Source organism: Lissotriton helveticus, chromosome 1_1, assembly GCF_964261635.1.
Source record: "Lissotriton helveticus chromosome 1_1, aLisHel1.1, whole genome shotgun sequence".
Taxonomy (NCBI): Eukaryota; Metazoa; Chordata; class Amphibia; order Caudata; family Salamandridae; genus Lissotriton; species Lissotriton helveticus.
Window position 1 is genome coordinate 2,094,933,162 of NC_136057.1, and position 72,089 is coordinate 2,095,005,250.

The window sequence follows — 72,089 nt, forward strand, 5'->3', positions numbered from 1 at the left end:
ACAAGCCCCTTGCGCTCCTTTTCATGGTGCGGGGTACTTACAACGTGACGCATCTGGGAGCAAAAAACACATCTGGGAGATGGATCACGTTGTAAAGCACTGCGCCAGAAGGAGGCATTCCTGCGCAGGGGGGGGGGGGCTTTCTGAGGCAGGAACGCCTCCTACAAGATTTCACTCAGTCACTTTCGGGCCCATGCAGCATCAAAACCCTGTGCCTGCTTGAAGCAGGCGTAAGGATTGATGCAGCATTGTAACAATAGGGCCGCCCAGAGCATTGCTGGAGCTGCGTTGCGCTTGCGACGCAACTCCAGCAATGCGCCGCTTTTTCGGCACAGATGCATCACGCATCTGTGCCGTTTTTGCCTCATGGTGCGCTGCATTGTAAATGCGGCGCATCCATGGTGGCGCACAATAACTGGCGCATCCCTGCTGATATGCAGGAATGCGCCAGTTATTGTAAATCTGTCCCGGAACCTTTTGATGTGTGTATTCACCCTGCCTTACTGAAAAATGAGCTCTGGAAACAAGAGCAGCTGATCCTGCTGGGCATCCTGTCAGAGCCACAGTCGTTGCGAGTATGGAAGATGGTGGGCCACAGAAACATTACCCACAGTCAACGAGTCTTGGCTTGGATGGCTGCAAATGGATGCCTTCCTGTGAATGTTTTTCAGCATTGGCGAGGTTTGGCCTCCACAGCATGTTGCCCATGCACGAGATGCGGAAATGAAGAAACTGTTTTCCATTTGCTATGGGGTTGCCTTCATGCCAAGACCTTCTGGACTTTATTACAGGCCTTTCTTTTAAACATTGCAGGCATTTCTACCTTGCCTTTCCATGCCCTTCTTTTTGGACAGGACATGTCTGCACAACGTCCCCCCACTGCGTGGCGACTGTTGAACTGTGCTAAGGAGGCATTGTGGGATGCACGGAATCTGCTTCTTTTTCTACATAAAGACATGGATGCTAAGGCATGCAGAAACCTTTTCCTTGATAAAATAATGGCTTATGTTCCTTATGGGACTTGAGGAAGCCAACACTTTGTGGCAAATTAAAAACTGGAAAAGTTGGGTCACTTAAGACATATATATATATATATATATTCACTGAAAAAACCATAGGTTATAGACCATATATAGTTAGGGATTAGCATTTAAAAAACCTTATTTTACTCACACAAAACCATTGAAATTCCATATATAGTTAGTTGTACTAACTATATATCACGCACCCGCAATCCACTGCTGATGATGTCACATATTACATCATTCATGACATGGTCAGTGACATCACTGATGACATCACTGATGACATCTCAAATGACATCACTGATGACATCATCCAGTGACTGTGTGTTTCTGTAAAGTTTAAATATGTTTTACATATTGAAGAATGAGTAGATGTATAAGTGTCTGGATGAAGGATTTAGTAGGTGCGTGACTGACTGTATGAGTGAGTGATTAAATGTGTCTCACTGAGTGCATGGGTTAGTGACTAAACTGTCTTAATTTGTGCATCATTATGTCTGTTGTTCTGTAAACTGCTGCATGTGTTGATCAGTAGCTATATGAGTAACTATATAGGTTATTGATTGGTTGCCCAAGCATTTGTATGGGAGACTGAGTGTGTGTGTGAGTGGCTGGGAAGTGTATGACTCTGTGCATAGATGTATGGGTTCAAAAGTGCATGTTGGAAACAGCTGTATGGGCGGTTGACTGTGTGCATGACTGTATTGGTGAGTGAATAGATATCTCAGTGCTACATGTCAAATTAAGTACATATGTAAAATACAGTACATGTGAGAGTTGACATATATAAATAACTGTGCATAAGAGCCAGTGAATGTGTGAGTGGCTGTATGGATCATTGTGAACTTGTATCCAGGATCGTATAAGTGAGTAAATATGTTTTAGTATTTGTTTGAATAAGTAAGTAAGGTGTGTTTAACTGTATAGTTAAGGAAATGGAGGTGTGATTGATTGTTTGCATGACTGTCTAGGTGTGTGTGTAACTTCATGGATGAGTGACAATCTGTGAGTCTGTGTTTACACTGAGTGTATCTAAGGTTATATTAGAGTCTGAAGAGGTTCATCGTATTATCACAACAGTGATGTCATCAGTAATGTCATTTGAGATGTCATCAGTGATGTCATCAGTGATGTCATTTGAGATGTCATCAGTGATGTCATCAGTGATGTCATTTGAGATGTCATCAGTGATGTCATCAGTGATGTCACTGACCATGTCATGAATGATGTAATATGTGACATCATCAGCAGTGGATTGCGGGTGCGTGATATATAGTTAGTACAACTAACTATATATGGAATTTCAATGGTTTTGTGTGAGTAAAATAAGGTTTTTTAAATGCTAATCCCTAACTATATATGGTCTATAACCTATGGTTTTTTCAGTGAATTTTTAAGGTTTTGTAAATGCTAATTCCTAACTATATATGGTCTATAACCTATGGTTTTTTCAGTGAATTTCATTGGTTTTTTAATAGCTAATATCAAAACCTTTACAATGTATTATTCTTTAAAAAGAAAAATATTTTTTACATGTTTTTTATACAATTTTTTTTGTATTTTTTTTGTTTCGCTCCCAGTACGCGTACCGGTTAGCTTCCCGTTAGCTCAATCCGGAGGCGTGACCCGGTACGCGAACTGGTAAACGTTCCTTTAGCGCACCTCTCGCGTTACAAAACAACATCGCGACGCTTCGCGTCAGCATGACGTTTCGCGTTCTCGCGTAATATGTCATATTACGTGCTACGTTCGCGTACCCGGAAGCGCAGCGGTACGCGAACCGGAAGCGATCCGCGGCGCGGCGCCGACCGCGTAATGTAAACATAGCAGGTCATGTGACTCGGTAATAACACTTTTCATTGGTTCATTTCACTTTTGGTTTCCTAATGATGTAATACAAGGTCATGTGATCTAAAATGGACACTTTTCATTGGTTTAGAACTTTTGTTTTTCCCAAATGATGAAAACCCCTCCTTCTTTCATCACTCTGACTTTCATCTTGGTGAGAGAAAGACCCTTTATTGAGACTTTGTGATGGCTTCATTAGTAGCTTCAGCTGGTGCTGGCCCACCACCTCCACCAAATCCAAGAAAGAGAGGACCACCTGCAGAAGTAATTCTGCAAGAAGAGGAAGAACAGGAAGAGGAGGAAGAGGAGGAAGAGCATGAGTTTTTGCCAGAGGAGCCCAGGAGGTACAATCGACAGGAGAATTATATCTGGCAATTCTACAGAATTCCTGAGGGGCAAAAGAAAGTGAATGCTCGTTACGTGTTTTGCCGCATATGCGGTGACAGATTGTCAAGGGGCACTGATAAAAAATATAGTTATGGCAATCATACTATGCATCGGCATATGAGTAGGTGGCACCCAAATAATTATAGTGCTGCCCAGCTACGTGACCAACAACAAAATCCCCTCCAAATGGCAAGAAGATCGGTGGTTCCAGAGGTGTCGGGACCAGAGGCGAGGGAGGTGATTGCAAACATCCAAATGTTGTTTGGGCACGTAAAACAAGTGTGCGTGGAATGTGGCGCTTTCATCTGCTACAGAGAAAGTAGCATCACTTTGATTTTGCGAGCAATTCAAAATCATATTAATGTTTGCACGAGACGCACCAAAAAATAAATTCTTTTTTTTTTTTTGCTCCTGTTGAGCCCTTTATAATGGATCGTTTTTGTTTCCCCCCCCCCCCCAAAAAAACCAAAAATGTTTTAAAAACGTTCAGAAAATACAAAAAAAGTAAAAAAATGTTCAAAAAATACTAAAAAAAATATAAAACAACAAAAACATAAAAAAAAAAGTTCTTTTCAGAACTAACTCCCCATTATAAAAAAATTGGTAGAATATTTGGAACTCTGCCAACCTCTATTTCTCTTAGTTCGCTCCCGGAGCGCTACCCGGTACGCGTACCGGAAGCTAACCAAAAAAATATTTTTTAAAAAAGAACAGTAACTATAAGGGAAGGAAATACACAGTTATGTTAAAAGAAAGACAGCTCTAGGGAGTAAACTAAGGATATTGTTACCTACAATCCACTGTTGATGATGTCACATATTACATCATTCATGACATGGTCAGTAACATCAACAGCAGTGGATTGTAGGTAACAGTATCCTTAGTTGTATGTACTATAAACCCAAAAGCTCTTCTCAGAGCTACCCTACATCTAATTACTCACAATTATTATTTTACTCTAACTTTTTTCACTAATTTTCAACAAAGTACACTCCCTGGTGCGCTACCCGGTACGCGTACCGGGAGCTAACCTCGCGAAATTTTTTAAAAAAATGTTTTTTTTTCCGCACATATGGGCCTCCTCAGCCACCCTCACAAAACCTAGGGGGTCAAGATAAGTCTACCGTGCCCCCTTCTACCCATTCTGAACATTATTTGCCCTCCATCTTGTATCATAATTCGACCGAAACACAAAATGGTGGACTCCCGTTACGCTTAAGGTTCGCGTACCAGGGCGCTCACCGGTTCGCGTACCGGGTCGCTTCCTGGGAAGCGCACCATCAAAAAAGGTGGGAAAGTAGTTCACAGAAAAGCCACTGGAGACAATTTCACCAAATATAGAATAGCTCATACTACATACCAATCCCTACCATTTTCACAAATTTGATTGGAATTCCATTTAGCCATTTAGCCTGTAGTCCTCTCTAAATACCGTGAGGTAAATTACTTCACAAAACACATCTGAAGTGTTGGAATTGACAACCAATTAAAATGTTACTTTCATTTTCTACTTTTTTCACCTGACATTTGATTGGTTATGTACCCGAATATATATAAAGGAAGAGAAGGAAACACAGCCATTTTGACTACTACTTCCTGGTGTACATTTCATTTGGATTTTCATTAATAACTTCAACTTCTTTTTAAAGGTAAGTTGTTATTTTTAAAACTGAAGTATATTGTGCACTTTAAGTTAATATGGCAAACTTTTTCTGTTAGTTATATACTATCCCTCTGTAGTACTTATAAATTTAGATACACTTTTTTATATTCCTACTTCCACTCTGATACTATACACTGCCCAAAGATAAATTCTCTGATAAAAACTGCCTATCTAAAATTAATCCCAACAGTGCCCTACCTCTACTAATATATATTTTTTTTATGCAAATTTCAGGAAAAATGGAAAGTGAACAAAACATTTCATTTGAAATTGTCCTTCCAGAGTCCAACACAGAAATCATTGATCCAAATGAGATTGAATTTATGGATGAAACATGGGACCAAGAACTACTGCAATGTGTGCAAGCAGTAGATAACCTCCTTGCAAATGAGGACATTTTACAACCTCAGAGACTACAATCTATATTCCATGATTATGAAATTTCTGACAATGAAATGTTAGAAAGTTTAATAAATTATGAAACACAATAAAAAAAGTTTTAAAAAAAAAATATAATCAACAAAACCAACAATCAATTAACATACAGCATTTGAAAAGTCTATCATTCATTTTTTATTGTGATACGCTCCCCAGTACGCTTCCCGGTTCGCGTACCGGGCGCTAACCACGAAAAAAAACAAAAAAAAATTTTTTTTTTTTTGCTTAGCGGGGCCCCTTTAAAGCCTCCACATCAAACCTAGGGGGTCAGGGAGTATCTACTATGCCCCCTTAAGGTCATTTGCCCCTTCGCTTTTGACCTCCTCTTGTCTCTCGATCCTACCGAGAGACAAGATGGCGGCCGCTCCGGACTGTTTAGAATGTTGACAGACACCGGAGAGCCAATCAACTTCGCTACGCGAAGTTCCGTTACGCGTCAAGTACGCGTACCGGGGCGCTGCCTGGTCCGCGCTTACAGATATATATCTTTTTTTGAACGTTATTTTCTCAAAATCCACTGCAGCACATATATTGAGACCTACAAAAGGCACATCGGGCTACCAGTCCCTACAATTTTGCCAAGTTTCGTGCAAATCCATTCAGCCGTTCGGGCTAAAAGTGAGGCTAACCGCCCTATGGAAAACTCAATGTTAAAAACACGTTTTGGGACCCCCCTTTTTTCTCGGCCCCCCCTGGACCAACTCCCCCCAAATTTCCAGTGGCTGCTCAGAAACAAAATGTTCCATTTTCCAGAAAATTTCAGCCAATTCCGTCCACAAACGCCAAAGTTATTAGACATAGAATTTTCAAAAAACCCATAGAGAAAAAATCCTAACTATATATACCTACTGGCGACCGCCAGTAGGTAATACGTATATATATATATATATATATATATGTATAGTGTATTGTTGACAACTTCTGTTTTTGTTTGCCTTGCCACCAGGCTATGAGGATTGGCATTTATATCGGTGATAAATAAAATCTTTATTAATTTTTTGAGGGTGGGCCGCGCTTGGGACACAAACTGCCATTTTTCTGCCACTTGACCTCTTGATGTACATATTGTAGTTATTCGCCTTACAACTCTGTATATGTAATTTTGGCTCTCTTAATGTGACAAAATGTTTTTTGACTGTAACTCTGTATATATGCCTTTATCTACCTAATAAAGTTTTTTTAAACAGCTTATACAGATAGGGATACTTATTTTATCATAACTGGCACTGTGCAAGATGCCATTTGCAAATATTGCACAGTGCAGACAAGTACACAGTGCCACCAGGTACGCACTACCCAGTTTGTGTACTACATGTAGTTCAAAGTATACTACGTACAGCTACGCGTAGTGCTACTACGCAAACAAACGCCCAGGGTTAGTTTCAATGTGATGCTAATTGAACTGTGCTAGGTCATTATCAGAACTGTTCCTAGGTTACGTCATCATTAGAACCGTTTCTAAGTCATGTTTAACAATACAATGCTAACTGATGAAATCTAGTCAGGTAGACCTGGTTGCTTGAGTGGACTGGTGGTCTGTTCCTTATTCACATAATAAATCTACTTAAGCCGTCACTTGAGAAGTTGTGTACTCAGCTTATTGTTAGATCTTAATAGGAAATGAAGGGCAGGTACTTTCCTTAATGGAAGAATATTCAGATAAGCCCGATGTTGCAGCATTTACGTAAAATTGATTGTTGAAGGTTACATATTTTGTTCCAGTCATTAAGCATATCCCACTGCTTATTTTAGATTTTACTTCTGCAAGATGTTTGTTTCAAACTATCCCAGTTATTGCTGGTTAGTAATTGACAAATGCTCAGTAGGTCAGTCACTTGCTTACCACAAAAGCTGATATTTTTCGGATTTGCAGCATAAAAACATGTCAAGACTTCTCCTAAATTTTGACAGACTAAGTAAGGAATTGTTTTGGGAAATACGAGTTTGCAGCTATCCCAGTCCTCACCCGAATGGCAATCAATTGGACCTCAATCCTTATTACTATTATCAAGTGACAAATTTGGAACATTTAATAGTTTCATGAGAAACTCATGGCACTGAATGCTTTTTCAAATGGATCATCGTTTGCTTCAGCCCAGACCTTTGCTCTGCTGGCTATTTTGGCCTTATATGAAACCAGTTAGGCTATCTTAATTTAGCTCCCAGAAATAAAACCAAAATGCTTCTTATATAGACTATTGGACTTTCTTTGATACCCATAGTCTTCATAATCTATTTACCAAGTGTACGTAGAAGAATACTTTATTGTTTGATTAGTAAAAATCATGACAATGATGGGCATGCATCAATAAAAAAGGATATCAGACAATTGCTAAAATATTTACATATAGGGTAATAAAACAAACATTAACTAGGCTGCTATGTCTTTGCTTTACATTATTTCCTCATGCTTTTTTAGAACCTGCCTAAATGCAGCCATTTAATATGTTGATACAGTCGCAAACAAATGGTAAGTAATAAAAGGGTGTGAAATTCAACAATAAATAATTATTGAAAACCTAATCATCTCTATTTGTTCATGCTGGTAAAATGTAAACTTTATCTAGACAAGGGGTCCTTTTTGTTAAAAAACAGTTAAAAGCTGTGGTGATCCGTTCTAGTTTTAGCGTTGACTAAAGCGATGGGGTAAGACATTAGTCATTGTTAAAAAGCTCCTAGATAAACCATAATAGTGCAATTCTATTTGTAAATAAGTAGAACCCCTACATATGATGATTAAAAGTTTCAAGGTCACACAAAGCAGAGGACAATGAGTGAGCAATGTGCAAAATGCCATATTTGGCCGCTGTTGAGCAGTACCATGAAGTAAATAGATTAGCAAAACAATATTAGGCCCAGGTATCCCACTTATGAATTAACAGTTGTTGGCTTGCTGGCTCTCGCAGTTTGTAAGTCTTTTAACTGCTTTTGTGATAAACTTGGTAAACCGGATGTTGAGCACTGGATTGTCCGGTTTCATAGATACAAGGATGGCTTGTCGACAACAGCGAACGCCGAACAATTCGAGCGCTGGACGAAAGTGTTATACTCCTCAGTGACGGCCAGGGTGAGGCTGGGTTCGGTAATATCCTCCGATTATCCAGTACAGAGAGAGACGAGGCAGGGGTGCTCACTCTCTCCCCTGTTGTTCGCTTTGGCGATCGAACCTCTAGCTGCCCAGGCTAGGATGGGAATACCGTATGGAGGGCTTGAGTACTGTGGGACTCCGCAATACATATCGCTGTATGCGGACGACCTGTTGCTGTTCTTGGAGGATACGGACAGGGCGCTGCAGGGGGCGATAGGAATGCTGGCAAGATTTGGAGAACTATCAGGCCTTAGGGTTAATTGAAATAAAACGTGCCTTTTCCCGGTACGAGCCGATGCGTCCCAGCCACGGCTAGCTGGGAACATCATATGGGAACGGTCTTGTTTCACTTACCTGGGAGTGCGTATCTACCATGAAGCTGCCGACATGCTCGAAGGGAACATAGGACGCTGTATAAGAGCCCTGAAGGGTTGTATGGCGTTTTGGGCGACTCTTCCCTTTCGGTAGTGGGGAGAGTGGCATTGCTCAAAATGGTGGCTTTGCCTCGGCTGCTCTATTATTTCCGCACGCTGCCGGTATGGATCCCTCAACGGATATTTAAGGAACTAAAAACACTAACTACGGAATTTTTATGGGGCCACGGACGGCGACGAGTAGCGCTATCCACGCTGATGAGGCCAAAAGCAGTGTGAGGAATGGCAGTTCCTAACTTTGAACTTTACTATTTAGCAGCACAACTGCAGATCCTCACACAAAATGTTGCGATGGAGTTTAGGGGCCCTGACTTGATCCGGGGAACGGGGATACAGAGACATATCCTCTCGTATATAATCATGCAGCAACAGCTTGACATACGGGACTTAACGCTAGAGGAGAACACCTTGCGTCTCTGTTGGAACAGAAGTCAACGGAGGGCAGGGGTGGCACACCCATATGCACCAGAAATTCCCTTGGGTATGTTGACAGTGTTACCACACGGAGGGGACTGGCCTCCACTCCTAGACTGAGAAGAGTTTGGAATTCAGATGATAGGAGACCTATATATAGATGGCGCATTATTGCCATTCCGGAAGTTGCAGGAACAGTATGGCCTTCCCGACAGTAACTTCCTATTGCATGCGGCTATACGGAAACACTGGAAGTCTGGGCAGACAGAACCACCTACCACCATGGCTAGCCAATATGTAGTGATGGCGGCAGGAACATTCAAAGCGGTCACCTGCCTACACTCTCGAATGCTGAATGAAGGCTTAGAACCACTGATAGTACTGAAATTAAAGTGGGAGGCAAGTGTGGGGCGGCCTATACCAGACGCAACATGGGGCTGTATACTTCAGAGGACATGGAAAGGGAGCAGAAATGCTAGGTTCCAGGGGTACACTTTTTCATATTGCATAGGGCATACTTGACCCCAGGGAAAATCCGGAAGTATTTCCAGGCCCAGGATGCGGCGTGCCCGAGATGTATGACGCCCGATGTGGAACTGGAACATATGTTATGGGACTGCCCGAAGAAAGGTCAGTACTGGTCTGAGGTAGGGGCGCTCCTTAATGAAGTTACAGACAGAGAGGTGGAGTATGAAATGGCGACATGTCTGCTGCTTTGGTTCCCTCACACGGCTAAAACTAAGATTACCAGCAAGTTCATTGACTTGGGCTTAATCATAGCTCAGAGAGAAATAACCTGGCATTGGAAATCAAGGGAGGGCCCATCCAGTAGGAGATGGAAAGCAGAATTATGTAAATGGGCCAGCAGTGAGAGTACTGTTACACTGCGGCAGGCCGCCCGTACGGCGAATGAGAAAAGTTTAGAGGCGGCGCGAGCATGGGAGGCGCTAGTGCAGACCCTACGGAATTCCCAAGAGGAAGATGAAGACTAATGTGGAAGAAGGTTGACCTGTGTTCCATGTGATGAAGCTGATGATGTGTATTGATCCGTTCGGTTTGTCTACTGACTATTGTAATTTAAGCCTGCACCATGCCCACACCAACAGCAGCGGGGGGGAGGGATCTGAGGAGTTTGTTGGGGGTTATGATGAAGACATGTAAGATGACTGAATGTATAAGGTGTCATATGTTGATCCAGATGCTGTTTACCCAATAAAATGTGTTTTCGAAACAAAAATAAACAAAAAAAACAGCGAACGCCGAGTTTGTACCATTCGCTCTTTAGCAAGGTCTTTCATCGCAAAGAAGTGCAGGGCAAAGACATACCGCATACTCAATTGTTTCCTTGCTGCTCCCACACCCCCTGCATGTTATATTGATGGTTTTGCAGCGCCAACTTGCCAAGTGATACAAGAATGGTCATTCACCCATTCTGAGGGCCAAAAATAATTTTTTCCACATCACTGAGTAGCTGCATGACATGTGAGGTGCCACAACCCCTGGCATAAACCTTAATATGATTGACCAGGCAGGGTTACGTTGTACCAGTTGGGCTCTGTCCGAATGGAAGGACCAGATGCCGACATTTCTTTTAACGTAGATTTTGAGTACCTGCTGCGATGGATTGGAGCTCCAAATTTCTTCTGTATCCAGGAGATTCACAACCTGATGAACAACATGATGAATGCTCCAGCCCCTGCCGCTCGGTGATCTCGGAGACCAAACTCAAGTTGTATTTGGGAGGGGGATGAGGTTTTTGGAAGGCTCAGCACTCGTTTAAAAACTCCTGGTATTATTTTGTTCACGAGGCTGTTGTCTTTCTCCTGCATTATCTCCTGACTGCAAGTTAGTTAATTGAGAGTTTTTGCTTTCATGCAGCTTATAAGAGGGATCAGGCTTGGACAGGACAACTGCCTTGCGAGGTTCTTAAATGCCACTTGGATTGCCAAAGCTTTGGCCTCTACCTCATCTCTGTGTTTTGAGAATGAACCCCTTCTATACATATGGACCCCAAGATATTTTTATGAAGTGGCCCTATCAAAGCTTTTACCCTTGAACTGCCAACCGCCAACTTGGTATTTCCTTAACCCAAAGGTGATTGCCATTGTCTTTTATAAGTTCAGTTCCAATTCATTTTCGATGGTTTAGGGAGACAGCTGATCAAGTAGTCTCTGCAAGCTGACCCTGGTGTGATTGAGCAAGACAAGGTCATCAGCATACAGTAAATTTCTAACTCTTACCACTGCAAGTTTTGGAGAATCAGAGATGACTTTATCGAGTGACTGCGACAGATCCAAAATGAAAATATTAAAAAGGAGGGGCGCCAGCACACAACCTCGTTTTACTCCACGTGATGTTTGTATTTTTCTGGAGATATGGGATCCGTCTCCAAGTTTTATACGGATCCATGTATTGGTGTGTAGCTCGATTATGGCTTGTAAAAGCAGAGGTGGAATCCCCCATTTCCGCAGTTTGACACATAGTTGGCATCTGGGCACGCAATAGAAAGCGGCCTTGAAGTCAACAAAACAGCCATGCATTAGCATTCCTGACGCTACCGCTTTATTCAAGAGGACAGATATTGCAAGAAGTTTGGCCATGGTACCTGATTTTGGCCAAAATCCTGTCTGGTTAAAGGGTATAAGTTGTTTTTTGTGGCCCAAGACGCCAGATCTTGAAGGATCAACTTGGCATAGTATTTGGATTCCACATCAAATGGAGTAATCATCCTGTAATTTTTCGGATCTGATCTCTTGCCACCTTTGTAAATTGGGTGTATAATAGCACCACGCCACGCCAAGTTTATGTATTTCTCTAATCATTTCTGGTAGTCTAGCTCAGATCCAAACTCTGATATGAAAGTACCACATACACATTGAATGTCTAAATCATCAGAAGCTGTTCCATTCCATAGCTTGACACATATGTCAAAGGGATATCTGTGCCAGTACTAAAACAGTGGACTGGCAAATGTTCTATACAACACTCAGACCGTTTAATGGGATTTTTTTCTCTTTGTAGAAACTTACTAGCTCTTTGCTAGCTCAGCCTCTGTAAAAGAACACATAACATCAAAACAGGAAAAAATTCTCCCTTCATCTACTTTATTTTGCAAATTACTGGCAAAAAACAAATGATTCAATAGCTATTATAACATACCAACCACAACAGCATAGAGACCAATCATAAAGGAAAATAAAGACTTTCCTCTGCATGGTTAAAAAAAATTGATTAATCTTGTTTTCACCACTAACTCTTCACTGCACTGAGTGGTTAGTAGTTCACGCCCTTCTGCTGGCCTTAGTGAGTGATGTTTTACATCCTTTCACGTGGCAATTACAACCAGGAATACAAACAGTAAAATCCAACCAACTATTTTAAAAATGGCCTCATATCCATTAAGATTCATAAATATGTAGACAATGAGAGCACAAGGTACGTAGTGCAAATACCACTTTTAGAAGGTTGGTATTTGCTTGCCTAACCTTTTCAGCCCGCCTCTGCTGGGATGTGTATCTGCTGTCTGGTTTCTGTGTGTGACAGGGCTGGGGAATTCCAGGAGACAGGCTGGGCAGCCAGGTGGTGAATAGAAAGATTACACCAGGATGGGTGGGAGGAGTGCCCCTTGGCTTTGAATAGGACTGTTTCCAATTCTTACGTTCCCATTATATCTCTATGGTAACTCGCGTGTGTGTGTAGACACTGCACACGCTTCCCGTGGGCCTCCTGCTTCCTAACTCTTGGTAGTACAGCGTAGCCCCAGCGATTCCCTAGGCCCTAGACCTACTTCCTGTTTGTGACGTGGTTCTTATACCACTATTTTAGTATATGGTTTTACGTGCCCCCAGGGCTCTACTGTATATTGTGCAACTTATTGTATGATAATTAAGTATCTTGTTATGTGCTTGTGCCTCTGACCTCATAAAGAGTTCAGAGGGGTGGTGTTAGTAATAAATACATATATATTTTATATATAACCTGTGTGGTGTCCTTTCATTTGATATTCAAGGGGTTACATATGGTAAAACAGCTTGCTTCACATGCTCTCTGAAGTTTTAGTCTAAGACTGCTTTGTCCATGCTACCACTAGGATAGCAGGCCTATAAGGTTGACTTTACAACCATCACCATAAGGGTTGTTTGGACTGGTGCAAAGTGCTCACTAGAATAGTGAACATCATATACCAGGCAAACGTCTCACAACTATTGTAAGGCTACCTGTTCTCATAGGCCAGAATGGGCTGTTGGAATTGTTACATTCTACATTCCTAACAGACTCGGGGTACATGGTAGAAATTCGAGTTTAGTATGCCTGAACTCAGAATAATAAAATACATCTTTTATTAAATTTATTTTAATGTTCTGTGTTTGCAAATACCCCTTTTAGAAAGTTGGTATTTGCTTGCCTAACCTTTTTAGCCCGCCTCTGCTAGGATGTGTATCTGCTCTCTGGTTTCTGTGTGTGACAGGGCTGGTGAATTCCAGGAGACAGGCTGGGCAGCCAGGTGGTGAACAGAAAGATTACACCAGGATGGGTGGGAGGAGTGCCCCTTGACTCTGAATAGGGCTGTGCTCTGCCACCACAATGCTGGCTCCACCTCCTGTGGAGCGTCTGATGTCTCTTCCCTGCACACTGAAAGCAGAAGCCTGCATCATGTCAACAAGGTACTCAGGAACTGGACTGAACAAGGCAAAAGCCCCCTAGCCTGAAAAGACTAAAGAAATGCAGTATAAATATAGGAGCCCTGCTCCTAAGAAATCAGATCCTGCTTGAACCACGAAGAACCTCTGCCCGACGAGAAGGACCTGGAAGAAGCTGTAAGGAGGAGTACTGTCCCTGACCTGTGGGATTGGCCTGCAGTGGGTGCCTTGCTGTGAAAGGAGAGACAAAGGACTGAAAGAGACTTTTGCAACTTGTGCTTCAAACAATCTCCAAAGGCTTGTGGATGAGCTTGCCTCCTGAACAGAGTCCCAGGATTATTGGACTCCTCCTGCCTTCGCTGACAGACCTGCTGAACTTTGAACCTGCTGAACTTTGCCCTTCCACACGTGTCTGTGTGTACACCACGGACCAAGGAGTCCACAACGCTTGCATAGTACCTTTGGACAGTTTTTGTTACAATGTGAGAGTCAGACAAGAGTGCGCAACGGGCACAGGAACCAAGAACTACGAATTTTTAACAGAACTCTTATTTTTGCTAAATAGTATTGTGGCCTCATTTTACAAACATTAGTTGGGTCATTTGCTAAGCCTTATATAAGGACAACCTATTTTTGATATAAAACAAGAATGGTGTCCTTGTGTGGTGTTGCCACTGAGTTACTGTGTGTATTTACAAGTGCTTAACCCATAACGCTCTGAGATTAGCCTTGTCTGCTCGCACCACCCAACCTAGAGGGTGAGCAGGGGTTATTTTAAAGAGTAAGTCCCTTGTCCTGACTAGAGGAGAGGGTCCCTGCTTGTCACCAGTTCTTACCTGTGCCAACCAGAGACTAACAAATGTCAATTACAAATTGATAGCTAAGGTACTTGCACGCCACCTTCGAACAGTCATGCATGCTTGTGTTCAGCCAGATCAAGCTTGCGCTATCAGAAGGTGCCCTATTGTGTATAGCCTTGTCACTTTACGAGATGCGCTCTGGTACAATAAAGAAAGGGCGCTACCTCGGGGTATTCTCAGCCTGGATTTTCACAAGGCTTTTGATAAAGTTTTGTCATGAATTTCTTTTTCTGGTTTTAAAAACAATGAATGTTCCTCCTACTTTTATTAAAAAGATACAGACCCTTTACCAAGGAGCACGCAGCCAAGTGAGTATCAACAGCTTTTACACCGCTGGATTTCCCATTTGCACTGGTGTACTTCAGGGGTGTCCAATGTCTCCCATCCTTTTTGTTTGTGCGTTGGAACCTTTCTTATGCAAACTTAGAAAGGACAAATTGGTAAAAGGGTTTTTTGTACCTGGGGGTTCTGGGGTTCAGAATAAAGTCATGGCATACATGGATGATGTGATGGTATTATGTACTGCTTCGGCCTCTGTGCGCAGAACTCTTTTACAAGCCTCTCTTTTTCAGGAAGTTTCAGGATTAGGTTTAAACATGGACAAGAGTGTATGCTTTACCACAGGTCCCTGGGATCGGCTGGCGCATTTACAAGTAACAGTGACCACAGAACCCACGAAAATTCTAGGAGTATACTTTGGGGGCCAAGGGTATGAGGAACAAAATAGGAAGGAACTTCAGACTAAACTATTGAAAAAGGTTTCTCTGTAGTCTTTGTGAAAGCTCACACTAGAAGGGAAGGTGTTGGTATTTAAAGCTGTTTTTTTCACCTTATTGCTATACCTTGCTATAATGTTTCCTCCTCAGCACCGCACTTTGCAAAAAATTCAGAAAATTATTTTTACTTTCTTGTGGAATTCTCGAATGGAACAGCTCAGTAGGGACAAAGTATGTAGAACTTGGAAAAATTGAGGAAACAGTTTGCCAGACCTTAAGACTTTTTTGTTGTCTAAAGTGTTATGCTATGTTGTATCACGTACGGATGAAGCTATGATTTCAGTACCTGCCTTGTTTACAAGATATGTTGTGGGGGCAATGCAATGACGTTTTGGACCCTATACCTATTCTAACCTTTCTCCTTTGACCCAAGAGGTACCGCCACACTATAAGGGGCTTTACTCCTTTTTACAGACTTTGGACACTGAGGGGCAGATTTACAAGCCCCTTGCCCTACTTTTACGCAAAAGATGCGCCATGGTGCGGGGTACTTACAACGTGACACATCTGGGAGATGGGTCACGTTGTAAAGCGCTGCGCCAGAAGGAGGTAACCTGCGCAGGGGGGGGGGCGTTGTGACGCAGGAACGCCTCCTACAAGATTTCACTCAGTCACTTTTGGGCCCATGCTGCATCAAAACCCTGCGCCTGCTTGAGCAGGCGTAAGGATTGGCGCAGCATTGTAACAATAGGGCCCCCCAGAGCATTGCTGGAGCTGCGTCGCGCTTGCGATGCAACTCCAGCAATGCGCCGCTTTTACGGCACAGATGCATCACACATCTGTGCCGTTTTTGCCTCATGGTGCGCTGCATTGTAAATGAGGATTGGCATTTATATCGGTGATAAATAAAATCTTTATTCACTTTTTGAGGGTGGGCCGCGCTTGGGACACAAACTGCCATTGTTTTGCCACTTGACCTCTTGATGTACATATTGTAGTTATTCGCCTTACAACTCTGTATATGTAATTTTGTCTCTCTTAATGCGACAAAATGTTTTTTGACTGTAACTCTGATTATATGCCTTTATCTACCTAATACATTTTTTTGAAACAGCATATAAAGATAGGCAAACTTATTTTATCATAACTGGCACTGTGCAAGATGCCATTTGCAATTATTGCACAGTGCAGACAAGTACACAGTGCCACCAGGAACGCACAACCCAGTTTGTGTACTACGTGTAGTTCAAACTATACTACGTACAGCTACGCATAGTGCTACTACGCAAACTACGCCCAGGGTTAGTTTGAATGTGATGCTAATTGAACTGTGCTAGGTCATTATCAGAACTGTTCCTAGGTTAGGTCATCATTAGAACCGTTTCTAAGTCATGTTTAACAACACAATGCTAACTGATGAAATCTAGTCAGGTAGACCTGGTTGCTTGAGTGGACTGGTGGTCTGTTCCTTGTTCACATAATAAATCTACTTAAGCTGTCACTTGAGAAGTTGTGTACTCAGCTTATTGTTAGATCTTAATAAGAAATGAAGGGCAGGTACTTTCCTTTATGGTATAATATTCAGATAAGCCCGATGTTGCAGCATTTACGTAAAATTGATTGTTGAAGGTTACATATATTGTTCCAGTCATTAAGCATATTCCACTGCTTATTTTAGATTTTACTTCTGCAAGTTGTTTGTTTCAAACTATCCCAGTTATTGCTGGTTAGTAATTGACAAATGCTCAGTAGGTCAGTCAATTGCTTACCCCATAAGCTGATATTTTTCGGATTTGCAGCATAAAAACATGTCAAGACTTCTCCTAAATTTTGATAGACTAAGTAAGGAATTGTTTTCGGAAATACAAGTTTGGAGCTATCCTAGTCCTCACCTGAATGGCAATCGATTGGACCTCAATCCTTATTGCTATTATCAAGTGACAAATTTGGAACACTTAATAGTTTCATGAGAAACTCATGGCACTGAATGCTTTTTCAAATGGATCATCGTTTGCTTCAGCTCAGACCTTTGCTCTGCTGGCTATTTTGGCCTTATATGAAACCAGTTAGGCTGTCTAAATGTAGCTCCCAGAAATAAGATCAAAATGCTTCTTATATAGACTATTGGACTTTCTTTGATACCCATAGTCTTCATAATCTATTTACCAAGTGTACTTAGAAGAATACTTTATTGTTTGATTAGTAAAAATCATTACAATGATGGGCATGCATCAATAAAAAAGGATATCAGACAATTGCTAAAATATTTACATATAGGGTAATCAAACAAATATTAACTAGGCTCCTATGTCTTTGCTTTACATTATTTCCTCATGCTTTTTTAGAACGTGCCTAAATGCAGCCATTTAATATGTTGATACAGTCGCAAACAAATGGTAAGTAATAAAAGGGTGTGAAATTCAACAATAAATAATTATTTAAAACCTAATAGTCTCTATTTGTTCATGCTGGTAAAATGTAAACTTCATCTAGACAAGGGGTCCTTTTTGTTAAAAACAGTTAAAAGCTGGGGTGCTCCGTTCTAGTTTTAGTGTCGACTAAAGCGATGGGGTAAGACATTAGTCATTGTTAAAAAGCTCCTAGATAAACAACTAATAGTGCAATTCTATTTGTAAATAAGTAGAACCCCTACATATGATGATTAAAAGTTTCAAGGTCACACAAAGCAGAGGACAATGAGTGAGCAATGTGCAAAATGCCATATTCGGCCGCTGTCGAGCAGTACAATGAAGTAAATAGATTAGCAAAACAATATCAGGCCCAGGTCTCCTACTTATGAATTAACAGTTGTTGGCTTGCTGGCTCTCGCAGTTTGTAAGTCTTTTAACTGCTCTTGTGACAAACTTGGTAAACCAGATGTTGAGCACTGGATTGTCCGGATTCATAGATACAAGGATGGCTTGTCGACAACAGCAAACGCCGAGTTTGTTCCATTCGCTCTTTAGCAAGGTCTTTCATCGCGAAGAGTGCAGGGCAAAGACATACCACATGCTCAATTGTTTCCTTGCTGCTCCCCCACCCCTGCATGTTATATTGGTGTTTGTGCAGCGCCAACTTGGCAAGTGATACAAGAAGGGTCATTCACCCATTCTGAGGGCCAAAAATATTTTTTTCCACATCACTGAGTAGCTGCATGATATGTGAGGTGCCACAACCACTGGCATAAACCCTGATATGATTGACCAGGCATGGTTACGTTGTACCAGTTGGGCTCTGTCCAAATGGAAGGACCAGAAGCCGATATTTCTTTTAATGTAGATTTTGAGTACCTGCTGCGATGGATTGGAGCTCCAAATTTCTTCTGCATCCAGGAGTTGCACAACCTGATTAGCAACATGATGAATGCTCCAGCCCCTACCGCTCGGTGATCTTGGAGACCAAACTCAAGTCGTATTTGGGCGGAGGATGAGGTTTTTGGAAGGCTCAGCACTCCTTTAAAAATTCTTGTTATTATTTTGTTCGCGAGGCTGTTGTCTTTCTCCTGCATTATCTCCTGACTGTAAGTTAGTTAATTGAGAGTTTTTGCTTTCACGCAGCTTATAAGAGGGGTCAGGCTTGGACAGGACAACTGCCTTGCGAGGTTCCTAAATGCCACTCGGATTGCCAAAGCTTTGGCCTCTACCTCGTCTCTGTGTTTTGAGAATGAACCCCTTCTATACATATGGACTCCAAGATATTTATATGAAGTGGCCCTATCAAAGCTTTTACCCTTGAACTGCCAACCGCCAACTTGGTATTTCCTTAACCTAAAGCTGATTGCCCTTGTCTTTGATAAGTTCAGTTCCAATTCATTTTCGATGGTTTAGGGAGACAGCTGATCAAGTAGTCTCTGCAAGCTGACCCTGGTGTGATTGAGCAAGACAAGGTCATCAGCATACAGTAAATTTCTAACTCTTACCACGGCAAGTTTTGGAGGATAAGAGATTACTTTATCGAGTGACTGCGACAAATCCGAAATGAAAATATTAAAGAGGAGGTGCGCCAGCACACAACCTCGTTTTACTCCACGTGATGTTTGTATTTTTCTGGAGATATGGGATCCGTCTCCAAGTTTTCTACGGATCCATGTATTGGTGTGTAGCTCGATTATGGCTTGTAAAAGCAGAGGTGGAATCCCCCATTTCCGCAGTTTGACCCATAGTTGGCGTCTGGGCACGCGATAGAAAGCGGCCTTGAAGTCAACAAAACAGCCATGCATTAGCATTCCTGACGCTACAGCTTTATCCAACTGGACAGATATTGCAAGAAGTTTGGCTATGGTACCTGATTTCTGCAAAAATCCTGTCTGGTTAAAGGGTATAAGGTGTTTTTTGTGGCCCAAGATGCCAGATCTTGAAGGATCAACTTGGCATAGTATTTGGATTCCACATCAAATAGAGTAATCATCCTGTAATTTTTTGGATCTGATCTCTTGCCACCTTTGTAAATTGGGTGTATAATAGCACCACGCCACACCAGGTTTATGTATTTCTCTAATCATTTCTGGTAGTCTAGCTCAGATCCAATCTCTGATATGAAAGTACCACATACACATTGAATGTCTAAATCATCAGAAGCTGTTCCATTCCATAGCTTGACACATATGTCAAAGGGATATCTGTGCCAGTACTAAAACAGTGGTCTGACAAATGTTCTATACAACACTCAGACCGTTTAATGGGATTTTTTCCTCTTTGTAGAAACTTACTAGCTCTTTGCTACCTCAGCCTCTGTAAAAGAACACATAACATCAAAACCGGAAAGAATTCTCCCTTCATCTATTTTATTTCGCAAATTGCTGGCAAAAAACAAATGATTCAATAGCTATTATAACATACCAACCACAACAGCATAGAGACCAATCATATAGGAAAATAAAGACTTTCCTCTGCATGGTTAAAAAAAATTGATTAATCTTGTTTTCACCACTAACTCTTCACTTCACTGAGTGGTTAGTAGTTCACGCCCTTCTGCTGGCCTTAGTGAGTGATGTTTTACATCCTTTCACGTGGCAATTACAACCAGGAATACAAACAGTAAAATCCAACCAACTATTTTCAAATTGGCCTCATTTCAATTAAAATTCATAAATATGTAGACAATGAGAGTACGTAGTTAAATTAAACATGATGTCTCAATCAAGAGTTCTTCCTAAATATTTATGAACACTTGAATGCTTAGATGGCTGAAGCACTATGTTGAGGGCCTTGCAGTCAAAGAACAAGCCAACAGATTCCATTAGGGCTCAGACTGAGTTCAATCCTGCTTCTTCTTCATTACAGGAATTAAACAACTTTCTTTGGAGAAATTATGGAAAGCTCAGCTTGCAATGTTTGTGAAATATAAAAGTGCTTTACCATAATGGAGAGTTGCATTGACCCTACATTTATTAATAGAAATTCACCTGAAGCAAATGTTGTCATGATGAAGCTATCAGTCTCCTAGAAAGAAGGTTCATAAACATTTTCTGTTTTAACAAGGGAGGGTATTTTTCATTGTTACAGCAGGAAGAGCTTGAACTTAGAAAATAATGTACTGTGTCCCCATAATGATCCATTGTTGTAATAGTAGGAAAATGCATGCAAAGATGGAAACATATGCTCATACAATACAGAATCAATCACTAAGAGATGCATAAGTACATATTACCCATCATCCTTCCTCCTCCCAGTCCTGACTATATTGAGGAGCTTCGACTCCCAGATAGGTCTTTACTAAATCGTGACATGTTTTAGTCTTTTTCTGTTACTAATATCAGAGTGTGATATTACTTCCTCATCCCTTTCTCCTATCTATTTCCTCTATGTGTTAGGTTGTAAAAACAGATCTCATGTATTGTTAATTTTCTAAGTATTTACCTGTTTGTTTGTCTTGCAATTGAAGCTGTCATGCTCTAGTGAGCAGTTTTCACATTAGCACCACTTCCCAAGGGTGATCCCCACTTATGTGTGGAACTGGGGTGGAGAGAACGCCCCACGCTGGTAGCTGGCCGGTGGAGCCTGCAGGCCTTTCTTCTGCCTAATTACACAGAGACACATGGTAGAATTAAAAACAACTACTCACTTAAGGCATAACTTGAGCTTTATTCAACAGTCTTCCTGAAGCTGGTTTCCCTCTTTCCAGCAAAGGTTCAACTGACAACACTGGAAACCACACTTCATGACAATCTAAATGATATAATGCATAGAAATAAAGGCATAAAATGCATCTCCTTCCCTTACAAATGTCTACGATACCAAAGTAAATCAAACATAAAGAAAACAAGAAGAACACAATAAACTAAAAAGGAAAGAAACTAAATGAAAAATATATTTTTATAACAGAACAGAAGTGCACAGTACAATTAAAATGGTGATGCTAGGAAATGGAAACATAAAAGGCACAACATGTACATCTTCAAAGTATATTGCAGAGCAAATGGTGATGCCAAGACTTGAAATATTAATGATAATATATATCCATCATAAAATACAGATTCCTTAATTCATTTTTTAACAAAGTCCTTTAAATACACGGGTGGTCTGCAACTCCTCTGATTTCTACTCAATGCCTCAACACCGCTTCCTCTGCCATCACCACCATCACCATTCCCTCTCCTACTCAACACTCTCCTGCTCCCTATCATGTCTCCATCCTCCATTATCATAAAATCACTATTGCCACTTGCTTTACGGCTTCACTTCCCTTCTGGTATAACAAAACTCTCCACGTATTCCACTTGTCCCCATCCTCAAGTACAACATGCCATTCATTGAACACTCTAACTCTAAAGGGTCCTCAGAATTTGGACAATCCTGCTTCCACCCTTCCCTTCTTGATCATTACCCAATCTCCTTCCTTAAACATTGCACAATCATCTACCATATATCAGCAACCAAGCTGGTAGTAACTTTGTCCCTGGTTTCTGTCCCCTCATGCACTCAAATAGAGACAATTTTGTAACCCTGTTTTTCAGGAGATTGATATGCCTGTAGTAGCTCATTAACTATTTTATCCACATCTTTTCCACTCTAGATTCTCATTAAAATGGTACCTTTTACCATGATTTTCCCTTTCCACAAGACCATTTGCTGGTGGATTTTACAGAGCGATGCATCAATGCCTAACTCCACACCTTTCCAAAAATACCCTCATCTCTTGTGAAGTAAGGTAAGTGCCATTGTCTGTTATAAGTATTAGAGGAAATAACTCTTCTCTCAACACACCTTCTAATGCCAAAATTACAGTTTTGATCATCACCACATGAATTTGACCACCAATCACTTTGCATGTACATCAACAGTGGCAAGTGCATATTTCAAAACTGTTTTCACTCCATGCAGTGGCCCTATAAAGTACATATACACATTACAGCACAGTTTTCTAGGATCATCAATGTGACCTACCTCAGACTGTTCCCCAGTCCTCAACCGTTTCATGCTCTTTTTGGAGTCTTGACACCCTACCAGTCAACATGTTTCCTCATCATCCATTCCCAGCCACCTACATTTCTCTCTTAATCTCCTTATAGTTAGGATTTGTCCCGGTGACCCCAAATGAGCCAATCTTATAATGCTTTTCCTGAAGCCTTGGGGAGGAATTAACGTGTCTACTCTCATCACCACCTCTTGACCACACAATGTCAATTCTTCTAGAATCTTTACAAAAGGCCTCACACTGGGAACCACTCTGCTTTCTCTTCAACCCCCATTGCCAAATATTTTAATCACTTTCTTCAAAACGTAATCACCTTCCGTTTCTTTCTTCCACTCTGCCACAGTAAACTTCTCATCACTGCTTCCTTCAATATCTGCCAACCACACTACAGCGCCTTCCTGTTCCTTAGCCAACACTGCCTCCTTATCCAAATTCCTCTAATCCAAGGAAAGATGCAACCTTAATTAAGTGTTTGTGATCTGTGTGGAATATACATTTCAAACTCTACAAATATGTCCAACTGTATTTGACAATCCAGGCTGCAGCTAATGCCTCCCGCTCGATCACTGAGAAATTCAGTTCCTTATAAGTCAAGGGAACAGGACGCAAAAGTTACAGTTCTTTCTACATTATTGTGAACCTATGCCAAAATAGCAGTGATGCCAGAGGCATTGGCATCCACCTTTAACACAGTCTTCAAGCAATAGTCAAATGGCACCAGAATACCCGCACAGCATATGTCTTTTGTAATTTGCTCCGGCCCATCTCATTGTTCCCTTTTCCATTCAATTGAGGACCCCTTTCGCAACATGCCTCTCAATCTTTCAGTCTTTTCAGCAAACCTATCCACAAATTTCGAATAGTACTGCACAAGACACATGAAGGAATGTAACTTGCCCTTGTTCTGTGGAGTGGGAGCCATTGTAATAAATTTGAGAAGGTCTTCCTTTGGCCGCACACCTTCACTGGTTGTAGTGTGCTCCAGGAGGTTAATTTCCCATACTAGAAATGTACACTTGTCTTTTCTTACAGTAAGACCAGCATCTGATATCCTTCTCAACGCTTGTTTGAGAACACAATTATGTTCCACCTCTATCCTATCAAACACCAGGATAGCATCCTAAAAAAGATGAAATTCCTTATCCCGTGCACACTTTCAACATAATTCGCTGGAAAACACAAGCAACTGATGAAAGGCTGAAAGGCATACTGGTGAATTGGAATGTTCCCTCTATGGTTATGAATGCTGCAAGTTGTTTTACCTTTCATGTAAGCAAATCTGATGGTATATAATTTTAAGTTCTAATTTTGAAAAGATTTTCCCCCATTTAACAACAATATCATATCATTTATATTTGGTAATGGGAAGCCGTCTGTGACAATTTCATGGTTCACACTCCTCAAATCTACATAAAAGCGCAAACAACGATCTACCTTCTCCATTATAACCACAGGTGAAACTCAACTAGTGGCTTCCACTGGCTCAATGATCCCTTCCTTTAGGGTGCCTTCTAGCATCTGTATTACTTCCCACCTTATTACTACCAGTACTCTCCTCACCTTGTGTTTTATCAGTATAGCTCCCTTCGTAAGTATAATCTCACTTACATAAACCAGCAACTGGCCCAACTCATCCTTGAATACATCTTTGGCTCCGTCAATTGTTTAATTTACACTGACCTCTCCCATCACCATCACTTGGTTGGGTGCCCTGGGATTTATGACAATATGTAGGTCATATTGGTGAAGCCACCCTAAAATTGGTGGTCCCTCTTCAGCTGCATACATTATTCCCAATATCGCTAGCCATAAAACCTTAATGGAGCAGCAAAATAACCTACAATACTGATGGGGTCTCTTAGATAACCCATTTTTATTTATATACTTAAGAAACACATCATTATCAGGCCAGCTTATTTGAAAGAGTGTTATTGGAATTATTGTAAGCATGGAACCTGAATCTATTATGAGTTCCACCACTCTACACATGATCTGAACCAAAGCCTTAGGTCGAGTTCTCCTACCCTTACAATTATTCCCATCATGCTCCACACTTGGAATATGATCTTCATGGGTGCGTGGCCATGCGCTGAGCAGACGGCCCCAGATTGTTGGGCTCCATCACACCGCAGAGCACTTCAGTGTTTATACTGCGATTTTTTGCTGTCTTATCACTTCAGGAACTCTACAAACACTGCCTACTATCTTCGCAGCATTTTGAGCTAACCACTGACTTGCAAGAGCTTTTTCTTGATCCCGGTGCTGCAGCTGTGAGTTTTAAGTGAGACTTGTGTGGCCACCATCTCATTAGTGTGCCACTCGTAATAGAGGGTCTCTGACACCTCTTATCGCTCTCTCCTCAGCACAGTCCTAAACATGCTTTTTTCTGTTATATGACCTTTTGCAGCAATAACCGTCACCCATATCTTTTATGAGGGTTGCTCCATTATATATTTTTCAGTTGCATCTGTGAATAATTATTTTCTGTTTTATGGCTATCATTTTGTCTGCATGTTGCTAAATCTTCATACATTTTTATTTTCATCTTACTCCCTTTTTGGACACGCTGCCTGTATTTAAACATCTCTATGGCAACCTTCCTATTATATATGAATAATGGAGGGACTTTCTTTTGCTACATTTCTCTTCTTTTTTATCTTTTTTACAATTGTTTCATTTATTCGCATCTGCCGTATATATTTCTGCACTAGAATTAACAATATTAGGTACCTCCTTTGGTCATTGGGCTATGCTGGTGAATTGAACTATTTCCTACTATCAAATATTTGCATCTTGGAAGTTTCCGTTCTTCATTTTATATTACCAACATATCTGTACACTCTGTCATCATAGTGTATGGGCAAGATTAAATTGCATCCGAAAATTCCTCATTGCTTCATACACTACGTTAAAATGGGCAGCGATCTTCTTGCTGCTTCTAAACCCTCTTTCTCTGTTGCAAATCGTAAAAGGGCTGAAAATTGTCCTCCATCTCCCATTAGGTCTTCTTGTAATCCTGTTTTGAACGCCATACTTGATGAGGTGAGGGGTCTGAAACCTTTTACAAGTGCTACGAACGATAAACTTCAAAAAATTGAAGGCTGGTGGATTACTATAGAAGGTAAAATGTTAGAAAATGGAACAATGTATAAGTGATCTCCAGGATGCAACTGCTAAGATTTATTTGCTAGAATAAGTAATTCCCAAACGTAACCTTCACACTGAAGATCTTGAACACAGGAACAGGCATAATAATCGCTTAATATATAGACTACTGGAAAACTTTGAGGGTCTGGATCTTCTCCCCTTCTTGAAAGAAATTCTTGACTGAACGTCTGGATCTTCCCAACACTCCACCTTTGAATCCTCAATGAGTGAATAGTTTAGGTTGATCTCAACCCCGTCCCAACAGGCCTAGGGGTATCATAATGCTATTTTTGGAATTCATTGACCTGATGCGTGTTTTGAAGGCGGCAAAAGAAAAATGCTGTCTCTTGTGGTCCGGCCACAATATTTTTATCTATCAAGACCGTTCAAATAGCATGTACGCCAGAAGAAAAGAAATGCTCGCTCTTTGACCTCAAATGAAAAGTTGAACATTCGTTTCGGCATTTTGCGTCCCTGCCTATGTAAAATCACCTATGAGGGCGCCACAGGATCATTTGATGACCTGTTAAACTCAAATCGTTTCTTCACTCTACCTCATCTCACTCTATGGATACACCTGTCCAGCGCTTTTAACAACTTTTTTTATGAGCTTGTCTTTCTCATCTCCTCTCTTTCTTTATGTGTGAGTCTTTATGGCTGTCTTTTATTATTCTTATTTTGATCCCTCTGCTGTTTCTCTTGCTGCAAGTACACGCAAGTGTCATGCTCATTTTTCATACTCTCTGCTTCAGATTTGGATATCTCTCCTTGATCTGTCACTTTACTGTACATTCCCTTTCTTTCTTGTCTAACCCCTTATTCTCCCTCTCTTGCTCTTTTTCTATCAGTGATTTTTTGTTTTCTATTATTCTCATGCTTATATTGCTTTTATGTATATGGATGCTAATATTAGTGTATTTTTGTTTCCCTTCATGTTTATTGCAGCTTGTCATCCATGTTCCTGTTCCCCTATTCCTAAGTCCCAATATGTTTAACATTGTCTCCTGGAATGTCCGTGGGTTCGGCCATCCCGTTAAAAGAAAAAAGGTATACTTTCTCTTCTGTCAAAGTTAAATTCTCATTTTATGATGTTGAATCACTTAAGTTAAAAAGACAATGGGTTGGTCAGATTTTTTATTCTCCTGCTATTAACCCTAAAGGTGGTGTAACCATTCTGGTTCATAAAATGTTACATACACAGATTATATCAACTCAATGTGACACTGATGGGCAATGGGTACTGGCTGCTATTTTTTTTTTAGTTTTATATAGCACGAACTAGACCCGAATCTGGTGTCAGAGCGCTTTACATGAGCACCAGTTTCATCACAGAAGGACAAATTCATTTTTGTTAGGCACGGGGAGATTAAGTGATTTGCCCAGAAGTACAGGGTGTTCAGCGTCGTTGCCGAGACTCAAACCCGGTTCCCCAGCTTTGAGGTCAACCGCTCTAGCCATAAAGCTACATCCTCTCTCCTACTCTTATTATTCAGTATAAACAAATCTCTTTATATAATTTCTATGTTCCAGTGAAACCTGATCGTGATTTTTGGAATACTAAAAATAAATTGGCCTCAATTGGCAATCCTAATATTATTGTTACAGGAGATTTTACTCAGTGGTTAGATCTCAATACTGATAGGAAATTCAACTGTAAATTATTATTATTATTTTTTTTTTTTTTTTTCCAAAAACCTTTATTTGAGCAAGCATAGAAAAATACAAGAATGGGCCTACAACCTCACGGGCTGGCCGCTAATAATAAGGCACAAGGAAATAAATAGAAATGTACTCCCGTGGTCAGGCACAAATCAAGTACCAAGCATTACTCCAAACATATCACAGAGCATATAGATTTTCTGTTTTATACATAAACACAATAAACACTAAAAAAGGCGAATGCATAGTAATCAAGGTCAGCCCAAAGAACGGAGGGGATGGTCAGCAATCAGGAGAACATAACAAGAGCCCAGAGACTCTAAGAAGGTTGGGGGGGGGGGGAGCAGCGGGGAGAACCGGAAATGCACAAGACAGTATGCAAAGGTTTCGGGAACGCTCGCCTAGGGAGATAGAGTAACATCAGTATTGCCAACAAGGGGAGGGGTACAGATATCCCCACGATATTCATTCCATTGGCCCCAAATCTTCGTCCACGCCCTGGGTCTGCCCCTGGCCACATATACAGTCTTCTCACGAAACATGGACCAGTCCATGTTGTCCTCCCAGTTCGAGACCTCAGGGGGTCTGGATGCGCCCCAAAGTTGCGCAATATCCCGTTTTGCAATCATGTAACCCAAGGTAGCCCATCTGATCTGGGATACAGAGTAGTCAGTGGGTTCCCACACATTCAACAGACACCGTCGTGTCTCCGGCCGCAGGGCAACACCAGTCACAGCAGTCATCACCTCAAGCACAGCAGTCCAGTAGGCCGCCACCACAGGGCATTCCCAAAGAATATGTAAAAAAGTAGCACTCGACCCACAACCACGCTTACATAACCCATCCGGGGAAAAGCCCATTGACACCAGACGCGGACCAGTGACATACACTCGATGAAGGATTTTAAGTTGAACCAAACGGAGACGGGCCGGGATAGCTACCTCTTTCGGAGAAGAGAGTGCCGATTGCCAATCCTCGTCGTCCAGTTCCAACCCATCGCCGACCCAAACCTCCCGAAGTCGGATCAATAAGTCTGCCCGATTATTGATCAGCTTCTTATAGATCAGGGAGATAGTGCTATCAGGCAGGTGGCCATCAAGGATACGATCTTCGAGGGGGGAAGACTTGGGCAGGGTCTCATCAGGAGTCAGGACTGAGGCGAGGGCGTGTCGGACCTGCAGATAACGAAAAAATTCTCTACCATTCAAACAGTATTCCGCCTGGAGGGCCTGGAACGACTTCATACTACCTTTCGAACAGACATCACCCACCTTACATATCCCAATCATATCCCATCGGTCGAAGCCCTTAGTGGACCAGAGGCACCCCAAACGTTCAGAGGCATAAAGCGGCGTCGCCAATGTCATTCGATCCTCCCATCCCAAACTCACATTCGCGGCTCGCCACACAGTGACTGCAATCCTAGACGGACCCACAAGATGGCGCCCGGCTGATCGAGAATAAAGCACTCTATTAAAGTCCCCACCCGGCAGCTGGAGTCTATCCATCTCAAACGCTGGATTTCGACCCGGTGAAAACATCACGTGATTAATAGCAGACAACTGGGAAGCCCAATAATATCTCTTGATGTCGGGGAGCGCCATGCCCCCGTCGTACCAAGGGATGGTGAGTTTCGCGAGGGCGATACGCGGACGCCCGTCCCAAATCAGTTGCCTTTGAAGACTCTCGATCTCTCGGAAGTAGGTCCTGGGGATGTCGTCATAGGAATTCTGGAGCGCATAGAGGAACCGCGGCAAGGACATCATTTTAAACAGGGCCGCCCTGCCCAGAGGAGACAAAGGGAGCTTACGCCAACGGGCCACATCCAGTCGCAATCTAAGCAACGGGGGGAGGAGATTACGCTCAAATCGGAGCGAGGAGTCCAACGTAATGAAGATCCCTAAATACCTGAAGCCAGACTGGACCACCTGTATAGGAAGCCTGCTCGGCAATGGGGGTAAAACACCCGAAAGAACATACACGCAGGACTTGGCCCAGTTAATAACGAGGCCTGAGTTGGCTCCAAATGAAGTAAGAACATCAAATAAAACAGTCATAGATTTACGCGGGGAGGTGAGATATAAAAGAATGTCGTCCGCGTAAAGCGAGACGCGGTCCTCAAAGTCCGGTGACCAGCGAATCCCTTTAAGCGAAGGCTCCCACCGAAGCCATGCAGCTAACGGTTCCAAGGAAAGTGCAAAAAGCAACGGAGACAAGGGGCAACCCTGACGGGTTCCCCGCCCAAGGGTGAAAGGGGTCGAAACTCTACCGTTTACCACTACTTGTGCTAGGGGTTCAGCATACAATAACTTGACCCAACCAATAAACTCAGGCCCGAAACCAAATTTCTCAAGAGCCGCCCAAAGATAAGGCCATTCCACAGTGTCAAAAGCCATTGAGGCATCCAACGACGCCAAAATGGCCGGCTCCGTCAGAAGCCCCGCCCTCGCAATCGCACCGTGGAGACGACGTAGGTTAAGAGCCGTGTTGCGATGCGGGATAAATCCGGATTGATCTGGATGGACCAAGTCACTAATGAACGTCAGAAGGCGGGTCGCCAGGAGTTTCGCCAACACCTTGGGCTCAACATTCAACAGGGATATGGGTCTATAGGATGAACAAAGGTCCCGCGGTTTACCATCCTTGGGGATGACAACTATCGTGGCCAGACGCTGATCATATGGGAGAACACCCCGCTCCCGGGACTCCAGAAACATGTCACGAAGATATGGCGCCACTCTGTCGGGACGTAGCTTGTACAGTTCAATTGGCAACCCGTTCGGGCCCAATGCTTTGCCCGAACGGAGTGACCGGATGGCAGTAGCTATTTCATCAACAGTAAAGGGGGAATCCAACGCTACACGATCCAAATCGGAAACACTGGGCAGAGCTATATCACGCAACAGAAGGCGAGAGTCAGCCACATCCCTCACAGACACAGGGGTATAAACCACGCGAAAATACTCAGCAAAACAGTCAACTATTCCAACCGGGTCCGTCACACTCTCACCACTCGACGATTGAATCACGGGCACCACACGATTAGCTCTCTCCTTCTTATCCAACCACGCCAGCAATTTACCCGCTTTGTCCCCCACATCATACAAACGACCCTGTTGCTCCCGAAACATCAATTTAGCAGCATCCGTGACCACAGATTTGTAGGCAAATTGTTTCAGACCCAGGGCGTGGAGTTTCGCAGACGTGACCCCCGATTCCAAGGCAGCCTCCAGTGCAGAAACCTCCCCCTCAAGGTCCACCACCTCCCGATTCCTCGCCTTCTTAGCTTCCGCAATAAGGGAGAGGGCCTGCCCTCGAATCACCGTCTTAAAAGCCTCCCACAGGGACACCGCAGAGGAAACCGACCCCTCGTTATCCAGAAAATATGCGTCCAAAGACTTAAGCAAAAGGCTGCGGGTCTCGGGGGAGGTAAGGTACCACGGGTTGATAGGAGCCACTCGGCCCACCGCCTCCACTCCAACCTCAAAACGGAGCCAGAGTGGAGAGTGGTCAGAAATGCCCCTGGGTAGGTGTACAATCTCACGCACCGCTGGCGACTGGGCCGCAGGCATCAGGAAATAATCCAGCCTAGACAGACTCCCATGGGCCCCAGAGTGAAAGGTGTATTGAAGCTGAGTAGGATGCAAAAGCCTCCAGCAATCCACCAGGCCAAATGTATCCAAAAACCCACCCAACCACTGTTGGGCCGCAGGAGTATCTCTAGGGGGGTGGCGATCGTGTAGACCGGAGAACACCGAATTAAAATCACCCGCCATAAACAGAGTACTATTAGGGAGGTCCAACAACACACGGCCCAAATCGGAAAAGGTAGAAGTCTGCAGGCCGGGGGGTACATAAACCGTAAATAAGGAGAGGGCACGACCCTCATAGCGACCCACAAGGACAGCATATCGCCCCCGGTCATCCAGAATCACATCATCAATAACTAGGGGGAGGGAGGCCCGAACAAGGATACCCACACCCCTAGAACCCGAGGTAAACCCCGAATGTGCTACGAGGCGATAGCCCCACCTATTCATTGCATGACAGACATTGCCCACCAAATGAGTCTCCTGCAGGAAAACAATATCTGGAGATAAACGTCGTATGCATTTCAACACCACACCCCGTTTGATACGGTCCGCCAGACCGTTAACGTTCCACGAAACAAATCTCAACCCGCTACCCCCCATCCCACCCAACAACGCCAAAACCCCCCACCAATGAGCATGACACAAGAAACATTACCAAATACAGGAAAAAGTCGCCTTGAAAACAGAACACACAAACAACAAACTTCCCAACCACCCACCCCCCAACAAACAAAAGAACACCCCCCACCCTGCACCCCTGCAAAAAGCTAAAAAGCCACCCCAACATGCAGTGTGCCTGTCGCCCAAGAACCCCCATTCTACAGAAAGACCCCGGAGGAGGAAAGGCTCCGTCCCACCCGCCACCCCGATCAAGACCAATAACGAGAAAAAGCATACATCAAATCACATAAGCAGTAGAGGAACTTAGGCATACACTCCTGGAAAAAGTTATTCCCGACAAGGCACCAGGCAAAGACGAAATGTTCAGCTCTCTACACCACCTTCAGCACCGCCCGGGTGGGCATCGGACTCAGTATCAGGAGGCCGGTTAGGCAAGGAGTCCAGCCAGTCATTCACAGCATCCGGCCGATCAAAGAAAAAAGTTCGGTCATTGTACTCAACCCGCAGCCTGGTCGGAAAAAGCATAGCGTAGCGCATCCCCATGTCCCTAAGACGCTTCTTGGCACCACGAAATCCCATTCGCTGCTTCTGGACCTGTTGGGAAAATTCCGGATAAAAGTTCACCGTGGCATTCTCAAAGGCCACCGGGCCCTTCACACGTGATGCTTGCAGGATAGCGTCCCGATCCCTATAGTGGAAAAGTTTTGCAACAATAGGTCTCGGCGGGGCACCTGGCTTACCCTGGCCCCCCGGAACACGATGTGCACGCTCCACTGTGAAAAATTTACTCAGTCCAGATGGAGAGAGGTGGTTTTGGATCAGGTCTTCAACCAAGAGATCAACCGAGTGAGGTTCTGGATTCTCCGGAACACCAACCACGCGAACATTACAGCGACGTGCCCTGTTCTCAAAGTCTTCCAAGCGCCGGGTCATGAAATCGTTCACCCTACGGAGATTGCCCATCTCCGTCTGTATCTCAGAGACGTCTGCCGTGAGGCTGGAGGATTTGATGTCCAATGATTTCACCTTTTCATTGGTTTTTGATAGATCGGCTCGAATTAAGTTCACATCAATGGCCACGGTGTCAATTTTGTGGGCCAAGGTTTCATATTGTTGGCCTATCGACTCCCTCATGCCAGAAATGACGCCCATGATGTCCTGCAAGGAAGGCTCCGTCGACGCATCCACGATGTGGTCAGACGCGCTGGAACCGGGCAGGGCAGCTCCGGGGGACCCCTTAGAGTGGGTATAACGGTCCATGACGTTAGATTGGACCGGACCCCCGCGCAGAGGCGTCTTCGTCTTCCGTGTCTCCCGGTCCCCTCTGCCCGCCATTTTGGAGATGCGTCACAAGGAGATTCACCAGGATCAACGGACCGGGCACCAGAAAGGGAGGCCTCGGGACCCAAGGACCGCCACAAGGGTGCCGCTAGGATAGGGACAGCCAAACAGGAGAGTAGTCCAGCCAAGGCCCGACAGCCGACTCGCACCCTGGACCCAGCTCTGGCCCGAATCTCTAGCCGATGTCTCAGCCTGAGGCAGAATCGAAACCGAAACTTAAGAGGGGGACCCACAAGTCCAATCCCCCTGCCGTTGTTGTTCAACTCCAAGACGGCCACTGAACCTCACCCATTCCCGGGCGCACCTCAAGGGCGGAGCCCAAAAGTTCGAATCACCGTAACTCCGGCACCCGGTGTCAAAATGAATATCTGAAAGGTCCAGGTAGTTCAGCCCAACGTCCTCTATACAAATCCTCGTGGAAAATCAGGATTTGTTCAGGATATTATGCCGGGAGAGGCGGGGGTCCGGGGAGCGCTGTGCTCACGCGGCCATCTCGGATGCCCGCCAAGCTCCTCCTCTCAACTGTAAATTTAACCCTGATAGATCTCATAAGGCATTTCAATCAGCCACTGCAACTCATCTATTATTCGATGTTTGGAAAACATGTAATCCTGATACTTGGGAATTTCTGTGTTTCTCTAATGTACATCATACTATGTTTAGAGATGATCACATATTAGTTACTCTACTTCCCTCCCTTTAATCCTCAAAAGTTGGCTATATTTTTAACTGAGCTCATGCTCCAGTTTCATCTACTTTTGAATTATCCTTCACTAATCCTAAAACTGTCCATTGGAAATGTAATAATTTCCTTTTGTTGGACAATAACTTTATACAGAAGCCACTGCTTATACTAATGAGTTTTTTTTAAATTTAACCGTCCTCATGACACTTCCATTCCTAACAACTGGGATGCTTTTAAGGCTTCCTTCTTGGCTTCTACTATAGCTTATTCAGCTAAACAGAAAAAGATAGCACATTTCTAATATACCTCGTTTGTGCAGCAAATGAAAACACTGGAACATACATATTTCACCTCTAAAGCTTCATTTGTTTTACACGATTTGATTAAAGCCAAGTCTACCATCAATACACGCACTACCACTGATGCTTGTAATATTCTGCTTAAAATCAAATCAAGGTATCACTGAGACCATAATAAAGTGGGAAAATGCTGGCTAATTATTTAACCATTAAATCTTAAAGTAAAAATATTGGACCAACTGGTAATGAACTCTCTAAAACATTGCTTCCTCTAATGCTGACATCTGTAAAACTTTCCAAGATTATTATGAATCACTATCTTCACAAGATACCAATCCTTCAGAGGATGATATTCATACTTTTTAATGGTCTTACTAATCCTCCTGTCACTCCTGATAAATTTAAATGATTAGAATCCGACATAACTCTTAAGGAGATTATAGATGCTATTAAATTCATAAAACAGCTAAAGCCCCGGGTCTAAATGTTTTTCTGTTGAATTATTTTCTACCTTTACTTCAAATTTTGCCCCTACCAAACTACTTGAACTTTACAATTCCTTTCTTTTAGATTCCAATATTACTGGATCCTTTTTAGAAATCCTAATTGTTATTATCCCTAACCCCGATAAAGATCATACCCTCTGTAAAATTATCCCATTTCATTAATTAACTATGATTGTTGAATATTTGCCAAAATGTTAGCATTCTGCTTTGAAAATGATGGCATCTTACTTGATAAATCTTATTTATTTATTTATTTGAGCAATTTTTAGAGCGCGCAAATACCTCAAGGGTGTCTCGGCGCTATAGTTGCAGAACTTCCAATGGATCGGGGAGTATTCAGGCTGGGAACAACCACGTTTTTAGTTTTTTCCTGAAATTGAGGAGTGTCGGCGCGGTTTTAATGTGGAAGGGGAGCGTGTTCCACAACTTGGCTGTAGCGACAGAGAAACGTTTGTCTCCCCAATTAGCTCTTCGTGTTCGAGGAACTCTTAGTAGATGGGCTGTGGATGAGCGTAAGGTTCTGAGGTGTTCGAGCGGCCGGAAGGCTTGTCTTAAGAATAGAGGGCCTTGGTTGTGGATAGCTTTGTATGCTATGCATAGAGCCTTGAATTTAATCCTGCTTCTCACAGGTAGCCAGTGTAATTGTTTGATGTAAGGGGAGATAGATGCAAACTTAGGGATGGATAGCAGTGTCCTGGCCGCTGCGTTTTGCACTGTTTGCAGTCTGTTGAGAACCCTTTGTTGTGCGTTCAGTAGGAGGGCATTGCAATAGTCTATTTTAGAAAAGACTAGTGTACTGACTAAGGTTTTGCCTACTGATGGAGGGAGATAAGGGATTAGTTTTTTAATTTTTTTTAGGGTGTAAAAGGAAGAGGAGACCACTGCATTAGCATGTTGCTGGAAGGACATCTTGTTGTCGAAGATGACGCCTAAGTTTCGTACCTTGATCACTGGTTCAGGAGGTTGTCCTATTTGAGACGGCCACCATTGCGGAGACCATGTAGGTTGCAGCCTCCCGAATGTCATCACTTCTGTTTTATCAGAATTCAGTTTTAGACAGTTGGATGACATCCAGGAGCTTATTGCGTTCATTCCGTTTTGGAAATTGGCTGCTACAGAAGTGCCGTCATTATATACAGACAACACTAATTGTGTGTCGTCAGCATATGTAGTAAGTGAGATTCCGTGGGATTTTATGACCCTCGCCAAGTCCGACACATATATATTGAAAAGTGTCGGGCTTAGCGAGGATCCCTGCGGTAATCCACAAGGTAAGGAAAAAGTCTGAGAGGTGTAGTTGCCCATCTTCACTGTTTGTGGGCGGTTGGACAGAAATGAGGCAAGAAGATCTTTAGCCTTGTCCTTTATTCCTATGGCCGCGACACGGTCGATCAAGGTGACGTGATCGACCGTGTCGAACGCTGCGGAGAGATCTAGGAGTATCAGAATTGCTGAGCCTCCGTTGTCCATGGTGGACCTTATCTCATTCGCTGCTTTTAGGAGCGCAGTCTCTGTTCCGTGGCCCTGTCGAAACCCAAACTGGGTGTCGTCCAGCAAGTTGTTTTTATGTATGTAAGTTGACAACTGGATGTTCATGATTTTTTCAAAAATCTTGGCAGGGAACGGGAGACATGCGATGGGCCTGTAGCTGGCAGGAAGAAGGGGGTCTAGGGTAGGTTTTTTTAAAAGAGGTTTGATGGTAGCTTCCTTCCATACAGAAGGGTAAATGCCCGTTGTGAACATTGCGTTACAGATGGTGGATAGTGACGGGGCAATGGCTTCAGAAATGAGATTACAAATGCCCGGAGGGCAAGGATCAAAGGGTGAACCCGATTTGGTTTGGGCTATTAAGGGTTGAACAAGTTCTTGCGTGGTGGCTTGAAAAATTGAAAAAACTGGGTCAGTTTCGGTGGTATCTTGCGGAGTGAAGGTGAGTGATGAGTCCGGGAAGAAAGTAGTGAAGATAGTTCTAACTTTATCTTCAAAGAAATTGGCCAAGGCATCTGAGAGAGCCTGTGATCCTTCTGGGCGAGGTGCAAGGGGGTTGGATAGGAAGTTAACTACCTGAAATAGTTTGCCTGTACTGTTTTTAGCCTGATTGATTTGGTTGGTGTAGTAAGTGGTTTTCTCTGCTATTATAAGTTTTTTGTAATTTGATAAAGCATTTTTGTATGTGGTCTTATCGCAGGGATTGAAATGGCGACGCCACTGCTTTTCTAGATTCCTGCAGTATTGTCTCTGCAGTCGGAGAGGCTCGGTGAACCAAGGAGCCGAAGGGAGTTTTCTATTTCTGTGAGAAATTTTGCTAGGTGCTAGCTTATTACAGGCTGCCTTTAGATTGTTAAGGTAGTTAGCGGAGGCTACTACGGGATCTTGTTCATTTGGCATAGGGCTCTCTCGCATTATCTGTGCGAGAAGGTCCAGATTAATGTTTTTCCAATCTCTAAAATTCATGGGTGTAGAAGGTATAGACTGGGGATTGTTAGAGTTGGTTGGAATGGAAAAACATAAGGCCGCGTGATCTGTCCAAACTAGAGTGTTAAAAGTTAGACTAAAAATGTCAACATTATCGGCACCATCTTGCTCTCCTTGGGCCCATTCGTGCGCGTAAGCGGCAGCCATTTTGTACACCATGGCCTCCCTGCCCCTCGCCGATAGCCAGCGTCTCTCTCTCCCTCCCCGACCTCGCAGGCAACCCCCCCGTGCGCTGACAACCCCCCCTCCACTCTCACATGTCTTGGGTCATAAACCCTTCTTCTGCGCGGCTCTGCCTCGGAACCCCATCCCGTTCCCAGCGCGACACTTCCCTTCATTCCTTTCATGGTCCCAGGCCCTTTGATGCAAACCCCCTTTTCCTGTGTGCCCGTTTGTCTTCCCCGTTCCCAGGCCACCACCTAAGCTCTGCGGATACTGTTTATTGCCCCCCCCCGTACAGTAGGAAGCTTCCCTCATTAAAGGACCCTCGAGTTGATCAAAGCCCCCACCCTATGAGATCCGATCAAACCCCCCACATTCCGTGAATCGGCGGAATGTCCCGCTGCGCGATAATCATCACCTGTTGTGACCGAGGTGGGGACTTCAACTGTAACTGTGTGTGGGAACGGGCCTGAAGGGGAGATTCGGAGGATATCCTTTCCGTACATCAAAGCATTACCAAGAATGTGTTGTATGTAATAAAGCAATAAACCTGTGTATAAGAGGCCAGGCCTCAGAGATGCGGGTAGAGCACCTCGTGACGATACTTGCTGTCCGAACTGATGTGTTCTCCTCCGGAGAGAATAAAAACCCTTGTTTCCTGCCTTCCAGTCTCCAGCGCCTGCCTCTTCATTGATTAATATCTTGTGGGTTTAGGAGGCGACACCGCCGGGCAATACTTAAGGATCTTTTAATCTGGTTGGTAGCCTGACCCTTTAACAATTGGCGTCCCAAACGTGGGGCCCATCGGTGACTCGTGGATCCAGTGGGAGAGGTCCTGACGACAGAGTGAACGACTGCAACGATCGGGAGCGCGCCTGTCCGATAGACCCTCGTCTGACAGCCGATCATCCGAACTTCACTGGTTCTGAACAGACCTCTCTCGAGTGATCTACGGTCCTGACTGGGAACCATCAGGAGTGCCGCGAGGAATACGAGGAAAAGAGGACGATCGGGCGCTGGATTCGGAAGACAAGAAACTGTCCATGCGGTCCGGGTAAGGTCGTGTAAACACGATGAATTGCGAAATGGTTATTTGAATTGTCCAGAAAATACTAGTATTACTCTTTGTTAATTTATTTGGAGATCCTCTGTCTGCAAACGGAGAAACAACAGGCTCTCCCTTTGCTAACAGTGGAGGATAGGTAATGCAACTATCGTGTCTATCTTTCTCCCCCACTGATTAATTACTTGAAACTGAACTATTGTTCACAGACTGTTTTCTGGAGATTCTCTGTCTGCAAACAGGAAAGAGCCCCCCCCCTTTTTACAGATAGTGAAAGGGTAGGTAACGCAGACCTTTGCGAGCCTACTTATTCTCCCCACTGAATTGTTTTTTTTTATTTTATATTGGTTCATGAGGTATTCACTGCCTGCAAACAACGTAGAATAGAAATATTCTGTCTAGTCTTTGCACACAGTGATAAGATAGGCAGTGCTGACTTTTTGTCCCTCGTTGCGAGCCGTCATGTCTGTCTTCTCCCCACTGATCGGTAGCCTGTTTAGCCCGGACCGCTTATTAGAGATGAACCATCCGGCCCCACCGGAAGGCACCCCTAATAAGGACATGTTCATGAAGCATGGATTGATCGCTATAGCCTATAACAAACTGTGGCATAAATATACGAAAAAGAATGGAGAAAGTCAGTGGCCACTGATAGGATCCTTCGATGATGACAAAATAAACGCGCTAGAAACAGCCCTAGGTAAAAATAAGACAACGCCCACTATGCTTGATAGTTTCGGCATGTGGCGCAAAGAAACTGAACAACATAAAAGGAAAATTGAGAGTAGGTTGGAAAAAGAGCTGCGGAAAGCAGCCCACCTAGCTGCTCAGAAGCTAGAAGGAGAGATAAAGGAAAGAGAGAAAGCCAAACAGAAACTAGAAATGGAAACATCAAGCCAGTGCCCGGTTGGAACGCCCTCCATGCTCTACCCTGATTTATCCTCGAGACAAAAACGAGCGAGCGATGATCTGCTGTTAGGCCCTCCGACCATCTACATGCCCCCTCCATATGCCCCTTCCCAACCCTTAGCACAACACCCACCACCCCCAGGTGCAAATGAGGGTAGTGCCACAGCTTCGGCCCCCATGGTCCCTGTGCCGGCCGAACCCCTTGCACCAAATACTCCGCAAACAACAACGTTAGGCGACCCTGAGACCCGAGGGGCCGGTTCCGCAAGAATAAACAGACTAAGCAAAGATGAGCGAACAGGAATCGACAAGATAGTAAGAACACTGGTAGAAAGGAAGGAAGGTGAAGAGTACATCACGGATATGTTTAAATCATATACAGGGAGTCACAGACGACACTTTACTGTACGACTGTGTTACCATGTCTTGAATGCATACGAGGACCGATATCGAGACCAAGGTCCCGAGAGCCTAGCGACTCTGTACCGGAAGGTCGATATCGGGGATGAGGGCGAGTGTGATGTGACGGACCTCCTTACGCGCACGCTTGAGGTTTTCCGCCACCTCACTGAACGAGAATCGGGAACTAAACCCACGACATCCGTGGCGACCGAACCACAAACTGAGCAACCTAGCACCATGATGCCAATACGAGAGGCTGCCCCTTACTGGGTTCCTCCACGAGGTGCAGGGACTCACGATGATGCAAACCACCAAGATGCAAAAGGAAGAGTAGTGTACAACTGGGTCTACCTGCCATGGGACCGGCAAGAGATTCTGACATTCCGAAAATCTCTGCCTGACCTACGTAAAAACCCCACTGCCTTCTATACTGAATTGGGTACAGCCCTAGGTTCAACGATAATGACCCTGGCTGACATCGACTTGTTTTCCGGGTTATGTCTACCGGCTGATGTGTGGAAGCACATCCGGAAAGTCGACCACCTTGAGCTGCTCGGACATACCTGGGTACAACTCGAGGAAATTGACAAACAACGAGGACCGGGACAAAAGCCTTTGAAATCCATTTTAGACCTCCCAGATAAAATCGTACAGAAATTAAAAACCCTGATTCCAGAAAAGAAAGTGGACTGGTCGATAGTAACGGCCTGTCGCCAGAAACCCCAGGAGGATGTATCGGAATACTTCTCCCGGTGATAACGGTGTTCTCCGATTACAGCGGCCAGGACATGACCACCGCAACCGGACACCATCTGTTTGTCCAGAATTATGTTAAGGGTCTGTCATCCGAGGTCTCCCAGAAACTGCAGGCTAGCGAGAGTAGTTGGGCAGCCTCCAAACCTACGGCTATCCTCCAGATGGCTCAATGTTATGAACATCAGAAAAATGAAAACGATAGGGCAACAGAGAGAAAGAAGAAGGACTTGAAAGAGAGGGTGATGATGGCCCAACTGCAAGGGGTGACTATAGGACGAGACCAATACCGGGGAAACTATCAGACGAACGCCCCTAAGTCCCAGGACCGTACCTCGACTCCCCACAGTGGACGTACAGACATTAGAGAGGACCAGTGTGCTTTCTGTAAAGGAACTGGCCATTGGAAATCCCAGTGCCCAGTTCTTCTGGACATGATCAGAAACAAAGACCCCAAGGACATAGCAAATGGGCCGGGAAATAAGGGACCACAGCGAGGGCCCCCAAATGACACGACTAACGACAGATCAGGCAGACCAAATACATTTGATCGACCCAGACAGAACCAATACCAGCAATCTGACTATGATGACACCCACAACTTTGCATAGGACTGCCAAGGGCAAGGGAGGGATCCAGTCGAGCTCTATGTTGACCAGCAAGGCCCTTACATCACTGCTAAGGTCCTGGGTACCAAGTCTCCATTTCTGGTAGACACTGGCGCAACACGTAGTGCGTTATCTAAACGACTGATTCCGGGGGCACCCTTGTCTGGCTCACTTATAACATCGACAGGTTTCGATGGAACGCCCTCCACTAACCCTTTGTCCGCCCGATCCTCTTTGACGTAGAAAACAACACCACTGACACCACGTTTTTGCTTTCCTCCAATAGCCCGGACGCCATTATGGGACTTGACCTATTGAAACATTTCCGAGCGACGATCAGATGTTCCCAAGACGGAGTTCGAGTTTTCCTTTACGACAACCCTGTCCTGCTTAGACATTGCCCTCCCCGACGCATGTTTTCCATCACCGACGCTGACGCATCCCTGCTTGACACTCTGCCTCCGTATCTGTGGGCCAAGGCGGATTCGGACGTAGGGCGCATGTTGATCGACCCAGTGCACATTACTGTCCGACCAGACGCAACTCTCCCAAAACTTCCACAATATCGGATATCGCCCGAGGGCGAGAAGGCATTGGTAAAGATTATTCAGTCGCTAGTCGACGCAGCAGTGGTAGAGGAAGTAGTTAGCAACGTTTGCAACAGCCCTATCTTGCCCATCATCAAGAAACAGGGAGAGGGAGATGAGAAAGCATACCGTTTTATCATTGACCTTCGAGAGATCAACAAAGTGGTGGTACCCCAGTACCCTGTGGTCTCGGACATCACCACCATCCTGACTTTGATTCCTTCTACTGCCACCACCTTCACTGTCATTGACCTCAAAAACGCATTCTTTTCCATCCCCATCCACCCAGACAGCCGATACCTCTTCGGCTTCACCCTGAAAAACCGCTCATATAGGTTCTGCCGAGCACCCCAGGGCTACACAGAAAGCCCTAGCATCTACAGCCAGGCCCTCAAGAGACAACTGGATCAAGTCCAGTTACCCGACGGAGTGGTGTTAGTGCAATATGTCGATGACATCCTCTTAGCAGCCGACACCACTCCATTAGCAGTCACAGGCACCATTCAACTCCTGCACTTCCTTGCGGAAAATGGCCACAAGGTCTCCAAGAAGAAGTTGCAATTCTGCCAACCCCAGGTCACTTACCTAGGCCACCTTTTGTCCAAAGAAGGAAGAAAACTCACCCTTGATCGAATCCAAACCATTCTCGATACTCCTGTCCCTAAGACCCAGAAGCAGGTTCGCTCCCTATTAGGCCTCACCTCCTTCTGCCGACAGTGGTTACCAAACTTTAGCCTCGTTGTGAAACCACTGCTTTCTCTGCTAGGTAAAGACGTCCCTTTCCCACTCCCTTGGACCCCTGAGTGTCAAACCTCCTTCACGGAACTACGAGATGCCCTTTGTTCAGCCCCCGTCCTAGGTACCCCTGATTACAAAAAGCCCTTCTCCCTTTACACTCACGAAAGGGAGGGGTGCGCTTTATCTGTCCTGACCCAGGCCATTGGCCCTAAGCAACGACCGTGCGCTTACTTCTCTGCCACTCTTGACCCTGTAGCCAGAGCCTTGCCTGCCTGCCTTCGAGCCGTAGCTGCTGCTGCGATCTCTATCCGACAGAGTGAGGGGATCGTGCTCTCGAATTCCCTCACGGTACTGGTACCCCATGCAGTCGATACCCTCCTGAACCAAACCAAGACGCAACATCTGACGAGTGTACGACTGACTGGATACGAACTGACTTTGCTTGCACCCCATATCGCCCTGAAAAGATGCACCACACTGAACCCGGCAACTCTGTTACCCTTGCCAGAGAACGATCCCAACGTGCACCCTGTACATGACTGCGTGACTCTTACGGACGAACAGACAAGAAGTAGGGTTGACCTCAGAGACACGGCTTTCCCTGACCCTGACGGAGAGCTGTGGGTGGACGGTTCTTGCATCAAACTCCCTGATGGCGCCACTTCCGCTGCCTATGCAGTCACCACGGCCCGAACTGTAGTTGAGACAGCCCGTATCACGCAACGATCTGCCCAGGCAGCGGAACTGATTGCCCTGACCCGAGCCTGCATCCTGGCAACAGGAACTACAGCGAACATTTACACCGACAGCCAGTATGCCTTTGGGGTGGTTCACCATTTTGGGCTCCTTTGGAGGGAAAGGGGATTCTTGACCTCACACGGCACCCCCATTTTGCACGGGGATCTAGTCTCCGCCTTGATCGAGGCCGTCCTTCTCCCCAACAAGCTTGCAGTCGTCAAATGCCAGGCACACAAAAAGGTGACAGACATCATTGGGCAGGGAAATGCGCTAGCCGACATCACTGCCCGAACGACAGCTGAAAATAGGACGACAACACATATGTACGTGACCAGGTCACAACATACTGGCTATGGCACACTCCCCTGCCCACATAGGATCAGCCCCCATGATTGAACTTGTCTCCAGAGTTTGGCACAATGATAAAATCACGGATTCCGCCAAACGTCTGGTCCAACAATGCTTGATATGCCTGCAACACAACCCCGGGAAAGGAACTGTAGTGCCCCGGGGAGGATTTGGGGTCCCAAACCACCCATTTGAGGTCCTGCAAATGGACTACATCCAGCTAGATAGGTGCCAAGGCCTGAAATATGTACTTGTCGTGGTGTGCGCCTTTAGCAAATGGGTGGAAGCATACCCAACCCGTGACAACACTGCTATGGCCACCGCAAAAGTACTGTTGAAGGAGTTTTTCCCCCGTTACGGCCTTTGTCGTATTTTATGGAGCGATAATGGCCCCCACTTCATAGCCGAAGTCATCCAGTTCATCTTAAAGGGGTTGGGCATCAAGCAGAAATTTCATGCAGTCTTTCACCCCCAGTCCGCTGGACTTGTTGAGCGACACAATGCCACACTGAAGCTCAAACTGGCCAAAATAGTAGCTACCATGGGTCTGAAATGGCCAGACGCCCTCCCACTAGCATTGCTATCGATGCGTTCCACCCCCACTAGACATCACTTAACCCCTTATGAAGTTGTTTTCGGCCGACCCATGAGTATCTGGTCTGCACCGAAGCCAACTTCCATTCATGACGTCCCGGACGTCCTAATGTCTGATTATCTGTATAAATTGACTGAAACTCTGTCTGTCATTCATCAGCAGGTGCAGCATGCCATCCCCGATGCTTCCAGGGGTCCGGGTCACGCCATACAACCCGGGGATTTCGTGCTGATCCGAAACTTTCAGCGGACGAAGAGTTTGGAACCCCGGTGGACGGGCCCCTGGCAAGTGTTAATAACCACCCGGACGGCTCTTCGTGTGGAGGGGAAAAGGCATTGGCTGCACGCGCACCACTGTAAGAAGGTCTCCCCGACCCTGGCCACGGCAGAAAACATCGGCGACCAAGAAGAGCTCCTGAACAAGGACCGACCGTCACTAACCTGCTATCCTGATACCGAAGCACTTGAACTTTCAAAATTCTTTGATCCCACTGTGCCATCCAGAGAAGGGTATTTCCTGCGTCGAAAGGAGGGAGCTTCGGCTAAGTAGACCACAGACTAAGTTGAATCTCAAAACGGTGACCCAAAACAATCTAGGGTGTCCTGGAGAGAAGCTAAACTAAGTCTGTGGTTCTGCCCACTACCGAGCACCTTGAAAATGAAGATGATGGAAGCGCCAGATAAGAAGATGATGGAAGCGCCAAATAAGAAGATGATGGAGACAACAGGAAATACCCACTACAGGAACCCAAGAACAGACAGACTCCACAGCTCAAAGACAATTGCACTCTTCATCACAATCCTTTTTTGCTTTCTCCTCATGACCACACTCTGGATTGTGGAAGAAAATGCACCTGCTCACGAAACATTCCTGACCACTGCTCAGCCTACCCCCACGAAGGAACATTATCTGATTTCGCTCTCTCCCCAACTCAGAGAGAGGCAAAAGGAGTTTTGGAATAACTCTTTCGTACAGCTCCTTCACCAGCACAATCTTGCCACCAATGCCACCAACTGTTGGATCTGTGGGTTGCTACCCCACGCCACTGGACACTCGATACCATTCATCCCTTCACCCTTCTCAGTTCATGGCTCCTCCCTTGCTTGGCTGATCCTCCTGCAAGAAAGCTATAAGGACAATGCCACCTCCAGCAAAACCGTAATGCATTTCTCCCACGGGGTCCGGCGAAACAAAACAAAGACACACTTCTGCCCGCAGACCTCCAACGACTCCATCCACATGGACATCCCTGCTAAAGAACGAATTGAAATGCAGGTGTTCAACAATCCAACCAGACCCACCTTCTCCTACCTGCGGAAACGAACGGCTGCCACTCTGACTGTGGCCCTATCAGTCGTCAACGTCACAGGCCACATGTGCATAGAAGGACATGGGACACAGCTGGTGGGCCGCAGTGCTTGCCGGTTTACCAGAACTTTGGACACTACGGATCCACCTTCCTTTGTATCGTCCCCAAACATGTATTTCGTCTGCGGCACAAAGGCCTACACCTGGCTCCCCAAAGGCTGGGGGGGCACTTGTTTCATCTCCTTCGTCCTTCCTCCGACATATGTGGCCCTAGCGAATCATCATAGGCAAAAACGAGCCAAGGACATTGAGCAAGCCGACTCAACAGGAGCACAGTTCCTCGATGCTATGAAGGGACTTGTTCCTCTTTGGGGCCCGATGGCAAACAGCCGGGCCATTCGACATTTGACTCAGGCAGTTGAGACAACAATGAACATCACAGCTGGTATCTTTGCCAACAACACCGCCGAACTCCAAGCGGTCCGCTTGGTGGCCCTACAGAACCGCCTTGTCCTAGATGTGGTTCTTGCGGACCATGGTGGAGCATGCCGCATTATTGGGTCCAGCTGCTGTACATACGTACCGGACAACTCGCCCTCAGTATACAAAGCCATCGAACATCTTCACAGACTCTCTTCGGAAGCCCACCAGGAACAGGAAGAATGGTCGCTTGGTGGTTGGTTCTGGAACACCGTTAAGAACTGGGGCTGGAGACGGTTCACCATTATCCTAATTCCTGTAGTAGTAATATGTGGCCTATGCTTAGGAATTCAATGTCTGCCACCCCTGTGTTCATTATGTGCAAACTGTATTTGCCCTAAGGCCGTGGACTTTGGAAACGAACGCATGGGAGCATTATATGATGCCGAGGGTGGGAATTTGATGAAGATTGACATTGAGTAGGCAAGTTGGCTAGATATGTTGAAAAGGGAGGACTGTTAAAAGTTAGACTAAAAATGTCAACATTATCGGCACCATCTTGCTCTCCTTGGGCCCATTCGTGCGCGTAAGCGGCAGCCATTTTGTACACCATGGCCTCCCTGCCCCTCGCCGATAGCCAGCGTCTCTCTCTCCCTCCCCGACCTCGCAGGCAACCCCCCCGCGCGCTGACAACCCCCCCTCCACTCTCACATGTCTTGGGTCATAAACCCTTCTTCTGCGCGGCTCTGCCTCGGAACCCCATCCCGTTCCCAGCGCGACACTTCCCTTCATTCCTTTCATGGTCCCAGGCCCTTTGATGCAAACCCCCTTTTCCTGTGTGCCCGTTTGTCTTCCCCGTTCCCAGGCCACCACCTAAGCTCTGCGGATACTGTTTATTGCCCCCCCCCGTACAGTAGGAAGCTTCCCTCATTAAAGGACCCTCGAGTTGATCAAAGCCCCCACCCTATGAGATCCGATCAAACCCCCCACATTCCGTGAATCGGCGGAATGTCCCGCTGCGCGATAATCATCACCTGTTGTGACCGAGGTGGGGACTTCAACTGTAACTGTGTGTGGGAACGGGCCTGAAGGGGAGATTCGGAGGATATCCTTTCCGTACATCAAAGCATTACCAAGAATGTGTTGTATGTAATAAAGCAATAAACCTGTGTATAAGAGGCCAGGCCTCAGAGATGCGGGTAGAGCACCTCGTGACGATACTTGCTGTCCGAACTGATGTGTTCTCCTCCGGAGAGAATAAAAACCCTTGTTTCCTGCCTTCCAGTCTCCAGCGCCTGCCTCTTCATTGATTATTATCTTGTGGGTTTAGGAGGCGACACCGCCGGGCAATACTTAAGGATCTTTTAATCTGGTTGGTAGCCTGACCCTTTAACAAGAGGAATGACCTTGGTGATGGCAATCTTTAAGTTACTAGTAAAAAGTCCGTCCAGTGTGTGTCCCGCTTCATGTGTGGGCTGTTTAACTATTTGTAGAAGACCAGCTGCCTCTAGGTCATTGATTAGAGTTACAGTATCCGGATCATCTGAGGCTTCGAGGTGGAAATTGAAATCACCCAAGATGGTGAAGTGGGGTTATCCTACTGAGGCCTCGATGATGTTATCTAGAGACGAAAGGAATTTGGATGTGGGTCCTGGAGGGCGGTAGATTAAAATGCCTTTGAATGATGATCTACTTGAGAGGCTTATAGTAAAGAGGAGTGCCTCGCACTCGATGTCATTTAACTCTGTAGTAGTAATTTTAAATTGGTCTTTATATATAATAGCTATTCCACCTCCTTTCCTTTTTGGTCTGTCTAACTTGCAGACACAGTAGTTGCTGGGCGTAGCCTCTCTGAAATCAGGACCGGATGATTCGTCCCCCCAAGTCTCAGTGACAAACATTATGTCTAGTCTCTGTGAGTCAATGAAATCAGCAATTTCAAATTTGTGTTTCGGCAGAGACCGTACATTTATGAGTGCCGGTTATACCTGAGGACAAGAGGTTGTGGGGGGAGCAGGTATATTTTGAATGCACATGGGACAGTTGAGTGGTCGTATATCAAGATTGGTATAGCTAAAGTGAGGTGGAGTGTGAGCTACATCTGATCTGGGTCTGATACTTAGGAGTTGAGCAGAGGTGTAAGTTAGTGGCATCATGCTATGAGTGGGCCCGGGAGGAGGTGATGTAGGGGGGGTGGCCCTAGGCCCGTCCTCGGCGCGGACGAGCGCAGACGAGCTTGCCTTTAGCGCGCCTTCGGCGCGCAGACGTCGCGCCCGCTGCGCTCGTCCGCTGCGCTTCCGATAGATACACATATTTATAGGTGGGGACGGGTCGGGTGCGGGGGGGGGCGTGGCCTCGTAAGTGGGCGTGTCCCGTGTCTTAGCGAGGGGAATGGCGGCTGAAATTATCAGCAAGACTCGGTTTGCAGCGCTTAATCCGCTGTAAATGAAGTGACCTGCCCAAGAAGATCTGGTGCCAGGAGGCGAGTAAGTGATTTTAAAAAACAATTCTAGTGAAATTTTAAAAGCATATGATGCGATGCAGTTCTACTCCCGGCTGAGCCTCAGGAGGTTCCACAAATTAACAAGCGACGCTAGTGGTCAGCGCGCTTTATACCTGTTGCGGGGGGCATGGCCTCGTAAGTGGGCGTGTCCCGTGTCTTAGCGAGGGGAATGGCGGCTGAAATTATCAGCAAGACTCGGTTTGCAGCGCTTAATCCGCTGTAAATGAAGTGACCTGCCCAAGAAGATCTGGTGCCAGGAGGCGAGTAAGTGATTTTAAAAAACAATTCTAGTGAAATTTTAAAAGCATATGATGCGATGCAGTTCTACTCCCGGCTGAGCCTCAGGAGGTTCCACAAATTAACAAGCGACGCTAGTGGTCAGCGCGCTTTATACCTGTTGCGGGGGGCGTGGCCTCGTAAGTGGGCGTGTCCCGTGTCTTAGCGAGGGGAATGGCGGCTGAAATTATCAGCAAGACTCGGTTTGCAGCGCTTAATCCGCTGTAAATGAAGTGACCTGCCCAAGAAGATCTGGTGCCAGGAGGCGAGTAAGTGATTTTAAAAAACAATTCTAGTGAAATTTTAAAAGCATATGATGCGATGCAGTTCTACTCCCGGCTGAGCCTCAGGAGGTTCCACAAATTAACAAGCGACGCTAGTGGTCAGCGCGCTTTATACCTGTTGCGGGGGGCGTGGCCTCGTAAGTGGGCGTGTCCCGTGTCTTAGCGAGGGGAATGGCGGCTGAAATTATCAGCAAGACTCGGTTTGCAGCGCTTAATCCGCTGTAAATGAAGTGACCTGCCCAAGAAGATCTGGTGCCAGGAGGCGAGTAAGTGATTTTAAAAAACAATTCTAGTGAAATTTTTTAAAAGCATATGATGCGATGCAGTTCTACTCCCGGCTGAGCCTCAGGAGGTTCCACAAATTAACAAGCGACGCTAGTGGTCAGCGTGCTTTATACCTGTTGCGGGGGCGTGGCCTCGTAAGTGGGCGTGTCCCGTGTCTTAGCGAGGGGAATGGCGGCTGAAATTATCAGCAAGACTCGGTTTGCAGCGCTTAATCCGCTGTAAATGAAGTGACCTGCCCAAGAAGATCTGGTGCCAGGAGGCGAGTAAGTGATTTTAAAAAACAATTCTAGTGAAATTTTAAAAGCATATGATGCGATGCAGTTCTACTCCCGGCTGAGCCTCAGGAGGTTCCACAAATTAACAAGCGACGCTAGTGGTCAGCGCGCTTTATACCTGTTGTGGGGGGCGTGGCCTCGTAAGTGGGCGTGTCCCGTGTCTTAGCGAGGGGAAGGGCGGCTGAAATTATCAGCAAGACTCGGTTTGCAGCGCTTAATCCGCTGTAAATGAAGTGACCTGCCCAAGAAGATCTGGTGCCAGGAGGCGAGTAAGTGATTTTAAAAAACAATTCTAGTGAAATTTTAAAAGCATATGATGCGATGCAGTTCTACTCCCGGCTGAGCCTCAGGAGGTTCCACAAATTAACAAGCGACGCTAGTGGTCAGCGCGCTTTATACCTGTTGCGGGGGGCGTGGCCTCGTAAGTGGGCGTGTCCCGTGTCTTAGCGAGGGGAATGGCGGCTGAAATTATCAGCAAGACTCGGTTTGCAGCGCTTAATCCGCTGTAAATGAAGTGACCTGCCCAAGAAGATCTGGTGCCAGGAGGCGAGTAAGTGATTTTAAAAAACAATTCTAGTGAAATTTTAAAAGCATATGATGCGATGCAGTTCTACTCCCGGCTGAGCCTCAGGAGGTTCCACAAATTAACTTATCAATCTAGTTTTATCAAAGGTAGACTAGCTGCGGACAATGCCATAATGTTCTCCAATATTCTTCAATTTGGCAATAAATATCTCTCTCCTCTAGCGACACTATTGCTTGACGCTGGAAAGGCATTCAACCGCAATAATTAACAATATATTTGTCAATCTACATTGGTTTGGCTTTTGTCCTAATTTTATTTCTTTTATTAAATTATTATACTCTGCCCCTGTGGCAGTGTGTTTGTTAACAGAAGATTTTCCCCATACTTTCATCTACACAGAGGTACCAGAAAAGGTTGCCCCCTTTCCCCTTTGCTCTTTACTCTTTGTTTAGAACCCTTCCTTGAACGTATTCATTGTAATACACTTATATCTGGTTTTAAACACAACTTCCTTGAAACAAAGTTATCGGCTTACACTAATGATATTTTAATATGCATGTCTAAACCCCTTTCCTCTTTAGGTCCTTTTTTACAAGAGATCAACTTATATTCTAATATCGCTGGTTAAAAACTAAACTTCTCCAAGACTGAAGTTCTACCATTAAATCCCTCGTTATCAATATATTTTTGCTGATACTAATTTTACATGGTGCCCTTCCAAAATTAAATGCCTAGGTGTTTGGTTTTCCCCTACTATTTCCAGCATTATTAGCCATAATTTTAATACTTTAAAACTTAAACTTGAGAAATTACTCTCATCATGGTCTCCCTTTCATCTATCATGGTGGGGTAGATTAGATCAACAAAACAGGAGGGGACACTGTTCCTAGGTGAGTAGTGCAAGAAGTCACTCCCTCACTGTAGGAAAAGGTAAAGGAAAAGGAAAGATGAATCATAGGTCTAGGACTCACTCAAAAGAGAGGGAAGAGCAAGTCTTGTAGCCCTCACACACCCTGAAGGATGTCATGCTTCATCATCGGGCAGTAGCTCCTCATCGGGCCGGGGCTGCAATGCCCTACGGGTCCCCCGAATGGTCACTTTATCGGAGATCTTTTCAGAACTGCCTTTAGGTGCACGTGGGTGTGTGGGGTGAGTCCTATATGGAGGGTGACAAAGTGCATGCAGGAAAATAAAACTGACTAAGGACTGCCAAAATAAATGCTTTTAATGTGGTGGTACTCTTGTCAGAATAAAAAAACATGTAGGTTAGGAGTTACCCCTGTTGGCACAATGTGCCCAGGTAACTATGAGGTCAACATGTTTCCCGCCTTTGTGGTCATTAAGATCCGTGGCGTTTCATCAGGACTGAATAAGCTGTGTGTGATGTGTTGTGCACGTAAGTAGTGATATAAGGGCCAAACACCCTCTAGATGATTAGTGCAGGCCAGGAACTAAGAACCCTTTAGTTAAGGCTATAACTAAATAGTCGAGTCAGCTCCTGATCGTGACCGAGAAAATGAAACAAATAACAAGGAAGACATACTTCAGGTAAGTAAATGAGTTATAGCAAAGAAAACACCTACCCCTACCAGAGTGACGATTTTTACAGAACTAATCTCTACAATACTACTAGGGGTTATAACTAGGGTAAATTCAAAAATCACAAGTCCATCGCTTTTTTCAGATCCCTCTAAAACAGCCGGTCAAGATTCCAATCCAGGTGAGGGTACCAGCTCCAGCTCGGAGAATACCAGATCACCCAACCACCACAGCATACCCATTTTTAGCGAGGGACTGGGCTGTAGGAGGCAGTGTGGTGGGAAAACTATCATCAAGAGTACACAAGGGAATGTCAGGCCTGGAGCAAATTCTACCAATGTGGACCACCACAGTAATTGATCCTGATATGGTCTCTCAGTCAAGGGTGATCCCCCTAGCAGGGAACACACGTCATGACTCCCTTAACATGACATACACAGAGCAAATTGATCCCTATTTTCAATTTATCAAAACATTCTTTATCCTCAAAATCATTGATCTTGAGTAGGGAATTATCATTTGCACCAACAGAACATACTGACCTTTTCAATAAAAAATAAAAAAATTGTTAGAATTCTTTAGAAGGTTCAGGCTGAGATTCTTTTTCTCTACCAGACCTCAGGAACTTGAAAATATGGTATCCCCCTTCCACCTTCCTTCTACCTTTATACCTTCTTCATCCTTAATGCCTCTGGAAATATTGGCCTTTGATAGATTAGTTCTTCCGGAGGTGCAGGATGTTAAGAGATCTCTTGAATACGTACCATATAATTTGAAACTGCAAGAGAAAAATGCCCTGATGGCATTAAAAGAGAATTCAAATTTGGTCATTAAACCATCAGACAAGGGCGGGGAATTATTATTATGGATTGTGAGAAACATAGTGCTGAAATCCTATGACAAATGTCTAATACAGACCACTGTACCTCTTTGCCCTCAGATCCTCTCTTGGTTATTAATTCCTGCATTAAAGAAGTCAAGGCTAGGGCGCTGCATTTAGAAATCATCTCCGTCAAGGAACATTGTTTCCTTAATAGTGACCATCCCTGTACTCCAGTACAATATGTGCCTCCCAGGGTACATAAAGACCTGAACAATCACCCTGGCAGACCAATAGGGTGTGGATCTGCCCTGGAACCATTAGAGAAGTATATTGATTCAGTAATCAAAGAAGTTGTTCTTGCCACTTACACCAACATTAGGGATACTATGGACTTAATTTCCCAGATAGAGGACATGCCCTTCGATCAAGAGACTGATCTTCTGGTGGTGCTTGACATTGAGTCATTGTAAACTAATATCCCCAAGCTAAAGGGCTTTAAGGTGATTCGGTCCTTTCTTGATTCATGTATCTTCCAAGCCAGGATTCCCACAGAATTCCTGATGGATTTACTTGAAATTACACTTACCAACAATTACTTTTTTGTATCAGGACACTTTTTACCTCCAAAAGAAAGGAGTGTTGATAGGGGCTTGTTGTGCCCCAAATTGGGTATTTTGTATATGTACAATCTGAAGAAAACTATCATCCTTTCACCTACAAATCCCTTTCAGAATCATGTTGTGTTTTGGAAAAAAGATGTAGATTACATCCTCATGATTTGGCACGGGGATTCAGATACCTTAGATCTTTTTGTCGACAGGCTTAATACCATGCAAGACCGTCTGAAGTTTACTTTTGATGCCCAAAATGATGTGTTGCCCTTTCTAGACCTCTCCCTTAGGATAGTTGACAAGATTGGCATTAGCTTGTTGAGGAAGCTGAGGGAGAGAAACGCTCTGTTACTTTTCTCCAGCAAACCACCCTAGGAGTTTTTTGCGAAGGCCTGCCATATAGATAATCTCTCCATATACAGAAGAATTGCAAGTGGAGAAGTTAATTATTTTGTGAGGCAGCCATCCTAGTGGATAAGTTGTTAGCTCTAGGATACGTGCGTTGCCCCATTACACGTTCCTTGAAGCATGCATGGTTTTGCCCAAGAGAGCTTCTGCTCGAACCAAAGTAATGTGCTGCACATACATGCATTCCTTTTGTCTCTGCTCTACGCCCTTCGAGTAATCAAGTGAGTAAAATAATCAATAGAATGTTGGTAATTCTACATGCTCAATCTATTTTACAGAACCACCCCCTTTTTTCTTATAAGAGAGGCAGCAATTTAGGAAACCACCTGGTACATGCTATGACCTGGAAAATGAACATCAATCAGTCTATTATTGCTTCTTGGGTCTTACTATCAGTGTTTGTAATTTTAAGTGCCAGAATTCCACTGCTTGTCTCTAGGCTGTGAACATCAAGGAGTTTAGGGGGGCACACAAGTATACCTCTTGAAACAGTTCAGAACTGTCACACTAGGAATGTTATATATGCCATATGCTGTCCATGTAATTTACTCTATATAAGACAGAATACGCAGATGGTCAAGACCTACATCATAAAAGCAGGATCTGCTGCAAGGTAAAGAACGCACCTTTGGTCTCTCATTTTCTGACATACAACCACACTGAAACGGACATTATCTGGCAAGGGATTAACCAACCAGTCCGCCCTATGTGTGGAGGCGATGTGGGACAATTATTGCAGCGCTGTGAATCCCAGTGGATCACAAGGTGTGACACAGTGAATAATGGACTGAATACTCTTGATGAATGGAACAATGTTACTATTTTATAAATATGTTGTTTCGCTGTATGTAGCAACATTATGAATTTCTAGGTGAGCCATCGGTTGCCCTTGTTCTTTTTTTGAGAGGGGTTACTTTGAGATGTACATAGTTAATATTTTGAAAACAGTAATTTTTGGACATGACCATTTATATCACTTAAATTGACTGTCATTATTAATAATTTTTTTGTTTCGTTTTTTACTCATCACTCATGATATTTTACACAGATAGGGTGTTTGGAGGGCTACTTTTTCTTTCTTTATCTCCTTTATACTTTTCTTGACCAGGGGTATTTAATCTAGGTTTTTATTTTGTTTGGATTTGACCTTTACTTCAATTTGCATTCTGTGCTTTGACCCCTGCTATTAGCTACTTTGATAATGCCTTACTTTTTTCAACCTCCGAAATGTCGTATTTTTTCCATCTCATTTTAATCGGTCTGACGTGTGTCTTTTACTAAAGTAACATTTGGCGGGTGTCCCGGGGCACATATCAGTTAAACTGTATGGATGCAGTCTAGTTGTTTAGTCGAGTCGCCGGCTCACTTTTTCTTAGCGTTCGGCATGGCTTCTCAGTATATTTCGTTTATCTACTAAGATCGTTCATAAGTTTGGCCAACATGTTGTTCACTTTTTTGTTTTATTGTGTTTCACGTGCGCTGTTCACAGGCACTGGTCCACGAGCTATATGTGTTCACTTTGTTTAATTCCCCTCACCCATTGTTGATATATGTTGATTCTGCTTTTTACTTTTGATTCAATAATACAAACGCTTTAATTGATTTGTTACTCTCCCTTTGTTTCCTTATTCATTAGGTATTAAGTCGTTCTTTTATTAATACCTGTTGAGATATTGTTGTAGATACTATTGAAAACATAACAGGACATTACAACCTTTATTGCGATATGCTTGGCTGAACAATAGAGCAGAGGAACCCCACCTTGAATCATAACTATGTGGAGTCCCCAGGGGGAAAAGAACAAATCCTCCAAATGCCCAGGACTGATTTGGAAAGCATGATAAAGCAGGCAGTAGATTCTTCTTTAAAGGAGCCACATCTTACACAAGTAAGGCTAGATTCTGATGATGACTCTGAACCAGGACCAAATGGAAGGTACATCCAGAGTACCCAATTGCAAGTTGTCCTGAATTATATTTGGGACATTTTGGGGTTGGAATAGACCCCGCAGAAGGAGGATGAGTTTTATGCACAAAATATCACTTCCTCTTCAGATACTTTCCCCTTTGCTTGAGGTGTTGCGGACTCTCATTGCTGGTGTGTGAAAAGATGTTGACAAAGCCACTCTTTCCTGCGTCATAAACAAGAGGTACTTGTTAGACAATTTTGAAACACACATTTCTGCAAGAGACCACTGTAAACACTTTGCTATTTTCAATGTAATCCTCATCATCATTGACTTCAGAAGAGGCAGCCTTATCTGAAGTAGTGGACAAAAAAGTGGAAGGCTCTCTGAAGAGGGCTTATGCAGCTGCAAAATATTCCATTGTGTGCAAGTGCTTTTGCTGCCTGAGCCACATAAGTCTGACTAAATGATTTTCAGACATTAAGTGATTGCCTCCAGGACAACACAGACTCTGTCCCTATTTTACCTAACATAGAGTTGTTCCCACAATTTCTATTAAGTGTCTCATTTGACTCCCTGTGGTCATCAGCCAAATCTGCTGGTGAGGAAACATCCTTTACAACGAAACGTTTACAACGCAGTGCTTTTACAACGCAGGTTTTACAACGAAAACCATTACAACGCATTGCGCTGGGGGGCACTCTAGGATAGGGAATAGTTTTAATTTACTATCCAACACCTTCCCTAGTGTCCACGGGGACTGGAGTTGGAATAGTAAATTAAACTATTCACTATCCAGCACCCCAAAGCGCTATGCGTTGTAAAGGTTTGCATTGTAAAAACTGCGTTGTAACAGCATGCGTGGTAAAAGCATGCGTTGTAATGTCATACATCCCTGCTGGTGCAGTCATTTAAGGGGGATGGCTGCTTTGAATGTGACCCTGGAATCTGGATGCTGGACAGCGTTTCCGTTTTCAAAAAATAATTTTTTCTGGCTCTAAGCCTTGCCGGGAAGAGCTAAATGACATGGTTCAGAAATCAGCAGAAGAACAAAAAATATTGAGACGATTTAAAGTTTTTCCAGCGAAAAAGAAATTTGTCCTGAAAACATATTCCAAATGTAGAGGGAGAAAAAGCAACCCTTTGTGGCTGGGGCCCGTGGTCGGGTGGCCATGGTTGGTGGAGAAACCTGGCTCTAGCTCTCCAAATCCTAGGAACAACATAAATGTCCATATGATAGTCAGAGGGAGGCTAACAGATTTTTTCCTCAATAGTCACAGCTGATAGAGGCCAATGGGTTCTCTCAGTCATGAGGGAGGGATATTGAATCCAGTTCATACAGGAACATCCAGTTCCACGCATCTAATGTACTCTAATAGACGAAAAGGGATGCTATACTCATGGGAGTACAAGACCTACTGATGGAGGAAGCAATAGTACCTCAATCTGAACAAAAACAGGGACTTTACTTGATTCTTTTTTGGTACTAAAAGAGGATTGTTCATTTTACCCAGTTCTGGACTCAAAGGCTTTGAACAAGTTTCTCAGGGCTGAGACATTCAGAATGGGTACTCTTTAGACCACAAACCCTTTAATTGCAATTTCCTAGCATCATTGATCTGAAGGACGCTTATTTTCATGTCCCAATTCATCAGGACAGGCAGAGCTTTCTGTGATTAGCACTTGATGACGAACATTACTAGTTCCAGGTTCCCCCTTTTGGACTGGCAACTTCTCCAAGGGTGTTCACCAAGGTACTGGCGCCAGTAGTAGCATTACTGCATTCAAAAGGAGTTTCTGTTTTTCCTTATCTTGATGACTGGCTTTTATGTGCTTCTTCCTTTTCTAAGGCGGAGCAAGCTGTGGAGACAGTCTGCAGCCTACTACACCACATGGGGCTCATAGTCAACCAACAGAAGTCCAGATTATTTCCAGCCCAAGTGACTTTCCTAAGGGCCAATTTCTTGCCCCCAAAAAGATTTGAAACACTGCAAATGAATCTGACGAACCTTCTCTCTCTCTCCAGAGTACCACAGGAAAGAACAGCTTGAAGGTCCAGGGTTCTCGGAGGCCTTGACCTTGGTGGTACCTTGTTTTCCTTTCACATAAAACTCCTCATAAATCACCTCATAGCTCATTGGCATCAGACTTCTCCTGTCTTTGATTGTCAAGTTCAAGTTACTGCTCGTAGTCTTCTTCCATATGTTCACCCTGTTGTTACTGACAACGGATGACAGTCTTTGGGGGTGGGGTGCACTTCTCAATCATCAGGAGAGGAAAGCACAGTGGTCAAACTGGGAGTGGACACAATCGCCCAATTGGCGAGAACTGACAGCAGTTTGGGACACACTTCTAGTATTCCCCAGTCAGTTAGAGGAGGAGTGAATCTTGTTGTTTGAACAGACAATATAGTAGCCAGATGTTACCTCAACCGTCAATGGGGTATGAGGAATTAAAGACTCAATGAGTTTACAAAAATTATCTTTTTTGGGGGAGAGCACTATCCCCTTGCATTCAGGGCAATCTATCTACAAGGGGATCTCAACTTCTTCTGTAAGTCACAATGTGCCACGGTCAGTACTTTAACACATATCCCAGTCCTACTTTGATCAGTTATGTACCCTATTCAGGATGCCTGAGATAGATCTGTTTTCATCCACCTGCAATATAATACTTCCTCTCTTTTGCACTGAAATCCCAAGTTATAAATCTTAGATGGTGGATGTGTTCTCAACAGGTAGCCCAATTAAATCCTCTGATTCTCCACCCCCGAGGATGCTTCAGAAGATTTAGGAGGAGAGGTGGACAGTGACAGTACTGGCACCACACTGGGCGAGGAGGCAATATTTTCCAGGCTCCTACAGATGCCAATCAATCAATCAGTAATCTTTAATCAGTTTCTTTCACAAAAGCCATAAAAGCACACGCATAAAATACAAATAAAGGCATCCTCAGATAAAACACATACCAATTATAATAGTATTCGAGACTGTGTGTAGGAGACAAAATACAAAAGGCACAAATCTCGCACAGACAACACCAACAGAAAAATTGAGTAAATTAAAAACAACTAATCTCCCCAGGTATAAACAATTGCGGAACAAGTGGCAGGCAAAGTTTGAACAAGATACCCCACTTTGAGCTACAATACAATAAGTGACCTTTCTTGGTTTTTATAGAGTGTGCCAGACATGATAAAGTGCAATGTGCCTTAGAATAACTGTTTTTTACAGCTCCGGTAACAAGAAATAAAACCAAAAGAACTGCCATAAAAGACTGCCAATAGATGATACGTTTAATTTGTGCTAATTAGTCACAACTGGATCTGAGCCTGACTGTGGATTAAAAAAAAATAAGCACATAAAAAAACTGTACTGCCCATAAGCATTATTAAAATGAATGTAGGTGGGACACACTTGCCTAAAATGAGTCTTTCTCAGAAACGGAATGATAAAAGGTAATTCTTAAAAACTACATCACATTAAGAAGTGAAGCATGTCCTGTGGAGACTTGCCACACAAGCCACAGGGCAACAGTGTCTGACCCTTTCTCTGCCCCTTTGGGTGGGTGAGAAGGAGATGGAAAAGGTCAAACTGGACACTGGTCAGTAGAAAGCGATCATAAACATTCACAAACTCTACTAAATAGGGTTCAGTCAGCTGCATAGTCCTTAGCATAAAAAGATGACGTACACTGGGCTTCATTAGCTCCTTATATTCCCTGGCTCTGACTGCTGTCTAATAAAGGCCTCCTTAATCCAAACCAGGTCCTTCTTATTACTTGATTACGGGTTAAAAAAAGAACTGCTCTCCCCAAGCTCAAAAGGCACTCCTTAATGTATTTGAGCCATGGGATATGGGATGCATGATCAAGGGCCATACAATCATTTAAGATCAATTTGTTAGATGAGGTTCCATTGCTGAGCCAGATTTTTAACCACAATGAAAGGGGTCGAAAAGAGAACAAATCAGTGAGATAGGCCATACCAACCTCTTCATGAATTATAAAGGTGGAAGTACCCTGGGGTACAGCTAAGCGCCATCTCAAAAAGGTGTTTTCCCGCTATTTGTTGATCAAGTCAAGTTTTAAAACTTTATTCGACAGCATTGTTATAAATGCATTACACCCTAATCTAAACATGAATAAATACTATGCTAGGTTACAACAATTAAAATACACATTAAATACAAAATGCTGGCGAATTCATGTTTTTTTAAAAAGAATTTGCGGCTAAAAGTACAAAATCATTGTACCAAGATCACAGATAATAAGACCAGCTAAAAACATAATACTATTCGTTAATCACTTTTCATTAAAGTTAAAGTGCGAGTGCGTATGATCCATGCCCAACCCAAATATTTGGCTAGGGCAATTGCAAGATAAGGAGAACAATTTGATCTTAAGATTCTAAGTGCTTCTTGGTATCTTCTTATCCCCAAATTCTTGCACACTGGTTTTAGCCATCTTTTTCTTGGTGCGGCATAAAGGGGGCAAGCAAACAAAAAGTGTGGGATGTCCTCAACATGGACCTTGCAATGGCAACACATAATAATATTATTAGGTGACCATTTTAAAGTGAAAACATTTAGAGGTAGGCAACCAACTCTGAACTGAAAATACAGCTTTCTATCCAAGGGTTTTATAATCAAGTCCCAGTATAGTTCGCAAGTTGGGGCTAATTTAGTCTCCAAATACTGGGATGACAACATAGAGATCTGATTGGAAGTCAAAGCGGATTGGTGTACCATGTCCCAATACATTTTCTTTAACAACATCTTAGATGGAAAGGCTGTAGGGTCAGTGATAGACCATAAGTGGTCTAAATGCAGTTTTTGCAACAAGTTCCTGATTTCATTGAGCCAGGTTATTTTGTGGAACCGGTCTGAACTGATGATGTCCATGAGTGCGGATGCATATTGACCCAGTTCCGGTGTTGTCTTTATGCGCCTCCAGAACAGCAGTGGTCGCAACCGAGCCAGATCCTCTATCTTTTTTCTCCCTAGGTCATATAGGAGTGGGATCAATGGCGTACTCTGTGGGACTCCTATAAGCCGACGTAAGAAATTATTCTCCGCAGTTGACAACACACTAACATTAGCGAAACCCCACAGCTCTGCTCCATAAAGGCATGCGCCCAGCACTTTCATACCATAAATCTCCATCACAGGAAGGATAGGTTTAGTTAGGGAAGATTTATGTTTCAGTGCTATGGCCCCAGAGAGCTGATGGAACTTTAAGACCACAGAATCAATATGAGATTTCCACTTCATGTTGCCCTGTAAGGAAATACCAAGGTACGTAAAAGCATCCACCTCTTCCAACGCTGTCCCATTAAAATTTATTGTGCCCTTGAATTGTTTGGCAGGATTCATATTCATGAACTTGGTCTTTGTCGTGTTTAGTTCTAAGCCCCGAATCCGACAGAAATCCCCAAATGCATCTATTGTTTTTTGTAAGCCACTAGGGGTTCGCGAGACCAAAAGCGTGTCGTCAGCAAACATTAATACTGGGACCCGTACCCTACCAAGTATTGGGGCGTCAGTTGGTGATTTCTTGAGATAGTCCACTACTCCATTAATATAGAGAGAGAATAAGGTGGGAGCCAGGACACATCCCTGTCTCACCCCACGCTCTACGGGGAAAGAATCAGTGACCTCGCCCTGGGCCCCCCACCAAATCCTGGCGTAGTTACTTTTGTGCATTCGGACTAGCAATGTCAGTAATTCTGGGCTGATACCAAGCTCGCTAAGGACAGTCCATAGTTTTTGTCGAGGCACTAGGTCAAATGCTGACCTTAGGTCGACAAAAACGGCATACAATGGACCATTTGCCAAGGTCACGTTTTTCCAGTAAAGAGTTAAAAAGTGAAATACCTGGTCAATAGAGCTAGTTAGGGGGCGGAAACCAGCTTGGTACGGGGAAAGAACATCCTTATCACCTATCCAGGCTTGTATTTTATTTTGTATCATTCTACCCATCAGTTTTTGTGCTGAATCGATAAGGCTGATGGGTCTATAATTACTTGGTAAAGCCTTATCCCCTTTTTTGAAAACTGGAATGATCTCTGCTCCCTTCCATGAGGCGGGTATTATGGCTCCTTGTGCTATTGAATTTGCAAGCCAGACGAAATATTGGCACCAGTTATCCCGGTCACATAAAAATACATCGGCCGGTATTCCATCAATACCTGGGGCCCTCCCTCTTGTCACCCCGTCTAGTGCTACATTTACATCCCCTATTGTGAATACTTCTTCCTTATAAAATACCATAGGGGGGGGTGAGCCCCGGGGGGGAGGTTGCAAGAATATTGCGGCTTAAAGAAATCAATCCAAGATTCCTTTGCCACATGATTTTTTGGGCATTCCGCTATACCACCCCTATCCCATTTTATAATTGCCCAGAACTCTTTTTGTTTCTTAGCTGCACAGGCATTTCTTAGATCTAGCCACTGATTTTCATCCCACGACCTTTTAGCCCTAGCTTGTGCTTTTCTGTAATCATCCCTAGCCATCAGGACTTCATCTCTGTTTTTGCTCCTCAGCACCAAGCTTAATTTCTGTCGTGCTCTCCTGCAGGATTGATCATACCATCCTTTCTTTGTTGGGGGATGTGCACCCTTTTTTTGATTAACTTGCTTTAAGAAAAACCCCTGCAATTTAAAAAAAAACTTGGGGTGTGACTCTTCAATTAGTTTGTTAAAATTGGGCTCATTACAATGGTCCTGCAAACTACTAACCTCGCTCGCCACTGCCACCATTAGATCTTGTATTTTCTCTGGCTTATCTAGCAGTGTTGCCCACTTAACATGGCGTTGGTTATTAGAAGAGACAACATCCAGGGGTGTAGTACCCTTTCCCAGACTTGGCGCTATTACTCCTTGGTTTAGTTGGAAGAGCAAGCACAACGGGTTGTGATCACTCTCCAGTCTGGATGTAACCCTCATGTCCACTTAAATATGCCAGTCTCTGACATCTACAAGGAAGTAATCTATCCGACTACTTGCCCTTGTATTGTCAAAAGTATGGCCCCCCATTTGGTCAGACGGGGTACGTCCATTTGCTGCCCTCAGGCCCCTGGCCAGGCACATACTCTTTAACTGTACTGCCACCTCGGTCCATTTCCTTACCGGGGGCAAGTCTAGTTGAGGAACTCCCCATTTTGCATCCTCCTCTTGAGACATTTCACTATCCTCCTGACCCAGTGGTTCAAATCTGGTATTCATATCTCCCCCCACCAAGATAGTAATGTGCGGTGAGAGGAGTTCCAGATCATTATCTAGTGCAGCTACCACCTCTGAAGCTTTACCCCCCACTACTCCCCTAGCATATATATTGAAAAGGGCCATCTTGTGGCCATCTGCCCAAGTGATCACAATCGGCAATATATCACAGCTATTAACTGATCTCGCTTTTATAGTACATTGCAATGATTGGCGTACCCATTATAATTAGCCCCCCAGAGGGCCACCCTTTAGGATTCTTTTTTGCAGGGGTAAAGAATTTTAAGAACCCTTGCCGATAGACAGGGAGCACTGCCCAAGTTTCCTGCAGCATGATTACATCATGGAGCTCAATAAATTCGCACCATTCTGGGGACTCTAATTTGTTCAAAATTCCAGCCAGATTCCATGATAGGAGTTTAAGACCCTCCTCGGCTGGGCCCACCCTCTCTTGTGATAACAGAACTTTTTGACTGTTGGGGTGTTGGTTCAGATTTGATGCCCCACTAATATCAGAGTAACAAATAGTAGGAGCCGGATACCCTATAGTGCTAAGCTCAATCCTATTCCGTGAATATATACTCCCATCATGGGGTTTGGTGACAGCAAGCGAACTATATTTAGTAACTCTCTTCTCAATAGTATCAGTCTCACCAGATGGCGTACCGCCTATACGATCTTGGACAGCACCCTCCTTCCCATTCAGTCAGTCACACTCATTTAGATCCGATAGGGCAGAAAATCTGTTTTCCACGAGCATACCCCAGTTACTTTTTGTACCAAAGGACTTTCTCCTCCTTGCCACAGTGTTCCATTTTGTTCTCAATACTGTGGGATTAGGGTGTTGCCTTTCCTAGCATAGAAAAAGTCTAATGTCAAAGGAACTATCTCAGTGGATCTACGCTGGGGAGGGTATATGTTAGCCAAAATATTTGGCAGCACTTCGGGGTCTGAGAGATGTAACACCACACAGTCCCCTCTGAATTTTTTATTACCACCCCCGATCCATTCTACTCTTCTTGCCTTTACTACCTCTTGTGCCAGCTGGTCCATGCCTCCTGGAGAAAGGGCCATATTACGTGAAAGCCAATGCAATGATTTGTTTATCAGAGAAGTTGAATTCTCTCCTTGTCCAGGTTCCAAATGAGGGACATTAGCGAGAACCAATACTAGGGGAGAAGACTCTACAATTAATTCTACTGGTCCCTTCTCTATGTTGCAGTCTATGAGCCTAACACTTTGCCCCAGCTCTTCATAGGCCCCGCTGTTTGCACCCAGTCCCCCAGTAGCCCCCCCTCCCTGATCATTGCTCACCATGGGAATTGGGGGTGTATTAACCATGGGTTCTAACCTACGCGCTGTCTGAGTTTCTTTTGTCTCGACTCTTAGCGTCTCTTGTTTGGGGATATTTGCCACCTCCTGTAGTGTTTTTTGCAAGAGTCCCCCTAACCTGTTCACCTCTTCAGTGAGATGGTCGATTTTAGTCAGAAGAGGTTTAGTTATGTTCTTAATTTTGGTGTCTAGGGCGTTGACTAATCTCTTAAATTGAACTTCGTCCCGTGATAGTTTCCCTCCAGAGATACCCCTCTCATCCTCTCCAACCCTTTTAGGTGGAGGGGTGTCCTGGCGTTTTTTACCTGAGCGGAGCCCGTCCCGTTTTGGGAGACTCTTATCCCCCCCTTAGCAGCTCTAGGGGCTGGAACTGGTGCTGGTTGCTCATCTTCTATTAGTACTATTTCTTCGGCGGGTATATTATCAGCATCTGACTCGGCTATGGCTACTATTAGCTGGGTTAATGAATTGCTCTCATGGATGGACTGCTGTATAACCTCGTTGCTAGTATCAAAAACAGGTATGTCACAAGGCATATTTTCTAGTGATGGAAATAAAGGGGAGGGGCTCAAGCTGAACTAGGTAATTATCAAGAGTGTTAACAGCTTGAGGTGTTTTTGATTTGGACATTTTCGAGTAATTATAAAACTAGTTTCCCACAAGTGACACCGTACAATATAACAAGTAGGTAGCGTGTTACAAGAGAGATTAGACAGAGATAAATATCAGCAATTGCAGCGGAGGGTATAATCCAAGGCGGGAACTCACAAATTATATGATGGGCAGCGTTCCTGGCCCAGTCCAGTCCCGGACTGTCCCAGACTGTCCGCCCTTTGTCCGGGCTTCGTCCGGGCGTCCCGCGCGCGTCCTCGCGGGACGAGGGACCTGCCGACGCTTTATGCGCCGCCTGGCGCGCTGTTCCTCGTCGTAGGAGCCTCCCCCTGGAGGCTGCTGGGAGGTGTAGTTGACCGGCAGAGCCAAGCCCGGCCGGTCGACAGGAGAGACGAATTGGCGGAGCAAAGCCCGGCCGCTGTGCCAGCAAGTGCAAACAGGTAGGAATCCTCGCTATTCTGGCTGCAGGAGTAGATGACTATTTGTTGATCATAAAGGGCAATATAACCCCAAATTTCAATACCATACAGCACTTTATCAGTGTACTTTGCCCTATATGTCTGCAATAGTGCCTCAACCGTTCTTTTGGCTAATCTAGAGGCAAAGTTAAAGATCACCTTTCTTGTGAATTTTTAAAGGCGCCCAATTCATCTTGGCATCCAGCAGGACTCCCAGGTATGAAAAAACACTGGTCTTGGGGACTGGGGTAGACCCAACCTTAAAAATATAGGACTTGCTCGAACGAGATCCCACTTGCATCACTTTGGATTTAGAGTTGTTAACCAACAAGTCCTGCTCTTCCATAAATTGAGTTCAGCAATCTTTGCAGCCCCCTCTCAGTCCTGGCTATCAAGACAGTGTCATCTGCGTACACAAGTATAGGAAGGCCACGCCATTCCTACTGAGGATAATCCACCTTAGACTCCAGTAATACCTTCTCTATGTTGTTTATGTATAAATGTTTCAAAAAGGGGACAAAATACTATGGATGTAATTTCAGGACCTCTTTCATCTACCGTTATAGGTGCCCCCTCCTGACACTTCCAAGAGATGCAGAACAACTTCACAGCATAATCAGCACATTAACATGAGGCAAGTAGAGTGAGGCAGAATTGGGCAGAAACATTTTTCCCATAACAAGAGCGCACCTGCGCACGTATTACAGATTATACGTACTTTGTCTCTCCCACGTAGGCTCCTGGGCCAGCTGCACACCTACACCAGTAAATGCCATAATTCATGGGCACTCCTGTGCTTCCAGGAATTGGGGGCCTCAGTTGAGGTTCCACCCTGCAGTATTCCTGCACAAGTATCCCGCATGTATGCCTCAAGCGGCAGTTGCCCATGATCGTGCGGCGCAGCAGCTGAACCAAAGCCAGTGTTCCCCAAAAGACCATGCGAGGATATAGAACTGCTGAACAGTTCTTCTCCCTCGGCCAGCTCACTTCAACCGTCCTGGTGTGCTTGCACTGATTGGTGTGCCAGGGCAGCTGGCCTATACCTAAATCAGCCCTGCAGTGGGCTATCAGCAAGCCCGATGCCTCTGCTGGATCTCGCCTGCGGAAGGAGCGGGACTCCGCTCTGTCAGCACTGCCTCCTTGGGAGCCCTCCCTGGGTCTCTGAAGCTCAAGGGGTGGACCCTTCCGCTTTGCGTTGTATGCAGACAGCAGGCTTCTCACCACAGACCGGGACTCACGCTGCCAAGCTACGGGAACATTTGTGGGCAGGAAGAAGCAGTTCCTACGCATCAGGAGTCCTTATAGGCAGGGTCTCCCCTGATGAGGCAGCCATCTCTCCAGAACTCGAGAGGGAGGAGAGAGCGCGTATTCAGCGTTAGCTCTACCCTCCCTTGGCTTAACGACCACTCTAGGGAATGCAGCCCACCACACGCTGCATGGTAACACCAAGCGCCCTGTCCTCGTTTCCGTGCAGAGCAAGCTCACTCCTTTGACTCGGGCAACGCAGATTCCACAGTGCTCACCACGTGCTTTCAGCACATCTGGGAGGGCAGCACTACCTCACCCCTGGCAACACTGGGCATGGGACAGGGCACAAGCAGGCCAGAACACAGGGTCATCCAGCAGAATGGCAGACCCATCAGCCAGCCAGCAGGCTGCAAGTCAGTCTCACAAGCAGATAGTCCCAAATGGCAGTTCCTTCTGGCAGCTATAAGCGTGCCCCTACTTGGGGAACGTCCCCTTGGCCCAACTGTGACCCCAGCCGGGGTTAATCCTTTTTGAAATGTAGTTTAGACTCCAATGTTTTAGTAAATATTCACCAAGTCATTTGCTTTGTACATCGGATATTTATTATGTATTCAATCAGAGTTGTTCACTCCAAACATGTTAGATATAGATCCAGTGCATTTCAGGTAACAATACCCTACATCAGGGAACATATATCTGAAAACAAATTAGGATGTTAAATACACGGGGACACTTAAATGAAATTCAATATGACCTATAACCCATAGGTTGTGCATATCGTGGATGACGTAACATAACTTCAGACTATGTAAAGACTGTGGTATGATATTATAGTGGAACAACGAGCTGGGTGCTCAACTGGTCAATGAAAGTGCCTGAAGGTTACCAATACCAGTATTTGTTTGTGTTAGCTAAGAATGAATTCAGGGTGCATGATGTCTTCAGGCTGGTATCATTTGTGACCGAGGGTTAGATGGTGTCTTACGTGCTGGATTAACTAAAAGAACGCCAAGGAAATTACCCGGGTGATTGGTTAAAAAAAGGTCCGTGGGAAACGCATGATGAGCGTTAGTGATTACTGGTGGTTTGTGTGTACCGGCATCGGAGTATATTGAGTTTGGTAGAAAAAAGGTCCGTGGAGAACGCATAAAGAGCGTGTGCCGGCGTCGGAGTTTTGTGAGTTGCATGCTTTCAGTGATACCGCGCGTTCTATGCAACAAGGTTGACAAAGTGCGCTACTCGTACACGGACGTGTCCTTATCTCTACAAAAATACGAACAATGCTAAACGATCTAAAACGATCACTTACTGGAATTTCCTTCGTGGAACGTTACCCAGTGGTCATGGTGAAAGACGAAGTGAGTTTGTGGTGCTCGAGTTTACGGGAGTATAAACAAAATGCTACGTGCGTAATAAACATAGATAGAGGACTGAAGTGACACGCTCCCAGTCGCCATCTTAGAGTGGATAAACTTACGTTCTTAGAATGCTCATGTGTACAAGGTATACTGACTTGGCTAAAACAGGATCGTGATCTTAGTATTCTCAAAAAAAGTTCTGGTAACCAAAACAAAGTCTAATGACAAGAGATGCTCGCGGTCAAGAATGATGCACCTATTGCGAAAAAGTGTTAATACAATGTAAAATGCAGCATAAAGTACACATATTCAAAAATATATAAGAGATTTACCAGAGGCTAAAATAAAGTTACAGATAACAACTATACTCTACTCTATCATTCATCCCAAACGATTTCAGGGTTTCCAGTCTATTAATCCAATAGTTCTCTCTTTGTAATAGTTGCTTGTTATTGTCTCTGCCTTCTATTTTTGGAACAATCTCCAATATGGTGCATCATTCTTGACCACGAGCATCTCTTGTCATCAGACTTTGTTTTGGTTACCAGAACTTTTTTTGAGAATACTAAGATCACGATCCTGTTTTAGCCAAGTCAGTATACCTTGCACACATGAGCATTCTAAGAACGTAAGTTTATCCACCCTAAGATGGCGACCGGGAGCGTGTCACTTCAGTCCTCTATCTATGTTTAATACACACGTAGCATTTTATTTATACTCCCGTAACCCTGAGCACCACAAACTCACTTTGTCTTTCACCATGACCACCGGGTAACGTTCCACGAAGGAAATTCTAGTAAGTGATCGTTTTAGATCATTTAGCATTGTTCGTATCTTTGTAGGGATAAGGACACGTCCGTGTACGAGAAGAGCACTTTATCAACCTTGTTGCATAGAACGCTCTGTATCACTGAAAGCATGCAACTCGCGAAACTGTGACGCCGGTACACACTCTTTATGCGTTCTCCACGTACCTTTTTTCTACCAAACTCACTATACTACAACGCCGGTACACACAAACCACCGGTAATCACTAACGCTCGTCATGCGTTTCCCACTGAACTTTTTTTAACCAATCACCCGGGTAATTTCCTTGATGTTCTTTTTAGTTAATCCAGCACATAGGACACCATCTAAGCCTCGGTCACAAATGATACCAGCCTGAAGACATCACACACACTGGATTCTTGGCTAACACAAATAAATACTGGAATTGGTAACCTTCAGGCACTTTCATTAACCAGTTGGACACCCAGCTCTTGGTTCCACTATGATATTATACTACAGTCTTTACGTAGTCTGAAGTTATGTTACATCATCCACGATACGCACAACCTATGGGTTATAAGTCATACTGAATTTCAATTAAGTGTCCTGTGTATTTAACATCCTAATTTGTTTTCAGATACATGATCCCTGATGAAGGGTTTTGTTACACGAAATGCATTGGATCTATATTTAACATGTTTGGAGTGAAGAACAACTCTGATTGAATACATAATAATTATCCGATGTACCAAGCAAATGAAGTGGTGACTATTTACTAAAACATTGGAGTCTAAACTACATTTCAAAAAGGATTAACCCCAGCTGGGGTCACAGTTGTGCCAAGGGGATGTTCTCCAACCAAATAGTGGCACCCTTATAGCTATCAGTATCATGTGTACTACGGAGTACACACCCTGAGAGCACACACAACCGCCACAAAACCAGGATACAACAGAGGCTGTGCTAGTATACATTATCATTGAGTTCCCCCTGGCACACATCAGCCATCTGGTTACAGTTCACGCAGTCTCTTCTCCAAAATCATGGGGTCACAACCCCGGTACTTTTAGTGCAATGCCTTTCTTCTGGGGTGCACTTCAAACACAATTGAAGTGCACAACACCCCCATCCACATTCTCAGTCCAAGCCCTAGACACACCACGAGGGGGTGGAGCCAGCCTTGTGGAAGGCAGGCACAGCCCTATTCAGGTGCAGGTGTTACTCCTCCCACCAATCGAAATGCATACCAGGCCTATTCAGGTACAAGGGAAAACTCCTCCTGCTACTCTGAATTCAGCCAAGGTCAATGCAGCCTAGAGCTGTGTCACCTAGGAAAGGCAGGACACACCACAAACCTCCCCAGGTACTGGCTGGAGTGAATGCACATCCCCTGTCAGTCAGAACCAGACAGCCAATACACATTCAGGCAGGACACAAAGACACATGAGCACAGAGAAATTCATAATTTTAAAAGTGGCATTTGTAAAATAGTAATAATAAATCCGCTTTTACCGAAAAGCAGGGTTCAGCACTACTATTCCAAACATACCAAATTTGGTGGAGCTACTCCTCTCATGTCAGGAATTACCACTGAAGTATATATATCAGAGAATCCCCAATGCATCCCTATGAGAGGGCAGCCTCACAGCAGTGAAAAACCAAATAGGCTGTTTGTCACTACCAGGACATTCCACACAGTTATGGCACATTAAAGGAAATGGCGCTTCCTGTTTTCCACTTTGTGGTGCATATTACAGACCAGTTGGTTCTAGATGTTCAGAGATGTGTTTAGGTTATTTTTATCATACTAAGTAATTTAGAACTTCTAACTCTCTGCTTGTATCTTTTGGTACAGCTATAGAGGTAAAAGTATGTCAACTCCTACACTTTGTAGATGGGTAAAGTTGGCTATACTCCAGTGATATATATCAGCAAACATGGAACCTCTGGACAATGTGCAGGGGCGCTGTACCAGAAATATTTTAGCCACGTGGGCAGAATCTCTGGGAGCACCCTTAATAGAGATTTGTAGGGTGGCCACCTGGTTGACCGCAAAAACCTTTGTGAATCATTATAGGCTAAACGTATTCCTTTCTTCAGACAAACACTTTGGAACAGTTGTTTTGATCCAGCAATTACATACTTGTAGAGGTTTTGAATAAATCTTTTTTTTAAGCATCAAAACGGAGTCAGTGTAAATAGTTTTTTGCTTGGTAAATCCTAAACATGTTCAGGACTGGGACGAGGAAGATGGATGATGGATAATGACACAAATATTTACAGGTATTCTTCATTACCCTGAATCATAATCCCCTTCGTACCGTGATTCAGTGTAATAAAGATTACCAGTAAACAATTGTTTTATTCCAATGGAGATTAGGTTTAGTCTTTAAACCACACTAATTACACAAAGAAGTACTCCAGGCATCAGACTTTTCAAGACCACATGAAACAAGCAGACCAGTACCTACAAAGGAAATGCACAGTCACATGAACAAGGAAACGTGTTTTTTAAGGTACAAGTAAACATAACATCTTCTAATCTGCCACCAAATTATGCTATTTTAGTCCCGGCTCACTCACAGTATTTGTGCAGTTTCCAGATGTACACTTTTCCAAACTTTCAAGAATAGCTCACCATTTCTGTGTCTTTATCCAGATCTTCACAGTAATCCACACATGATGGTTTGGTGTCAGGACTTTCATTGGCTGGAAAGTCAGGGTTTCCCTGTGTTCAGTGGTGGACGTTGGAAAGTGAATAACACGGTAATTTGGTGAGATGTACACAGCACTTCTTTTAGATGATTTTACACCTCTCAGAAGATAATGGGGAATTTTGTATGACAATATTTTATTGAAGCAGATATAATCACTGATAGGATTGTAGAATTTAAAGTAAATCTGGATGAAATAGTCAAGTACTAGATACCTGGCACTAAACATATGGGCAAGTAATTCCTCAATGGCATGCAGCACATGCCGGTAATCGATGATGACAAAGCAGGTGGTGCATAGCAGAGGTGTCCACAATAAAAATAATCTCTGTTGAGATAACAGGTGGGGATGTAATGTCTAGGAAGACAACATTATATCAGATAACTCCAGAGTAATTATATAGGACAGGTGGTAATCCATAAAGGTAATCCATTAAGACAAATAATAGTGTATATTCTGCAAAAAATGGAAATGAACTCCTGATAGGATGGCATTATTAAGAAAATTAACCACACAAAAGAGGCACTTGTGCAGATAATGTGAGAACCTAGAGCAAACTACACCAGAGAAAATATGCCAGAGATAGAACTGCAACTGAAAGAGAAGTAGGCAAGTGATGTTTGGGGAAGTAAAATGGCATATAATCCCTGGTGACATAGTGAAAAGGGAGAAGTAATCCTAGAGATATGAACTATTAGATAATGCCTCAGGAAGTAAGTGAGGTAGATACTTAAGGTAGGTACTTAATGGTACATTAAAACTTTACTCAATCAGGAGAAAGTATCTAAGTACTTTTCTGTACCTAACCCTTAAGAAAATAACAGAAGGATGGGTGACTGTGTCGATGACCAGAGGGGCATGTGCTCTTAGAAGAAAAAGTAGGTTGGTTATCTACTACAGAGAAATGAGGAGAGAAATTCTCTGAGTGTAAAGTGGGTGACCCTGTGCTGCCTGAGTAGGTAGTTGAGATGTGAGCGGGTCCTGGGATTGTTGTTGATGGGTAGGTAAAGCCAGAAGAACTAGTATTCAGGTGGTTTCTGCCTAAGGATAGCGAAAA